The following is a 71174-nucleotide window of genomic DNA, read 5'->3' as shown; positions in this document are numbered from 1 at the left end:
GGTTTTCGATATTTGCCCCTTGATTTAGCCTCACGTGCGTGACACATGACTTATTTTGACATAACTTCTAATGGAGCGAACGAAATGGATCATAACTGCACGTTTTGATGAGTTAAGCAACTGATGTTCACAAATTTTTAGTTAAGAGACCATTGCTACAATTTCATCTTTTGTATGGATCATGATTTTGGGACTCTCGGTTTAGATTTTGAGACTTCAAATTGAATAGTTTACAATTTTTTGATGTTCATAATAAAAGTATCAAATGTTAAATTGCGAGTGTGAAAATTGCTACGTATCCTTTTTGTGTAACTCAATTCGAACTTTGTAAATAATCATGTTAAACTTTAGGTAATCGTGTTATATAGCCATTCAAGACATGTTTACTTGAAGTATATTCCGAGAAGAACTTTTTTCACTTAGTACCATGCTCTCGAAAAATAAACATTTTCATTCAACACCTATTGAGGCACATGACCAGTTCTCTTGTGGCACCAAATCTCCGCTCGGTTGGAGGACATCTCATGTTTGGCTCACACAAATATGATCACAACATAGGGAGTTCAATACTAAAATTTGTTGTAACTTATTATGGATAAGTTAATGGCAACTCAAAAATGTCTTTCTATATTTTTTGAAAAAGACTTTTATCCTTTTACTCATCCTATCAATTTTCCAAAAGAAAAAACACATATTGATGAGAAACCTTAAGAACCCTAGCCATCATAAACAAACTAAGCATAACTGCTTGGGTGACGAAGGGACATCCATCACGCAAAGGTAAATACAATTGCCGGAAACATTGGGCGACGAAGAGGGCGTCGCATAAAGCTCGTGACGTCAGACATTATGCAACAAAGAAAAGTTCTTCATCGCGTGAAATGAATGTTGCGCGGCGGATTTGGTTGTCGTTGTGTGAAATGAAGAGCGACGAATGAGTGTTCATTGCACATGATACTCCGAGCGACGAAACTGAGGTTCGACCCCCAGACCCTTGCACAACGGACATAAGGCCTTCGCAGTAAGATTTTTAAAATTATTATTTATTTATTTTTCATTTTAAATGATGATAATATTGTTTTATGTGTAAATTAATTTAATGAAATTAAAAACATAAAATGTAAAGAAGACTATTGAATTAAAAAATTATTGAAAGTATACATACAACGGAAAAGAAATATTTTAAAATTTGAAAACAATTTGAAAAAAAAAACTAGAATATATAGTCATCCACGTCACAATGGCTTGTTGGTGGTGTTGTTGCTGCATTGGGGGGTTGTGAGGTCGTAATTGTTGCGACGAGGGGATGGGAGGTCGTAGCTGCTGCAGCGGCGGCAGGCGCTGAGCAGGGGGGAGGGGGTGGGGGCAAGCTGAGACTGATGGGCAGCAATCTGCTCCTTTAGGTCCACCACTTCAAATGTCAATGATTCAACCTATTTTGTTCTCTGCCTTGAGGATGAGGCAGACGGGTTCCGAAGGCGGGCTTTCCCAAGCCCTTGGTGAACATTCCCCTGCGTACGACCGAGGGTCTGATCGATTGTGTCCATCATGATCTGTAAACTTGCATTGTCAGGGGGAACACTTCCTTGGTCGAGGTCTCTGGCGGAAGTTGGGAAGCCACCTCATCGCCCTTTTGCACCATGGTGGACTAGAAAAATGAAAACAAACAAAGTAATTTTAATATACATGTAATTAATATTAATACTAATTGAATATTAAAAAATTGAAATAACTTGCAAGAAGCTGCTTCGTTAGCTCATCCTTGGGCCAGACGTACACCTCCTTGAACATGTCAATCTCAGAAAACTTTGACCCCCCCTGAATAAAAAAAAAAAATTAACACATAAATTACCAATTGTGTAATAGAGAGTACAAAGAATCAAAACATAAAATAAATATACGGTTATCTTACGTCGCTCCTCCAACCTATAAGAGAAGCGTCATGCACCGTAGTGGTGAAAAAGTTTCTTTTTCGACCGATTGATTGAGTTTGCCTTCACTTTTTTTTTGCTGAATTAAAAAAAAAGTATTAGTTTAGATATTTATAAAAATTAATGAAAAAAATTAAATATTATTAAAAAATATAAAAGTTTTGATTAAATATTATTGAAATATATATTATACTTACGAGCTATTTCTCGTCTTGAAAATGGTTGTAGAGCCACTCCCATTCATCCCAACGATCCACCAACTCTATAAGGCACACAACTGCTAGAGCGGCATCTTGCCCGTCATATTTCTCATAATGCTTGTGGAGGTCGTTCTGCCATTGAGCGAACCTACCGGTGCAAAGGTCGTTGATGTACTAGTTTTGATTGGCATCGACGTTCGTGAGCTCATAGTGATGCTGCAAAACTCAACAAATAAATAGTAGTTAAAATTTATAATATTTGTATACTTTAATAAAAATTTAGTATTTGAGGTTGAAAATACTTATCAATAATTCATGAAGAACACCTTTTTTGACTTCAGGTAGGACAACTTTCCATGACTCCCACATGAGGGGGCAATGATTCATGATAACCGAGCCAATGTCGCTGGCCAACGCACTATGCTGCTCCTTTGTTGCAGTTGCACGATGTCGAGGATCCTACGTAATGGTGATCTTCTCGGTCGTGATGCGAGTGGTCTGTGATGTCTTTAAAAGTCTGCATAGGCCCCTGGTTTTTTATTTTTGAACAACCAAATAAACAAAGTAAACATTAGATAAATTCTATTTTCTACCAAAAATTCTGCGAAACCTCCCCTAAAAGTATAACATTTTCTAAAACCTGCAGACAATTTAACAATAAAAACAACGCATCCACCCAACAATTCAAACACTTTATACCAATTAGGGACTTTAAAACAAAATTTACAAATTGTATAAAGTGTTTTCACTTCTAATTGCATCATTGACCATGAATCTGTGAAGAAACTACACACATATTGGATTGCACATGTAATTAAGTTAGTTGAGAACAATATCGATGTAAGTAGTCTCATCTCTTTGAAATTTTAACACACCATATTCCTAACTTGAAAAATATACTAAAGATTTTCACTAATGAGAAAATAAAAGAATAAGAAAGACAACTTTTTAAGAGTGTAACCAAAGAATTTATCAACCAACTTTTTCTAAAGAAGATTGGGGATCTTCTTTTGTCATCCACCAACAGATTTCGGTATCCTCCTTGACAGTATTTTGTAATTAATGACTTTTTATGAACCTACCCGAAAAACCAAATAATTTCAAGTTTGATTTTCACAACAACCAAATAAACTTTCAAAATTTCAATTATACTATGAGAAAGATGCATTATCCTTCTGGGACCTCTCTCTATGAACAGAGGAAGCCTCACCAGATTGCTCAGCCTCCTCAGAACTCTGAGGCCATCGATGAGTCCGTCAGGCGCTTAGTAGAGGATGCGTCACCGAAGAAGTCGATGACATAGGAACCGTAGACACCGTTGGACTGAAAGATGTGACCGGAAGGACACCCATTGTGCCCATATTAGGTGGGGAGATGGCAGCAGCACTACCTGCTGAAGAAGGTGTCTAACTGACCCTACTAGCTACCTGACGGTTTGAAATTAAGTTCTACATCTATAAAAACAATAAATAAAAAAGTTACATTCCACTACTTTTAGTCAATTTATTAGAGTATATTACATGGCACATAATATACATAATCCACCAACACCAACATGTTTTTGTTTATGTTTTTCATATAAAAGCTATCAAATGTAGCAATGAATCCTAAGTAGCTTATCCGCCAATAGATCAGTAATAGACAAAGATCCAAATCCAAAGTAAAACACCAAATTCCCCTAAATTCCTTTTGTACTTGGAAGAGGGAAGGAATAACATGGGCTTTAACACTTTGACTATTCTAACCTATTAATAGCCAGGAAGCTAGAGGGAACAGATTATGGCTAAGAAAAGTGGCAGAAAATCATGAATACTAGATATTTACCATCAGACAGAAAATGAGAGATTGACATCTATAAGAACTCGATAATGATTAGTAGTAACTAATTAATCTGGTTTGGATATACTAAAAAAATATCCTAACCTGGAAGCAAAATAAGATATATCTTTAAATTCATTAATACCATTAAAGAAGGAATCAAATTATGAAATTACCCATACACGCGCAAAATATATATTCATGCACAATAAGAACATCTATAGTATCCCACATGCCTAAATATTAAATGTGCAAACCTATATGTATAACCTATTTACATGTCTTATGCAAAACTTACCATGGGCACAAGCATCAGTATGATAAAAATGAACAAGAGAAGTTAAAAGGACAAAACATGCAGATACAGGGACATACTACATTCAACCTCAAAAAAGGTTTGCCTTGTCTGTCAGTTGAACTAATGAGCTCTTCCTGAACAAGGACGCATACAATCAATAAACCCTATATTGAAAAACAGTTTGCAAGACAATGCAAAACTTTGCCCCCAACAATGTTGGGAAGCCTGTCAAACTTTACAAATCAAACAATCAAAATCATTAACAAGAGAAATGTCTAAACTTGACGCTATATTATGTACGTATATAAACTCCATATATTTTTACATATTAGACCTACTTCCATATAAAGCAACTAGATTTGCCATTAACAAGAGATGGCCAATGGAGCTTTGGTTCGTGTCTTGATTCACATTGACATTTAAATGTTGATATTTCTGACAAGTGATCGCTTAAAAGTACTAAGTTTATTTTTTGTTTGTTCTACATGTTGTTCTGATAATTTGATTTTTTACAACCTCTATGCATATTTTGACAATTCTTGATGGCCAACAGAGCTTTGATTCGTGTCCTGATTCACACTAACGTTACTAAATATCTAAATTTCAAGGTTGTAGATGGTAGTTTCGTGTATAACCAAGGGAAGGTGGGATTCCTAATAATTTTCAAGTTCATTGAGTGCTTATTCATGCATAATCTAAATGACATATATGAAACTACTAATCAATTAATAACATTAACAAGAGAAAGGTCTGAACTTGACGCTATATCATGTACATATATATAAACTCCATATATTTTTACATATTAAACCTACTTCCATATAAAGCAACTAGATTTACCTTGCATCCTGCCCAATTCGAAAACCATCACCCAATATTCTCAATTCAAAAATCATAACCCAATATTCTCAATTCGAAAACCCTAACCCAAGATTCCCAATTCGAACCCTAAATCCCTAATGCAAGATTCCTAATTCAAACCCTAAATCCCTAAATGTTCTAATTAAAACAATTCAACAGAAAAAATGAAAAACTGCACTAATAAATAATTGAATTAAGGGATAATGGGTGCTTACCTAGTACTATTACGGCTACGGTGAGATGGTGTGGCATTGAAGTGCAGTGAATGAGAAATAGAAAGTGACAGAGAGACAGAGAAACAGAGAGAGAGCGAGAGAGGAAAAGGCTGAGATAGTGAGTGATGAGAGCGAGAGATGGAAAGAATCTAGAGAGAGAGAGAGCAAAGTGAGATTCGGGTAGAATCGAGAGAAAGAGAGAAAGAAGATTGAGCTTCACATGCAAAGAATGAGAGAGAGATAGAGAGATGAGTGAAGGCGCTGAAATAAAAATGCGCTCAATTTTCGCCAAAAAAATCAAATTTTTACATGTTTGTGTGACAAGGGTGTTCTAATTTTCGTCATGCGACTAGTTTTCAGATAAAAAAAACAATTTTTTAAATATTTGCGCGACAAACATTTCCAAAATGTCGTCGCGCATATTTGTAAATTTAATTTATTTTTTTGTTTAAATAAATAAATAATTTTTTTTTGTTTAATTAATTTTTTACAAATTTTAAAGGAAACTTTTTTTTGTATACAAAATAAATATCATTACATTTACATCACAAATTTTCATTAATCTTTGTCTAAACTAGAATAAATATCATTACTTTCGTTCGATTCAAAGTCCTATTCCTCATCATCTGTAGGCTCGTCAACATCGTTGTTCACGTGCTCAGGTGCATTGTATCGCGGTAGATCTCTGAGGTCAATCATAATGGAGTCGATCGGTATTTCGATTTCAAAACCTCTGGCTACTTGATACGGTTCTTGTACAATAGTCATATCCCGCAGTGTACTCTGCACCAAGTTCCGTTGAAGTCTCTAGTTGTTGGTCAGTAATGTCACCATAATCATCATCGTTAGCAAGATCTCGATCCAAAATATCATACAACCATTTGTGCTCAATCTTCTGAACTATTTTCCATCCCATCTAGCCCTTAGGGTCATCTATATAGAAAATTTGTTTGGCCATTGTTGCCAAAATGTAGGTGTCGTCGTTATACCAACATCTATTAATGTTGACCAATAGCAAACCATCGTCTCGCTTAACACCTCTAACCCTACGTGGGTTTGTATCAAACCATTAACACTTAAACAGGATAACTTGGCAGCGATCTTTGTAAAGCAATTGCACAACACTTGTAAGTTTTCCATAGAAATTAATGTTTGTAATGTCGCCCGCACCCGGGACATATACCCCCTATTTTGCGTACACAGCTTGTCATCGCGATCAATTGCCAAAAACTTGATGCCATTTACATGATAACCGAAGTACAATTCTGGGCTTAAGGGCCCAACAGCCAAGTTGTACAATTCTTTAGTGTAAGTGGGCGAATTCATGTCCTTCAAGTTCTTCACCTAATTTAATGATAAAAAGTTGACGTCTTAGTTTACCATTTACAATTATGCAAATAACCCAAAACACAAACAACTTACATTTTCACGAAACCAAAGAGGAAACAATTCACGGTGCTTCTTGGCATATAAATGTGAAGGATGTTCCCGCTTCATCAACTCTTCATGCTCATCTAGGTAGGTAATTGTCTTGTCACAATTGTTAAGTACAAACCAATGTGCTACCTCCATGTCCTTTTTGTTAAACGACTTTCCTCTTATTGGTTCACCAAAGGATCATGCAATTTGGGCAAAAACAAAAAGTTTTTCACTTCTCACACCACCGTCATTATTGCGTTGCTGTCGATTGAACGTAGTCTCAACATCTTGTAGGTACATTGCACAAAATGTAAGCAACTCAAATGCGACCCGTACCTCCATAATTGATCCTTCGAGCTTTGCCTTATTCCGTACATTATTTTTTAATTCACCCAATAGTCTACATCAATAAACAAAATAACGTGTAAAATTAGTCAAATCGTACATACATCACGATCTAAAATATTTAGGGCGATTAAATACCTTTCTATCGGATACATCCATCGATAGTTGACGGGTCTGGCTAGAAATGCCTCCTCCGGTAAGTGAATCGTGACGTGGATCATGCTTATGAAGAAAGTTGGAGGAAATATTTGTTCAAACTTGCATAGCACTTCAATAATATCGTCGCGCAACTGTTTAACATTGGACTTGTGCAAAGATCTTGCAGTTAATTGAGAAAAATATCTCACCAACAACATAATCGGCTTCACCACATCTTTTGGCAAGAGGTGTTAAATTCCCACTAGAAGAAGGTGTTAAAGTATCACATGACAATCATGACTCTTGAGGCCTGAAAATTTTCCGCCATCCATGTTTGCGCAACGGCCGATGTTTGAAGCATACCCATCCAGACTGTATAGAATATAGAAATTGTAAAAACTCTTTCCTCTTATCAGGTTTCACCGAAAATGATGCAAGCTTCTTTTTGGCTATGTCTTCATCCCTCGTCATCTATAAACCTGGCCTAATGCCAATTTTTTCCAGATCGATCCGAGTTTTTATTATGTCCTTTGTTTTTTCCCTCGATGTCTAGTATAGTTTCAACCAGTGTATCAAACACATTTTTCTCAGCATGCATTACATTGATGTTGTGTCTCAATTTTAATTTGGATCAGTATGAGAGCTCGAACATGTGTCCAGTTTAGATATATGTTTGGTCTTGTCCTATTTACAGATTTGCCCAACGGAGCAAAATTCAGACGATTCACCTGAGCCAAAATTTCTTCTCTGGACCATTTTCTGGGTCTTGGCCGGTCTCTGTGCCATTGAAGAAGGCTGTCTAGTTCTGACTCCACTCATGGTCTCACGACAACCATTTATGATGCCCTAGGTAACAAACTTTTCTCGCGTGCCAACTAGATGTTGTGGTCTGTTTGCAAACTGGGCATGCGTAATAACCCTTAGTGCTCTACCCAGACATCATAGTGTACGTAAGAAAATCTTTTATAGTCCACATCACTGCTGCTCTCAAAGTGAACATCTTCCCGATAGATTTATCGTACGTGCGAACACCATTTTCCTATAATTCTTTTAGTTCATCGACCAACGGTTGTAAATAAATATCAATAGACGTGCCTAGAACTTCAGTTATCAACAATGTCATCATCAAATATTCTTTTTTTCATGCACTTCTAAGGCGGCAAATTATACGGAATTGCGAAGATTGGCTAAGTGTTGTGGTTTTGGTTTAGCACCCCGAACGGATTAAACCCATCTGTCACAAGTCACAATCTAACATTATGGGGCTCAAGTGCAAAATTGGGGTACAATTGATCAAACTCTTTCCATGCCTCTCCATCTACAGGATGTCTCATAACATCGTCATCCACTCGTCCATCCTTATGCCACCTCATGTCGCTTACAGTTGCGTCGACATATACAATCGCTGCAACCTGGGCTTTAATGGGAGATAAAGCATAACTTTTTGTGGAATCTTTGTTGTTGTATTATGAGAGGTCATTTTAAACTGCGACTCATTACATACAGGGCATTTATCCAAAGCTTTATTCTCTTTGTAGAACAAAATGCAATTTTTTTACACGAGTGAATTTTTTTTCATATCCCAATCCAAGCCCACTCAGCACCTTCTTTGCACTTTTCTGATCTTTAGGCAAGCAATTATCCTTTGGAAGCATCCTCTTGAAAACCTCCCAAAAAGTAATCAAAACACTGGTTCGACATACGAAACTTTATTTGGCCATGCATCAACTAAACAATGGACGTGAGCTCCGAAAATCCTTCGCAACTGGGGTATAATTATTGCTCGACACTTTTTAATAGTTTTTCATATTTTTCAAATGCTTCAGTGTCCATGGTGGGAGGGATGTCATCTTCTACTTTCTCATTCATATTTGAACTAGCATTTGGAAAAGCATCATTGATAATGTCCATAATTTGTTCATTTGGGTCCACAATAGATTCAACTGTCTCCACTGCTTGGGTAATGTGTGAGGATGAAGCATGTTGTATTTGTTCTCCATGATGATTCCACGTAGTATAGGTCTCCATCATCCCATTTCTGACTAAATGGTATCGAACAGTTGCAAAATATTCAATCATTGAGTTGTTACACTTTCTACAAGGACACCGAATTTGAGTTGAACCTCGGTTGTTTGTAATTGCAAAATCAATGAACTGATTTATTCCATCCAAATAATTATCAGCACATCTGTTAGGATTATGTATCCACTGTTTGTCCATATCACTTGCAAACATAAAAAATTTACAAGGGTTACAACAACTTCAATTACGACATGACACTTTATGCCTCTATTATGGGTCTTATCTCATTCGAGAATGCACAGTTACGTGTTGTAATTTACGGTTCCAACACAATAGAGTTCGATCATGGAAAAATTTCGGTAGCATTTCCTTGCAGTTATTCAAGTGCACGACGTAGATACAAAAAACTATGATGCACCCGAAAAACGCAAAAGAGATGCTACCAAATTTCTCATGTTCAAACTCTAATGCGTGAACTGCAAAATACAACATGCAACTGTGCATTCTCAAACTGTCCAAAATTTTGGGACAATTCAAGAATTAATTGGACTGCAATTATGCTTTCGCATCCATTCATGAAATCCAACTAATTCTCAAATGAGAAATTAAGTTATATGAACATTGCAAACCATTTTTTGTACATCCATACAAAAATATTTGCATACAAATACATAAACTCACAATAATTATAAACTGCATACAAAACAATTTAAATGAATGAAAATTAAATAAGTTAGCTAAGAAAATATACCTCCGAGATTAACGGCAACAGAGCTAGAACGGTTGGATATTCGAGCAGGAAGGCAACTACTGCAATTGTTTTGCAGCTTCTGCTTTCCTACATTCTGGTTAAATTCAGTAAAGTGAAAAGACTTTGTGCGACGAAAGCACCGTCGTGCAAAACATGGTGCTTCCACGTTTGGCGCCATCCAACTACACTTTGCAGCGTTGTTAATAACACTTTGCGCGATGAACCATAGTTTGTCGTGCATTACCCTTTCTTTTTTTCTTTTTTTTTAATTTCGTATTTTGAAAAAAAAAATTGAATTTTTCCATTTAGTCTTCAATTTTTTTCAAACCACATAAATACTTAATAAAGTAAGAACTTATTTCATTAAACCATTTGTGCATAATTAATTAATATAAATATTTATTAAAATGCATTAATTTTATTCAAAATAAACATTAAGTACATATTTAATTAAACCGTTCATAATAAAAATAAAAAAAAATAAAAAAACTTATAATTCAGATCTCATTATTAAATAAGCAATAAAATTAAAATTAAAAAACACTATTCTACTCCTATGTTGGTAGTTCTGGTTCTCACTGTAGTTCTGCCGCACGTTGATTATCAAACTTCCACTCCCGGAAACAAGACTTGAAGATGTTGTTGATAGCCTTCATCAAATGTGGGTTACTTTTGTCAATGTCCCAATGAGGCTGTCATGCAACAATTAATAAATTAAAATCTCACTATTATACTAAATTTAACAAACATAATTATTATTTAACTAATAACTTAACACATACAACTTACTCATCAATCAAGTGCATCTTTAGTTCCTCGGGGATGGCTCTCCAAGACTCCCAATCCACAACATATTTGCCATGCACCAATACTCCAACGTCAAACCAAAAGCTAGCACGCATATTTGACTTCACAACCCTTATTAATTCATCAGCAGTGATTTGGTAACGGCTCCCACCACAAATGTGTCGGACCCGTACCGTAGCTTTTTTCTTGTCTATCAACAAAATATGTATTCATAATACTAAAGCTAAATAAAAACTTTATACAAAATGCAAAATCTACAACGCAAACCTTTTCCGGAACCTTCGCCATCCATTGTCTTTGATGAATGGACACCACAGTCGACCATCGTACCAACAATCAAAGAACAAGTTGATTATAAGCTGCAAAATTGTAAAGCGTTTCCAAAATGAATTGTGTAGAATAAAGAGAGCAGAAGCCCATATTTATAAGAAGGTTAGGGACTTTGTACGACGAAGCCTTTGTCGTGCAAACACCTGCATTAAATACGGTATTAATTTCTCTTATTCACATGCACTGAATGCTTTGACTCAAAAAACTAAATGGACTTTGCATGACGAAGCCTGTGTCGCACAAGGTCTTCGTGGGAAAATGTTATTCCGCTTATTTGCATGCACTGCATGCTCTGACCTAAAAACTGAACGACTTTTGCACGATGAAGCCTTTATCACACAAGGCTTTACACCATACACAACCAATGTTTCGTCACGCAAAACATATAGATTTGAAATACAACGGTAAAGTTAACCACGTTTTTTGTGCCCTTTGCGCAATGAAATGTTCATCGCGCAAATTTTTTAGCACCGAACATAATTGATTGTAATTATAAAGTTTACGTAAACATAGATCTTTAGTATCTATATTTACGTAAACTTCATAATTACAAACAAATATTCAATTATAATATTTATTCTAAAAATGATTAAAAACTTAAATAAATTGAATTAATCCATTCAATTATTTAAACAACAAAACATGAATTAAAGCCTAATTAAGTCCAAATGCATAACCTATATAAAAAAAATTAAAAAAAAACCTTAAAATTAAATATTTTCCTAAAAAACATAAATTTAAAACTACTGTTTCGCTAGTCCTCCATTTCGCTCTACGTCCTAACGCCACTACTTGTAACCCCCTTCAACGCCTCCTCCATCAACTTCATCAACTCTTTGTTCGTATCATCATGAGTCTAGTTATGTTGATACACATATATGCAAATAATTAATTACAACATATAACAAAAAATTTCACAAAATTAATTATTTTCACCATTTGTCACACTTACTAATAATTGATCCATCACCGCCTTCTTCACATTCTCAGGCACATGCTTCCAAGAATGCCACTCAGCAGTAGGACAATTATTTTGCATTGCTACACCAATCACATGCGCAAACTCCACATATTGCCTCATATCATAGGGCCTAGGGGGCATGCTTTGCTCCCAGTTTCTATCCTCCATTCGAGCACGAACAAAATTGTGAAGAACAAGGAGAGCAAAAGCGCATATTTATAGGAAGGTTAGGGACTTTGAGCGACGAAGCCTTTGTCGCGCAAACATTTGCACTAAACACAGTATTGATTCCTCAGATTCACATGCACTGAATACTCTAACTCAAAAACCGACTGGACTTTGAGCGACGAAGCCTTTGTCGCGCAAGTGTTCGGCTGATTCGCATGCACTGAATGCTCTAACTAAAAAACTAAACGAACTTTGTGCGACGAAACCTTTGTCGCCCAAGGTTTTCGTGGGAAAAACTTCGTCGTGCATTTTTTCGAGATAAAAAAAAATTACCCACGGTTTTCTTATGGACTTTGCGCAATGAGTATCTTTTTTTTGTCATGCAAACTATATTGCGTGACAAAGGTGTGTGTCACACAAATTAGCACCATTCTTGTGCAATGAAGCTATTGTTTTGTTGCGCAAAGCGCACTGGCGCAATGAATTTTGCTTTGTCGCCCAAACATCTGTCACACAAATAATTTTTCCTATGAGTGAAATTATTTAAGGGCATGTTTGGGTGAGGAACTTTCAAATTCCAAGGAATATAGGCATAATGAGGAAGAGATAAATCGCAAAAAATTAAAATAGAAGAAATTAAAAATGCACCATATGAACATTTACAATTTATGTATAAATTCCTCATATGCCGTTGTAATGTTCATGAGGATGCATTTATAATCCACCTAACTAATTTTTTGTGATCTATTTCTGTTTAAGTTCCTTGGAATTTGAAGTTCCTCACCCTAACATGCATGAAGGTTTTCATTATTACTCACTACTTAATTAAGGTTTTGATATTGAACTTTGACAAAAAAAAGTACCCAGACTAGAAGCTGAAAATGGAAACTAATTAATTTGCAACATATATTTTTTCACATCACTATGACATGAACATGATGCATGAGTCATGACAAACCATGCTATTTGCATGTTGCCAAATTTCCTTGTGACAAAAATGCACGAGAAAGTCGACGATAACGCAAGTGAATTACAAGGATTTACTCCAAGAATGTCAATATGACAGCATGAAAGATTGTGATATCTGCATCTTGGATTCTGGATATAGCTAGCTTGCATTTTTGGGTGTATTTTTGTTCGGCACACTTAAGTGATGGTAATGCTCACCATTCTACTTATAATTCTTAGGAGAAATGCTAAGGAGACTCTCTGAAAGTAGGACTTTTCATGGACTATCTGCCACATCAATGTTTAATGTTAATCTTTGAACCAAAAATATGAGGTGATAGATAGTTCATGGAGAGTCACACTTTTGAGAGTCTATGGAGAGTCCCACTTTTGAGAGTCTCCTTAGCAATTCTCTTACCATTAGATAAGTTTAAATTTTGAGATTTATATATATCCCCTACACAGATCTCAAAATTTAAACTCAACTCAAGATAATAAATAAGGTAGTGGGCATTACCATCACTTGAGAGTGGTAAGCAAACAAGGTAGTGGGTATTACCATCACTTGAAAGTGGTGAGCAAACATATTCCATACATTTTAATCCACGCATGAAATGTTTGTTTTTTCTTCCGCCAAACGTAGTGTCTTAATTCGTCGTTGTTTAATTACAATGCAGTTTGCTAATCAATTGATAATTGTTTTGGAATTTACTTTTTGGTCGAAGAAAAGGACGCGTAATTCCAGTAAGTATAAGCTAATTATCTACTAATTAAGATTTGATATGTGTTTGACTCAGAAGGCCAACTTTTTCATCGTTTTCAAAGTCTTCAATACCAATATTGACATGGGAAAACGTTGCTATGCTAAAGCTAATTAGCTACTAATTACTTAATTAGTGAATACATTACCAAGCAGAACATCTCATGCTCGTTCCAAGGCCAAACCTAATGGTAATGCTCACAATTCTACTTATAACTCATAGGAAAAATGTTAAGGAGACTCTTTGAAAGTAGGGCTTTTCATGGATTATCTGCCAGATCAATGTTTAATGTTAATTATTGTACCAAAATATTGTTCTAAAAACATGAGGTGACAGATAGTCCATGGAGAGTCACACTTTTGAGAGAATCTATGGAGAGTCCCACTTTTGAGAGTCTCCTTAGCAATTCTCTTACCATTAGATAAGTTTAAATTTTGAGATTTATATATATGTCCTACATAGATCTCGAAATTTAAACTCAACTCACGATAATAAATGAGGTAGTGGGCATTACCATCACTTAAGAGTGGTAAGCAAACAAGTTAGCGGGCATTACCATCACTTGAAAGTGGTGAGCAAACATATTCCCTGCATTTTAATCCATGCATGAAATGTTTGTTGTTTTTTCCGCCAAACGTAGTGTCTTAATTCGTCGTTGTTTAATTACAATGCAGTTTGCTAATCAATTGATAATTGTTTTGGAATTTACTTTTTGGTCGAAGAAAAGGACGCGTAATTCCAGTAAGTATATGCTAATTATCTACTAATTAAGATTTGATATGTATTTGACTCAGAAGGCCAACTTTTTCATTGTTTTCAAAGTCTTCGATACCAACATTGACATGGGAAAACGTTGCTATGCTAAAGCTAATTAGCTACTAATTACTTAATTAGTGATTACGTTACCAAGCAGAACATCTCATGCTCGTTCCAAGACCAAACCCTAAAGTAATATTTTTGTATTGCAGCTTCGTTAACAGCAAGGAAAATAGCTGCGTTGATATTGTAAACTAGTTTATTTATTTAAATTGCATTTAGGCCCTTTCCCAACTGCTCCATGTAATATAGAAAGGAAATGAAAAAAAACACACAAAATTTTTAGCCTCAAACACACTCCTGTTTAATTTTGGCCGTTGTTTTTGCTTGATTTTTTTCAATGGCCAAAAACAGAGAAATGTGTGTTACAAACTAAAATGGATGTGTGAAAATTATCTCTCACATAGAAAGACAGAAAGGAGAAGTCTTTCAATGTACTTGAAATACTACTATGTTCATGGGTGGATCCACCTTGTGGCAAGGTGGGACAACTGACCCTCTCAAGCTCAGAAATTCTCTATGAAAGAGTTGCGTGTTGCCCTTTAAAAATTTGAGATGCCCTTGGAAGCTGCCCTTTAACTGCTCAACAAATTACCTCTATTGGCACTAGTTGGGTAGCTACTAACCTCATACCTTTGTATGCATCATTATGGGCACTTGTCAATAGGCTCACTTGGCATACGTTAGCATCTGTTGGCATGCTTGCTCAAAAGCTAACATCAGTTGACATGCCAGCTCGAAAATTGTTGGCATATGTCGACAAGCGTGCAATATGACTTAGAAAATGACCAGGCCTAACAAAATTCGATGAAATTCCAATTTGCATGCTATTCTGTTCAAAAATATTGTGCGTTTCGCGCATTATTCTTACTAACTCTCCAAATAATATTTCATGAACCCGGCGCTGTCTATACAATGTCGCTATTTCATTCAATTTATAATGTATGTATTTATTTTTTTACTAATATACATTAAAAATAAGATGTAGCTATAATATTAATTACTTATAATCTAACACGTGAAATAATACATTACAGGACAAGAGTTTCCAACGGACAAAAAAAATTCTCTAGAAATAAATAGAATATAAAGAAGACGGTAAAATCTAAAAGCTGTGGGCATGCAATAATAATATTTAAGCCTCGTGACCGACCCAGAGAGGGAAGAGAGTAGCTGTCAAACCTCAGTTCCTGAAAATTGAAGCCTAGTGTTTGACATTTTGCTTTCCTCTGCATTACCACCCATCAACCTTTTCTTCTTGCTCTTATTTTATTTGTATGGTATCTCTCTCTTCTGTATATTTTAGTACTTAACTTTTTACTGACTTTTACAGCCAACAAAAGCCTAGCAGTAAAAAACTATGTTGCCTTGTTCGACACTCCCACCAGTTATGTGTTGTTGCCCTAGATTTGGAGATTAGTGTCAGCTAATTAACTTTTGAATAATGTTTGAATACTAAAAAATGAGCAGGAATTCTTACTCAAAATTTTTCGTATTTGAATTACAAAGTTTTATGTTTATGATCAGAACTGTTCACATTATAAATCATTCTGTAAAGATATATAATTTGTGCAAAAAATGAGTTAAAATTAAGGTCCTTTAGTTAATGTATTGTAGCAAATATACAGACAGTTTGTAATACTTTTACCAATTCCGTTCATTTGTCAATTCGATGAATAAACAATCTTAGATTTAATTGATTTTTTGCAAAGACGATCTTTATAGAGTGATTTATAATATGAACGATTATGATCATAAACACGAAATTTTATGAATCAACAATGAACAAATTTTAAGTAGGAACTTTTCTAGCTAGGTTTATGAATGAAGTACAATAAGCAAGAGGTTTTGGACAAACTGAACATCGATAGAGAATTGAGGAAAATTATTAGTTGGCTTAACACGCGACATGTTGATGTTATGAATTTGCTTAATTTTTTTTCTACGTCCTATTATATAAAATCAGTACTAATAAATGAAAACATTATTCACAATTATATTATGCATATACTTGTTAAACCAAGTTTTGGTTACTAGGTAATAAAAGTTTGTTTTTGTTGTAGCCTATTTTATTTGATAAGGGGAAGGGGGCTAGTGGCAAGGGAAGAGAGATAGGGAGATGTGTTTGTAGAATCGTAGGGGAATGTGTGTGTTGAGTATGTGTTATTCCCCTATGCATTGCCTTTATTTATAGTAATAAGAGGGAGAATAAATCCTTCATCCCAAAGGAATACAAGTCCATATAGGAAAAAATAACTAGAATCAAATCTAATCTAGGATTTACACAATCACACTTAAACTAGGAAAGTTCATAACACTCCCCCTTGAGTGTGTAAATACTCAAGGTAGATTTAGCATCATGCAGAAGTTGAGAAAGTCGACTCGTCGGCACTGATTCTGGGAACAACGTTATTCTCAATAAGGGAGGAACTTGCATAAGGAAGTAAGTCTCACTAAAAAAAAACCCTAAGGCTATGGTAAAAACCCAAGAAGGGACAAAAATCATAGTCTAAGGAAAAGTGAGTGAGAAATGCAAAGTTAAAAGAAACGTCTACGGGACGCCATCAGGGATATGATCAACCCAAGGTGGGTGCCTCGTTAAAACCTAGTTAGGTAGCAAAAATCCAGTGGGAAAAATGCTCCTAATCATAGGAAAAAAGAGTACATTAAGATCAAGCAAATACTTCAGGATACTCCCCTTGAATTTGACATAATTCCAAAGAGAACTAGCAATGTTACAATTCAGAAAGTTTACGCATACCAATTCCTTGAACAAGCTTCTAAAACATCGCCTTTGGTAGTGATCTGGTGATGAGGTTGGCCAGATTGTCTTGTGAACGGATTTGCGTGACTTCAATCTTCTGATGCTCTTGTTGTTGATGTGAGAAAAACTTCGGTGTAATGTGCTTCGTGTTGTCTCATTTGATGTAACCCTTCTTGAGCTGTTCGATGCATGCTGCGTTGTCTTCATAGATTGTCGTCGGGACATCCACAACGGGGTAAAGATTGCAAGAGCTTTGAATATGGCCCACAACTGCTCTCAACTAAAAGCATTCCCGAGTTGCTTCATGTAAAGCTAGAATTTCAGCATGGTTAGATGAAGTGGCAACTAAGGTATGTTTAGTTGACCTCCAAGAGATTGTGGTGCCTCCAACGGTAAAGACATAACCCGTTTAAGAACGCGCCTTGTGCGGATCAGATAAGTATCATGTGTCGACATAACCAATAAGGCGAGAATCAACTCGAGAAGCGGGGGGTGCGGCATCACTCGAGGATCCATAGGGATAGAACAAGCCAAAATCCGTAGTACCCTTAAGGTAGCGGAAAAAGTCTTTAACACCAGTCCAGTGTCTACGTGTTGGTGCATTACTGTATCTTGCCAAAAGATTAACAGTGAAGGAGATGTCGGGTCTAGTGCATTGAGCTAAGTACAATAAAGCGCCTATCGTACTTAGATAAGGAACTTTAGGCTCCAAAATTTCTTCATCATCCTCATTCGAACGAAGGGGATCTCGTTTTGCATCTAGCGATCGAATGGTACCATAAGAGTACTTGAAGGCTTCGCTTTATCCTTGTTAAAGCAACATAACACCTTCTGGGTGTAGTTCGTTTGATGTACTAAGATTCCATCCGAACGGTGCTCTATCTCGAGACCAAGATAATATTGAGTTTTTCCTAGATCTTTCATCTCAAATTCCGATTTAGGTGTACGACAGTTCTGGCAAGCTCTTCAAGAGTTTCGATGAGGTTCATGTCATCGACATATACTGCAGCTATCACAAAACCAGAATGTGACTTCTTAATGAACACATAGGGGCATAATTCATTGTTCACATATCCCTGACTGGTCAAATACTCACTCAGATGGTTATACCACATTCTTCCGAATTGCTTCAAACCGTAGAGTGAACGCCTCAGCCAAATTGAGAGCATGTTCCGAGGTTTAGAAATATTTGATCTAGTCAATGTAAGTCATTCGAGAACTTTCATATAAATTTCTGTATCAAGATCCCCATAAAGATACACAGTTATTGCACCCATCAGCTGCATACTCAGTTTTTCGGAAACTACCAAACTGATAAGGTAGCGAAAAGTAATCACATCCATAACAGGTGAATAAGTTTCATCATTTTCAATCCCAAGGCATTATGAGAAGCCTTGCGCAACAAGACAAGCTTTGTAATGCATAATTTTGTTCTTCTCATTACGCTTTCGAATGAAAACCCAATTGTAGCCAACGGGTTTCACATGTGGAGGAGTAGAAGCTACAAGTCCAAACACCATACATTTCGCAAGTGAATCGAGTTCGACTTGGATTGCTTGTTTCCAGTTTGATAAATCGGTTCTACGTTGACATTCATCAACGGAACGGGGTTCAATGTCATCACTCAACATGATCTCAGTAGAAGCTGTATATACTAATACATCGTCGACGATCATCTCATTTCTACACCACACATCATCTAAGCTAGCATAATAGACCGAAATTTCACGATTCTCGAGAAGAGGATTCGTCTTTTCAAGGACACTTCCGTAATCTAAAATTTCCTCATGAGTTGGATAGAATGAGTAGGCGAAAGTCGGATTCACGGTAGGCTCTTCAGAAGCTTGTGCCATGGGTTTTCTCTTCCGGGGGTGTGAATCCTTTGAACCAAGAGGTCTGCCACGCTTATGTGTAGGAGCAAATGATTAGCTAACAACTAATGTATGTGGATCACCAAAAGTTGGCGTCCTGGGCCTCCAGGAGGGAAGTTAGTCATACATTTGGTACATCCATCTTTGCAAGCATATTCGGAGCTAGAATTTGTGATCTTGTCACTCTCGCTAGATCGGTGAAAGCATCTGGCATGTTTTGGAGATCTAATATGCGCTGCACTTCAGTTTCAGACTGAGCGATGCGAGGATCTAAATGAGACAAAGTGGGAGTCATCCACGATAATTTGTGTCGCTCTTCAAGAACGTTGACGTTCTTATCTCCCTCCTAACGACAGGAAAACTGTCTCATAAAAGTGACAATTCGCGAAACGAGCAAGAAAAAGATTGCCTGTCAAAGGTTCTAAGTAACGAATAATCGAAGGTGAATCGTATCTGACATAGAATCTCATCCATTTTTGTTCATAAGGGTGGCAAAATCGGTACATAGACCGCACAACAAAAAATAAGCAGATGCGATATGTTGGGCTCGTATCCAATAACCAACTGAAATACGCTATATGGTTGGGTTGCAACAGGCCTCAGGCGGACCAACATGGCTGTATGCAATATTGCATGGCCCCAAGCAATGATCAGGAGCTTAGTACGTATGACCAATGATCGAGTAATCATTTGTAAGCCCTTAATGAATGCATCTGCCAGGCCGTTCTGGGTGTGAACATGGGGTACTGGATGTTCAACTTCAACCCCAATGGACATGCAATAGTCATCAAAAGTTTTAGATGTGAATTCTCCAGCATTATCCAATCAAATAGATTTGATCGGATAATCAGGGTGATGAGCCCTGAGCTTGATAACCTAAGCCAACAGTTTGGAGAATGCAGCGTTCCTTGTGGACAACAAGCACAAGTGTGACCAACGTGTGGAAGCATCAACCAAAACCATAAAATATCTAAATGGTCCACATATGTACCCTTAAATCCATTGTAAAAAAATGGGAGGATTCCAACAAATCTTGTCATAAGAAGGCTTAGTAATAAGCTTTCCCATAGAACATGTTTGACATGCGATTCCTTGAATTGAACCTAAACTTCGAGTTAGTGGATGCCCATGTGATGACTTGAGGATACAACGCATCACTATTTGTCCAAGATGTCCCAAACGCTCATGCCAAAGTGTAATTTCATGTGCGGTCCTAGAGGTAGGGCCAACCACATAGTGGCTTTCTATGAGGCGTATAGTCGTAGTATACAGACCACTCGGGATACGCTCAATCTTCTTTAGAATACGTTTCTGGCCATATTCGTACGAAGTTACGCACAGAAATTCAACTTCGTTGTCTACGTGGATTTCAGCGTGGTAATTGTTATCTCTAATGTCCTTAAAGCTCAACAACGTTCTTCCGGAATGTGGAGAATAAAGTGCCTCGTCAATGGTCAAAATCGTACCATTGGACAACATTATACGTGTCTTACCGTATCCTTCAATCAAGTTGGATGGACCTGAGAGGGTTGTTAGAGGTGCATTCTTAGTACAAAGTTAGCGAAATAGATGCGTTCACGCAAAACGGTGTGCATGGTTGCACTATCTGTTGAACAACTAACTCCCCCACTAGTCATACTTAGAATGAAAATTAATTTGAATTGGTCACATGCATAAAAGTTCTTAAAACAAATATCCATTCAAAATAATTTAAGTATTCAAGGATGAAAATTAATTAAAACTTAATATCCAAAAAAAAATCGCCAATAAATAATCCAAACATAAAGGAAAATTGTTCAAAATTAACCAAAAAAACATAAGGGGGGTTCAGCCACTACTGTGGATTTCAGCCCCATGGTCTTATTTCAACTAAAAAAAATAGTTTATGTCTAAGATTCTAATATTCCATAAGTGTGGTATCCTCCTGAAAGTCAAAAACCTCAATTTTGGTACTCTCTAGTTCGTCCACTTGCACAAAGTTTGATTCAAACTTTTTATGACGACAATGATATTCAGCTACAACCTTCTAGGGAGCTCGACAAACATGGGACCAATGGTTCTTTGAACCACAGCGATAGCACATGTCTGCATCTATGGTTCCAGGTGTTTAAACTAGGTGTTTTGCCCTTATTCTTGAAGTTTGGGGCCTTTGGAGTAAGGTTAGGTGTTTTGGGGTTTTATTTCCTCCTTTAGATAGGCCTTGACTCTATTGACGTTGACGAGGTAGCTTCTGGCCACCCTTACCACGCCTCTTTTGGCTTTTCGGGTGTTGGTTTGTGCTATAGTGTGTTTCAGGCACATCAGTTTCCCCAGTAGGTCGAGCTTGATGATTTTTCATCAACAACTGATTTTGTTTCTCAGCTAGAAGTAAAACAAAGATCAAATCTGAGAACTTAGTGAACTTATGAGCTCTATATTGTTGTTGCATGACAATATTAGTAGCAGAAAAGGTCGAACAAGTCTTTTCCAGGAGATCCTCTTTGGTCAAAGTTTCGTTACAAAACTTGAGAAGTGATCGAATTTGACAAACTTCATAATTATATTCATTCACATTCTTAAAGTCTTGGAAACGCAAATGCTACCAGTCATGTCTTGCTTCAGGTAAGAAGATGTCCTTTTGGTGATCAAAACGATCAGCCAAAGCGACCCATTATGCTCGTGGATCCTCCTCATCAAGATACTTAGTTTGCAATGCATTATGGATATGTCTTCGGATGAAGATCATAGCAATGGTTTTCTCAGCTTCGCCAACAGGGTTGTCTGTCTCATCTTCAATGGCGAGACGCAAATTCTTTGCAATGAGGTGGAGCTTCACATCTTGGATCCACTTGAGGTAGTTCTTTCCAAAGACCTCTAAAGCCGTGAAGTCGAGTTTGTTCAAATTCGACATGTTCTTATCACAAAAGATGGACAAGATGTGGTTGGTGCAATAAAGAAAGAAAATCAATCCATTCACATAAGAGTAGAACATTCAAGTTCTAATAGACATATATTGGTTAAAATTCACATGAAAAAGCTTCGGGTTTTCATGGGTGATGTTTTTAAGGAAAACTTCAGGTATTCAAACAAGGCATGTTTTTAGAAACTTTAGGTTTCGAAATAATTATGAACTTCAAGTTCATATGTTCCTACAGACAAACACAAATATATACACAGAAAAATGCAACAAGAGAATATACAAATAGAACTTCAGGTCTAGAATTATAATTGAATTAATTATTTGGACTTCGGGCCAAACTTAAAGTGTGGGTGAAAAAATGTAAAACCCATTTGGGCCTAAAATAATTAGGCAATTAAACTCGGGGCCCAAAAATTGGACCAAAGCCCATAGGTGAGCTGAGTAAATAGGAGCCGTGCAGCCTAGGCCCAAGAATGGGTTGGGACAAGCTCGGGTGGATCAGGCCTAACGAGCAGGTGGGTTGCAGGCCTAATAGTAACAAAATCGGTTGCAAAGGAAGTCAGGCCCAAAAAGATGGCCCAAATGGGGGCGTGATCAAGTATGACGCGACACCGGGGGATACCGTGTACTGGCATTGGGCTGGGTCCAATAGAAACCCAATGGGGGTTGGATTTGGGTCGGCACAACAAATGACAGCAACAAGCCCAACAAGCGCTAATGCAAACCAAGGATTCGAGGCCCACTTGGGCTTAGGTCAAAGGTATTCGAGACACCCCAAAGGCACTGGGTATCGAAACTAAACTGGGAGAAACACTGGTGTCGCTTCAGGCGACTTTCCTTGGGGGTCACAGCATGGCGAAGCTTGTGGGTTCAACTGGTAACCCAAATCGTGGATGGAAACCTAGGTTTCGACGTCGGGGAGATCCGAGAATGGTGAGGATTTGAAGAGTCTATCAAAAAATTTCTTCGATATTCATCGGATTTCTGAGAAAATTTCATCGTCTCCGACGATGGTGAGGTCCCAAACACGACTGTAGTTTGTGATTTCCCAGGAACGACGTTGGTGAGGCTGTGGCCGACTGCGGCCGGCGCCAAGTGTTAGGGTTCGATGCCAAAAGGCATCTTCTTAGATGGAGCAATGGTTTTGCTCCAGTGCTTCGCAGCCCAAGGTGGGCTCATATGAGCTCAGTGGTGTTAGAGGTCACAGGTTTGAAGAACCCCTAGGGTTTTCAATTTCAATTTTTTTTTCTTTTCTTCTTTTTTTTTTCAATTCAATGATTATTTAAGCATATTCAATTCAATAGTTTAATGCATGTACGTATATTTATCAGTTCATGGCAATATCAAATTCACATAATTCAACAATTATGAATATAATGCATACACAATTTATGTAGAATCTAAAATTTGAAAAACATAAAGTTGGGTCATGTATTATGGTGAATGTTCATGATATCAAGGCTGCAAAAATATCGAGATAAAAAACTGTTTTTTTGGAAGAACCTGATTGCGTGATGATATGGATGAACTGGTTTGATGCAGAAAAAAAAATCTTCATCGTCAAATTCCTAAGAGCAATGGTAGGAGCGTGCTGATAACGTGTTGTAGCCTATTTTATCTAACAAGGGAAAGGGGGCCAGCGGCAAGGGAAGAGAGAGGGAGGAAAGATGTGTTTGTAGAATCGTAGGGGAATGTGTGTGTTGAGGATGTATTATTCCTCATTCGCAGTACCTTTATTTATAGTAATAAGAGGAAGAAGAAATCTTTCATCCCCAAGGAATACAAGTCCATATAGGAAATAATAAATAGAATCAAATCTAATATAGGATTTACACAATCACACTTAAACTAGGAAAGTTCATAACAATTTTTTGTTATTTCTTATTATATCATGGACGTAAAAAAATAATTGGTGCAAGTACAAAATAATGTTTAGCATTTTGTTGAATAAACAAGTTCTTGAATAAGCTTAGAGATTGTTTGAGACGCTTTATGATGACCAAAATCACTTCTAACTACATCCGTTAGAAAAACTCAAACGTAATTTCGGGTTTTTAAGACAAGTCCATGTACTTCTTTAAAAAACGCTTCCAAACTGTATTTATAACTAGAAGGGTTTCATACAAAACCAATTTCAGATCCATACGGATCTTAAAAGTTTAGAAGCAGCCGCTTAGTATGACATTGTATAATTATGGAACCACTTTTACAGTGAAATATGTCTCGAGAACTGGCAGCCAGAGAACCAAAAACAGATACGAACAAAAAGCAGCACGTTCTGTCACCAAAAAGTAGGCTGACTTGTTTGAATCCCTAATACGTAATTAGAGAAAGAGATCAAAAGATTAAATAATTTACTGTAAATAATTATCTAATTAATTATGAAGGAGTTCGAACAGTAATTAGATAGATAGATGCTAGGTGTGGGCATTGCATGTAAAAAGTTATTTGTCTTTTGGACCGTCGTCCTCTCGAACTCTTTCTCTCTTCCTTTTCTTCTGTTTCTGCATTTCTGACGTTGCTGACACAGTCACAAGCTAAGAACACGTGAAAGAGAGACATCACCCACGAGCATTCCCTTCATTTTTTGAGATGTGAAGATCTCGACCACATTGGTCCTTTTCACACATTTCTGAATGAATCCCAACTCATCAGCTTTTTGTTTTACCTTTTTCCCACTTTCTGTTGTTCTTTTAATTTACTCATCAATCACCATTCACCATTCACCATGCATGCTTGTCTCGTTATCTAAGTTTCTGTGTTCTTGTTCTTTTCTGCACCTCTTTTTACTTTTCCTCTCATTGTTCTTGTTCTATCCCCTCCAATGTGGAGCATCTTTTCACATCCTCACCAAGTTGTGTGTGGCTAATTTTAAACCTACTGTACATGGCCAACACAAATTGAACGAATGTGTTTCACGTGCGGTCGTTTGATTTACATGTAGGTCAACCTGGATCTAATACTATAAAAAAGTTGAGATTCTAATATAAAATTTATCGGCTAATTTTAAATCTAACGTACATGGACAATAGTCACAATACAAAAGGGATAATGTATAATACATGTGGCTGTTTAGCGTATGATCTTAATGGTGAATTATCATTGGATTATATAGTGGACAATTACTTGATTTACAAGTATAATTACTATTCAATGAATACAAAAAGGGAATTTTTAATGATACAGGAAAATCAGAGATTATGGAGAATCTCGGTGAATTAGGTAACATTCGCAAGAAATCAAAGGATATCATCTGTCATGGAGTAACCAGGCTCTAATATAAAGAACTTCAGATTCCAAGGTAAAATTCATTGACAAGTTGATAAGTACTCCAATTCTTTAGAAGCAACAAGATTTAGTAGACTTCCAATGTGAGACATTTATTCACATCCTCAAATATAATTTAATGTTGTAATAGTATGACACTGTAAGACTCTAGTCCTTCTGAAAATTATTGACAAATGCCTTTTCTTTCTTATATGAACAGCTTATTGGAGGCAGATTGTCTTCCCTTCTATTTGGGTACCCTTCTCATCCCCTCCTATTTGTTCGGTCACAGTTAAGCCACGTCAACATTTTATATTCCTATTGCTTTTTATCTTGTTCATATTATTTTTTGTCTTATTATCTTTATAAAAAAATCAATATAAAATGTTAATGTGGCTTAACCATAACCGCACAAAATAAGAAGGGATGAGAAGGACACTCAAACAAGAGGGCAGGCAATCTGCCTCCCAGCTTATTAGTGTTCATATTTTAAAACTGGAAAGATCAAACCCAGCAAGTTGACAAACAAAATCTGGAAAATGCTACTGTAGGAAGATTTTTACAGAAATTACATTTGTTTGATAGGAGTATGACATTCATAATGATGACATGGCACACCTACTTGCTAGCTCTTTTCTCTGTATTTGGAGGACAGATAGATAGAGAGAGGGCCTCAGAATTCCATTTGGTTTGGGTCCGCTTAGACATGGACGACGTGGACTATTCTTCTGACAGGTGTTGGTGTTTTCTGGTCTAACTTAGCGTCTTCACCTTTCTAATAAACTCACTCAATCCCCAGACCGCAATCAGTGCAGGGATTATATTTGGTCGAGTCGAGCTTCGAAAAATGTCACTATATTCAGAACTAGTTTTTTATAATAAGATTTTGATTCACTTTCTTTTTAGAACACGCAACAGGTTACTGTGCACAACAAGTACCCTATTCGTTATTGTGTCGGTGCTAGTGTGATAATATACCATGCAATTAGCTAGCTAAATTTCACAATACATATTAGAAAATGCAATGTTAGTTGGGTGTACGAAATTGATATCTTCTCTGATAGCTAAAATTCGCAATACATAGTAGAAAATGTAATGTTATGTGGGTGTACAAAACTAATACCTTCTCTAATACAGACGAACAAATATGCTAATTTTGTGTCTAACTTTTTTTAGAACACACTACAGTTTACTGTGCACTACAAGTACCCTATTCACTATTGGTGTCAATGACAATGTGATAATATACCATGTAACTAGCTAGCTAATTTCACAGTACACATTAAAAAATGCAATGTTATTTGGGTATACAAAATTGATACCTTCTATGATACAGACGAACAAATATGTTAATTTTTTTATGTCTAAATTTTCTTGTCGTTAAGAAAATTGATTACATCTGTAAAGATGTGAACGGTATAGTGATTACACGTGTAAGATTGATTACATATAATTACAAAGGTGACAACAAAAACCTTTTTTTGGAGGTAACATGTGATGTGCCATAATCTTTACCCCACAGTGTAAGACTTCCATGCATTCAGCTTTTGTATGTATGAACGCTGTAACTTAAACCACATCAAACATCTCATCCAACTGTTGATGCCAATAAGTACCCAATTATCACTCTTGGCCTTTGAAAAGACATGTTTGGCCCAAAAAGTAACGTGTTGACCAATGACGACTCCCATTCAAAACCCTAGAAACATATGGAGGCCGTCAAATTTGAATATTTCATGTTTCATGTTTCAACCACAGATTAATCTCGGTTTAGTTAGTTCTCATTCCTCAGGCGTACGATTATATTCCGTAGACCGGATGTGATCATTTATGTATTTGAGTTCGATTTTTTTTTTTTTTTGTTTGTTTAAATTAGCTTAAAATATAATATTTCTTGTTTTAATTGTTTGAGCACATAGATTCACGTCCTCCAATAATTTAGTAGCCTTGTTGAGAAACCCTACAACATCATCTTTGCCTGCCATCAATAAAGAAAAAGGTTGATATTTGCAAGAAAACGATTTGACGCTCAAATTTGCTTGTTCATAAAGTTTGCAATAAAATGTAAAATAATCTCATATCCCTCTCTCCCAAGTGCTTGTGGGTTAAGGTGCCATTGTATAGGCATCAAAGTCTTTCTCCATGCCAAATTCCCCTACATCTGGCTCCAAGTTTCACATTCCTCATCTTTCTTCAATGGCCATGCATGGTAGTGGGTGTTATGTTGCCACTCTCACAAGTTTAAGAAATTAGGATACATGGAAATTAAGTGGCTCATTACTTGATGCTTAATTTTTTCTCCCACACAAACCATCATTGCTTACATATATATATATATATATGTGTGTGTGTGTGTAATAATACATAATATGATTTTCAATACCTATGTGTAATGGGAAAGTAATTATCTTATGCAACAAATTATACACAATTTTGTATCTATCTCTTTTATCACGCAATAAAACATCAATAAAAAATTCGTGAAAGGGAGCGGTGTGGAGTGGGCAGTTCAGGCAATGTCATATTGTCATGTTAATAGTGTCAAAGCGATTGATCAAAATTGAGGCAGGTCACATGGATTGATGATGTATAGAACAATATGAACAAGTTATATAGGTTAAAACATATTGATGCAGAAGGCGATAATCTGCATTTGATAGGAAAAAGACGCACCAAGTTGTACCAAAACATTCGAGCCTTAACAACACAACAAAGGCATCCATTTAAACTTTAACATCAAATTTAGCATGTGGCTCAAAGCATAGGCCAAAACTTGCCGCTGGCTGTTCATCATGTTGTAGCAATATTCATAAATCACGTACAAAAACTTTCAATATGTCCACTCTCTCTCTCTATGTCCCTCTCTCTCTCTCTCTTATGTATGAATTTGATAAGACGATCACTTTTATCATCTGTCGAGGAGTCGACTTGATTGATTTGATGTGTGCATATACGCGCTGATTCATGCAAATATAATCTATTTTTTGCAATATTATGAAAGAGAGATGAGTTGGAAAGAAAATTACATTCGAGTGATTCCACGATAATAACTCCATGCTTCCCTCAAGGGGAGACTCTCATGTCTACACATGCACATACAGAGTTTTGTTCTACTGCTGTTTTTTTGTTCGTTTTCTTGTTTTACATTTGTCTTTGTATTTTTGTTACTTCTTTATTTCCTGGGAAGATTAATTGAAATGTTGAAACAAGCATGTCATCCTAAAACGTGCAGATCATCAATTAATTTCAACTATAAGTATATACAGTAGAGGAGCTAGGATTTTCAAATAATGGGGTCATAATTTTGACCAAAAAAACTTCAATGTATCATTTCGTTGAGAACATGTTAGGAACTTATTCTTGCCAATATCTGCCAAGGGCTTATGCCAACAACACTATGACCTGTAGAGACTTGTCGAGGGTGGCTATAGGCAATTGTGGAGAAATGTTGAAGACTATCAATCCTTGTGGCATTTCATCGAGGTGGGCACAAAAGAATTGCACAAAGAAGAGAGAAAGGGAAGATAGGGATGATAGAAAAAATAGAAGAAGTAGGAAGAGAATGTTGTAAGTTAGTTTTTCCTAGTTGTTTAGGGTTAAATACAATACACATACGAATATATATACATGGAGTTTTTGAAGTTTTTGAGGTCATGGACAAACCAATACCCTGTGCTGACTCCGCCACTGTGTATATACATATATTAGGGAAAAGTATTTGATTTAGAACCCAAAAGAAAGAAAAAGTACTTATACCAGATGTTTAAGTTAAATAGTAAAAGGAATATACTTGGCTCCCTTCTTTGCAAGTAATTATTTCTACTTACGTGTTAATTAATTACAGTTGAAAACATGTGTGTAACTATGATTTGCAAAAAGGGAAAACGAACTCATCTCAATCTGTTGAATGAATTATGCAGGAAAGTATTAAGATATTTATTTCTAGTATTTTAGGAGAAATTCTTCTGTTAACCTCAACGACAACGTCTTTTGTACACATAGAGTTGCTAAAACTAGCCTACATACGTGGTTAGATGCAATACAGAAGAGTTCCGCTAAGTTATTTGTGTGGACGTATGGATGGCATGGTTGTTTGGACCGTCAAATAAAGTAAAAAGTCCCATATAGTCATCTTAAACAACAAATTACAATGCATTATTATTTTTAATTGCAATGCCGGAGCCAAGTTTTTATATGTGGGAGTGCCTCTCACATACATAGATAATTGAACTTAACATGAGAGATTAGAGTAATTTACATAAAAAGTAATTTGCATAAAAATGGAAAGACCCTAAATTTGATAGAGAGAACTAAAACTACTGCACAAATCTAGAAACTCGAATGAGGTCAAGATTAAGCAAGAATTTATTTATTTTTTAAATATAAGTTAAAGCCAAAGAGTTGATAGAATAAGGAGGAGAAGTGAAGACCGCACTGCAATAAGAGTGATGGAGAGAAAAATGAGATCTGACATGTAACAAAAAGAGTTTGGATTAAGAATATACTTGAATTTTAATATTACTAGACTGATATATAGCAACAACATCTGTTATAGTAGCAAGAAGAAGAAAAAAAAAGGCAATATCGATCAGGACCTATTATGATCCCTTAGTGGTTCGGCCACTATCTAATTGCATTGATGTTATATTCATAAAAACGCCATCTATATAGATTGCAAGAATGATTAAGTAGCGACAATATCAATACGATTAGCTATGAAATCTGATCCATGTCTCTATAACGTTAACATAGACTAATACAAAAATTTCTTCAAACTTAGTGGGTTCCATATGTTCGTAATGGATTATTCATAAACAAGCGTATGGACGGCTGGACCCACTTTTCTCCATGGAACAATAATGAGTGAGTAAAATTATGAGGGAATGTCAAAGCGGATAAGAATCCTAGGGATTTTCACATCATAATTGTTCATTATACATCGTGCGGTCAATTTTCGTTACATACTATTTGTATTTAATCTTAAATAAAAATTTTCAAAATGATTTCTGATTCGACGATGTACGATAAACAGTTAAAATGTGAGGATCCTTAGGATCCCCACAATTTGGATCCAGATGGGATCCAAATCCAAAGCTTCGGCCTTTTGTGGGTCCATTTTTGTACTTGGAATATGAGCAAGGGCAGGTAGAATGGGCTTGCTCAGTTTATGGGCTTGGTTGGTCCAATCAATTGGGCCTTAAAGATATTAACAAGGCATTTGGGCCTCTGCCTTTTTGCAGATAAGCAAATGCTCTCTCTCTGTAAATGGTGATGCGCAAAGAAAGGAGAGTCGAGAGGAGAAAGACGCAAATGAAGTAGCAGCCAAAGGGGGTAGACAACAATTTGGAACAGAAGAGCAAAAGCAGAGCAATGATTCCACGAGTGTCATTGCCATGGCGGAACGGACTCAGAACCAGAGTTCCGGCGGGAAGCAGAGGCTGCAGCGGAGCTCAGACCACCTTGAGAAACGACGACGGCCACCCGATTATCATCTCTCCTCCTCTTGTCTCCTTAGACATACCTGACGATTGGGCTCCCGCCACCGCCCAATCTGGGTTTTCTTCCCCTTTGAGTTTCTGTAAGCTTCCTGCTTTCCCATCTCTGCTGGTTAGCTTTCCTCTGTTTATCTGCTTCCATTTCATTTCTTGTAGTGTTTAATGTGTTAATGTTTCAATATTTTAAGTAAATTAAGTGGTATTTGATGGTTTGTAGAAAACCCAGTTCCTAAAATTTTGATTTGTGTTAGTTCGTCACAGTATTATGTGTTAAAGTTTCCATATTTCTTTTGGGTAAATTAAGTTGTATTTGATGTTCGTTCGTTAACGTGTCCATATCATTGTCGCCAACAATAGCTACCTGACATGTTTTATCTGTACATTTTCGACAATACTGATATGCGTAGAGAAGCACAAAGAAGTTTCAATATTTTGAGTAAATGGAGTGGTACTTGATTGTCACAGAAAATCCAAAATTTCGGAACTCTGATTTGTGGTAATTCATGATAGTATATAATGCATTAACGAATTCAATCTTCGTTTTCATGCCCACCTCAGCAAACGAGCAGAAAGCTGCTGTGATTGATGGGAAATCGATAGCAGATGAAATTAGATCAAGAATAGGCAGTGAGGTGAGGAGGATGAAGAAGAGCATTGGAATGGTTCCTGGATTGGCTGTCATTGTGGTGGGCCACAGAAGGGACTCGCAGACTTACGTCCGAAACAAGGTGATGGCTTGTGAAGAAGTTGGAATCAAATCAATGGTTACTCAGCTACCTGAAGAGTGTACAAAAGATCAACTTCTTGGCGCTTTATCTTGTTTCGATGTGGATCCCTCTGTTCATGGTATTCTTGTGCAACTTCCTCTACCACAAGTAATTTCTTAATCTGTTTCAATACTTCTTTAAGCTTTATTTTGTGCAATATACTGTTCTGAGAGTAAAGGATGCATATAGAGCTAGACTAAAATTGAAGTTATATATGTTATGTTTATTTTCTCTACAAATAGTTCATTTCCCCAATGAAAATGTAGTAGATGGTCATGATTCTCCAATTCCGAGATAATTTGAATCAACATAGGTGATTAACTAGAACGATCATTTTATTAAGAATGATAAAACAAACTTATATACTTGTTAGCTATTACTAATAAGTACTTTACCTGAAACTACCACACTCAAGGGAATGCCCCTTTATTGGGGATCTTGCTTGACTCAAAAACTGGGTGGGATAGGCTTTAAAGCCTAAATCTATCACACAATCACCCACCGATTGGAAGCTTCCCTATTTTTAGAATTCAGTTCCCTTAAAAACCACAGCACATTTCAAGCAAAACGGTGTCTGAATTGTGCTAATCCAACAATTTCAAAGTTTCGGTCACATCGGGATTGCAGGCCCATACGTTTGGTTTCAAGCTTGTGAGATCCCTAGTTGACAAAGTTGAATTCAAGAGTACAACCACCCACCGAACTTGAGACTTGACCCTTGAGCACCCTAGTGGATAGTTATTACTCTTAGATCACGTGTGGCAAGTTGGCAACTAAATAGTTGAGGTTTTGATGCATTACATGTCAGAACTTGCTGCTGTTGTATGGATGACTTACAACAAACTGTCTGGGACAGCATTTGGATGAGGGAAGAGTTTTGGATGTGCTGAGTCCAGAGAAAGATGTCGATGGCTTCCACCCGATTAATATGGGAAATCTAGCTATGAGAGGAAGGGAGCCTTTGTTCATTCCCTGCACTCCCAAGGGTTGCATTGAGTTGTTGCTCAGGTCTGGTGTGGAAATCACGGGGAAGAAAGCTACTGTGATTGGGAGAAGTAACATTGTCGGACTTCCAGCATCACTGCTCCTGCAGGTGATATTATATTCTTTCAAAAATGAAATTAATAGTAAACAATCCATAGATCGCTAATGTACAGGTATAATTTTCTTCGAATTGTTGTGCAGAGGCACCATGCAACAGTCAGCATTGTACATGCGTTCACAAAGAACCCAGAACGTATCACCTGTGAAGCCGACATTGTGGTCACAGCTGCTGGAGTGCCTAATCTGGTCCGTGGAAATTGGCTGAAGCCTGGAGCAGTTGTTATCGACATTGGAACCACTCCAGTTGAGGTAAATACCAGACTTCTCCATCCGTTAAGTTATAACGTTAGAGAATCGAATAAATACCACGATTGGATAATATTGATTAAGCTTCTGTTATATTGATCAGCTAATGGCAACGCCATAGCAGAATCCAGTTTTCTTGCACCTATTTTTAATTAAAAGTTTGAATTTGGCAAAACAAAATGACTGCTTCTTGATTAGTTCGCTTTCCGTATGTTAATTGCATATATGCATTCGCAGGACTCGAGCTGTGAGCATGGTTACCGTCTCACCGGAGATGTTTGCTACGAAGAAGCTGTGCGGGTGGCTTCAGCCATCACCCCAGTGCCTGGAGGAGTTGGACCCATGACAATTGCTATGCTTCTATCGAACACTCTCGACTCGGCGAAGCGAGTATACGCCTTCACATGAACTGTAATTTTGTTGATTGTAGCATAGTTTTGGTCATGTTAAACTGCAGGCTTTCGTTGTTTTTTTCGACTTTCAAACTCGTTCAGTGTTCAGTTTTCAGTCACTCAAATCATCAAATTATCTAAGGACTACAATAGGCTGCTGAATCAAATTTTCGGGCTGATAGCCTCGTAAATAGGTAATATACAAAAGATTCATAATACAACATTCTGTACCTTGGACGATCGCACGCCCTGATGATGAAGGAAACCAATCTGGATATCCAAACCTCAGGAGATGCGATGTAAAACAAACGAAATGAATAACATGGTACAATTCAATGCTGACAGAAATCACGAATAGCATCAATCTGGCATGAAGATAAAGTATCCACTCTTCAATCTGCGCCGACGCTAAATCAGTCATTCTTCCACTTCAGTCGCAGGTTCAGCAGGCTCTGTGACTGGTGGTATGCAATCTACCTTGTAGCGCAGCACCTATATTCCAGCAAATGAAAAGATATAAATGTAAGAAAATTCCGATATTGAACATGTAGAGTCCAACCGCGACCAATTCATAATAAAGTTTGAAAAAAGATCAGATTTTGCTTTCGATCTCTCAAAGTTGATGATAAAGTCGTCTGACCTACTTTAGCTACGGAGATGGAGACTTAGCAGCCACTATATGTAGTTGCATAGGATTATTGAAAAGAAACGTAACAGAATGTAACCAAAAGACGCCAATTCTGTTGACAACGAGATATGATCCAACGCAACTTAACGGTTCAAACTTCAAAGTGAAGTTTCCAAATAGCATCTAAGGCCCGCTTGTTTTCAAGCAAGAATAATATGTAAAGCAGCGTAGGAAAACAAAAACAGAATATCTACAAGATACCGAAACATGTCTGCGCACCTTCTTAAAAAAACTAGAATAGGAATTGTCCCAAATCAGTTTGTAGTTTCCCACCTCGCATGTGCAGAAGTTTCCCTGTAAAAGGACATATATTGAAGCCAGGACATTAAAATAAAAAATGGTGTTCTAACACCACAAATAGCCAGAAATAGCAGAACTTACTTGGTCAGACTCGAAACGTCGGTAAGGTAAAATGAGCTGTGGTAAAACCAGCAATGCCCCCAAAGTAATTACAAGAAAACAATTAAGTTAGAAGGAGCACCAAGAGTGAGAGAAAAAAAAAAAAAAAAAAAAAAAAACAACAACAACAAAACAAGGGTTGAATAGGAAGAGAATAAAGTGAGCATAGTAATTAATAACTGACGCGTCATCGTTAAACTTACAGATTTTTGCCCAGATGGATTTGTATACTCAACACTAAATCCAATATCCTGACCACCAAACATAAATATCAGTATGGGATGTACGTTGTCATAAATTTTGCATAAAGCAGCAAACGAGAAATCCCAACAATGCTTAAGAACAATACCAAGTTTATCTTCCCTTGTACAAGTGAGAAATCCCAAGCAATATATGAATTTATTGCGTCCACAGCCAATGAAACCTATAATTACCGGCTGGGTATTAGTTAAACGGCAACAATTGTTAAGAAATAAATCAATAGAATTACACCACCATGCATGTGAACACTCAAGCAAGACGTCATGAGGAAAAAGAACAAGTACCACGAGAAGATATATAAACAAACCTCATGAATTTTCCCAGCTGGAACACTGGTCTCTTGGTAATCATCGGTATTCCTATACAGAAGAAATTAACATAAGTTTTAATTCAAAATTACAGAAGATAATTTAAACAAATAAAAAAGAACTAAACTAGAGTCTCAGTGCCCCACCTTCCTTGTAATGCACCCGCAACCTCTGCTGGGATAAAAAAGGGGGAATTTGCAAAGACTTCACTGAAAAAAATGCATACATAAATTGACATAGGAAATAGCGCAACCTAGCAGCAGGACAAAGGAAAAACAGGCTTGCAGCCCAATATGACAACACTGCTTTTATTTTGGATGTGTAAGTGTGTGAGTACTATCATGCCTATAATACACAAGCAAGCAACCATGATTAGCAATTTTTTACTTCTACACGTTTACGGTCAAAAAAGGATAGTCAAATCAAACCCTTACCAAAAGGAAGGGGTATATAAATTGAAGGGCAAATGTTATTGGCACTCCAAAAAAGTCATTTTGCACTCCTCACAAGTGTATTTTTGTTTAGGGTGTTGCTATCCACACACCCGTTTTTACCTCCCACACATTCCTGTTAATTTCTGTCCATTTGATCTTATTCATTCGACTCGACGGCCAGAAATTAAGAGGGTGTGTGGGAAGTAAAAAGGGGTGTGTAGATAGCACCACCCTTTGTTTATAAATATAGAAAGTTTGGAGTGCACGCTTACTTTTTTGGAGTAATAACATCTCCCAAATTAAAACCTTAAAACCAATATGCAAGTGATTAATGCAATGACAGCGATAATAATCATTATAGTCAGGATGACATATGGAATTAAAAGTTACCCAATCCAAAACAGAAAAAGGAGTAATACCTGATGAACGTAATAAACCTTACAAATTCAGTGGTGTAGACATCAACAGCTTCTTCGAAGACAGCTAACTCTTGCTTGCTTCTTCTCAATTCATAAAACAAATGAAAGTGTCACCGTTAAAAACAATAGAACTACATCTTGAACATAACAACCTAAGGTAAAAAGATTCTCACAATTTTCTAGTCTCAAATCGCCCCCAAGACAACGAAATAAAGAGTCGTATAAGAAGCGCCATAGTTGTAAGGCTGTATAATGGTGGTCCATAACGCTGTCGTTGCTCTTCCATGGGCCTATTAATGAAGGATACAATAAGAGTATAAGATATTCATTACTAGGAAATGCAATCAAACTACTCCCACAATAAAACTTACCCATCATCATCATTTATTTGGCGAATAAAATCAAGTAAAACCTGCATCCAAAAGGAAGTGCAGGAATAGTTACCAATGATCGACAATCTATAACATGGAATCAGTAAAATATACTTAATTCATCTACAAATATATAAACTGAAGTTCCATCAAATAACTACGCTCTCACTAATACATACTAAGGCAAAACAAGAAATCTAGGTAGATAGGCAAATCAAACTGTTAATTATTGATCACACCATTAAGAACATTAACCTTGGAAATGAACAAACCAGCAGTGGATATACAGGTCCATACAAAGCATATGGTGTAGTAGGCAAATCCAGCCAATAATGTGGCAAGTAAAGGCCGAGAGGAGCATACCTGTGGAACCCCAACCAAGTACTTGACAAGCGTCTTGTAGACACCAGTTGCAGAACCAAGCTGCGCTAACAGTCTCCTCCTGAAAAGTTTTTGGGCCGAGTATAATGTGAGATGGAGCACGTGTTGCTTTTCAACTGATTGGCAAACGCAAGGAGGCTTACCTCTCCATTTGTTGGTTCCACAAGAGAGCATAACGTTCACGTATAGTTGCTCCAGAACTAACCAAAGCTTCAACCTCTGCTTGCTTATTCCTCTCTGAACGCTCCCGCTGTAGTCTGATGAGCCTTCCCCGAAAATCCTGGGGAATGTAAGTCATAACTGCAGGCAGCACATTCAGAAAATTCCATTACGACCATAGAAAATTCATGAATAACTCATCGAAACACAACACGGGCAAGTGAGAGGGAACTACCCGTGTTGAACACACGTTCGGAATTTTTCGCTTGGAAAGTCTCCAATGTCTTCAAACTGGTTTGAAATTTCTGGTGGAGACGATCAATCACAGGAGCAAGTTCAGCATCATCAGGACTGGACTGCTTTCGAAGCTGCCGAAAGAAACACGGATCAAAACACAACGAAGGCAGCATCTTTCGCAGTAAAACGACTTACATTAACTTAGCTTAGACTTACAGTTTGAGGCCAATGGGATTTTTCAAGCAAAAATAGTATCTCTTCCATATGCTCTCGATTCTTCCACATGTTTTCGTCAACTTTATGGGGAGGTTCACTCTCCAATTCACTCACTAACAATCTCTCCTCGCCTAAAAATCAAACCCATTCGATTCATTCACCATGCAAGATATTGAATTTTTTAGATTGCAAGCAAAAAATTGGAAAAAGTTGATCACTTCAGCAAAAATATGTAAAATTTTCATAAGGGTTTTGAAATTACGATGACCTTGAGCCGCCGGAGAGTGGCCGAGCAAATCGGCGGTGAATGATCGAATCTCGGCTGAGAGGCGAGCGACGTCGTTTGAGAGAGGGGGAAATTGGTATGTGTCGTAGTAGGAAGCGAGAAAAGCCCTGGTTATTGGTACTATACCCTCCGTGGAAGCCATTTTTACTTGTGAGCAAGACCAGTCCAACGCGATCTCCCTTCACCTATCTTTCTCTCTCCAGCTTTCTCTCTCTTACTTTTCTGTGTTCGTCGGCAACAGGAAGAGGGGAAGAGGAAGAAGGAAGTTACGGCGGAATAACGAATTTTGAAAAGGAATAAACCAAATAGAGAGCAATTGAGTCAAGTCCACGCCACTACCAAGCGTACCACTCTCACCTGATTAAAATTTTCTCTCCTTCTAAGTCACTTATCTCTTCTCCTCTTTTCTTCCGGAGTTGGATTTTCTCTTTTTTTTTCTTTTATATATATATATATATTTTTTTTTTCTTATATTTAAATGGTTACAATTAAATCACATCGATATTTTATATTAATTTTATATATAAATAGACAAAATAAAAAATATGAAATGAGGAGATGGAAGAAGATAGAAAGAGGAGGAGAGATAATCCTAGTCCTCCCCTCTCTCTCTTTTTATCTTTTTTCTCTCAATAAAAAAATCACCTTAAAATATTGACATAGCTTAATTGACTCCCTCCCTTCTTTTTTTACCTGTCTCCCAATAAAAAAAATCACCTTAAAATATTAATGTTGTTTAATCGTAACCGTTTAAATAAAAACGAACGAAAAGAGAATAAAATTTGAAAGAGAAAAAATCCTACTTACTTACGATTATTTTAAATTTAGATCAATTGTATTTTACTCTTAAATGGTTTTAAAATCGTTTATTATTCATTTGAAATCGTTTTTAGATTTTTAAAATCTAATGCCTAAAACCTTCTTTGATTTCAATCACTTTTCTAAAAAAAAAAAAAAAAAAAAAAAGTAGTGTAGAAAAAAAAAAAAAAAAAACCACCTTCTCTAATCACTCAACTTCGTCTCTAAGTTCTAATTAGATTCGAAACCACGTAGTACTATAATCTAGTGATATTCATTTTCTTTTGTAAATAAGAGATATTAGATTCGATTCTCGCCAAAACTGAATTTGAACTACATTATTGATAGTTCATTTTGAAGCTAAGCTCACCTGATCATATATTATCGTTCGTTAAAAAACAAAAAATTAAAGTGGGGATGTACATTAAAAGTCAAAATGGTCATTTAACAATGACAAAATCATATGGGCGAAAGTGCAATAAAGCGGAATGAGTTATTGAAACTGAAGCAAAGACAATAAAATAAAGCATAATGAGTTAACAAGACGAGGGCTTTGAGAGATGAACAAATACAATGTAGAAATCTCTACATTCATGCCAATGCCACCCCCTATTCCGCCGGCCAATTTCCTACGCATCTCCAGCTTCACTTTTTTGAGTTCACAGCGTAGCAAACTTCACCATCGAACCCACCAAACAAGAAGGAAACATAAGCTTTCAAACGGCCGGGAAGAATTTGAAAAAATTTACTTTTCTGTTTGTAGCAATGCAATCTTTGACATCTCTGCGCTATTCGGATATTGCACCTCGCGCTAGTCGAGGGACTGGCGTTGGCCACCATGGGAGCACAATCGGGAAGAATCTGAAACAATTAAATATTCTGTTTCCAACAATCTTTGACACCTCTCCGATTACAATGTTGCACCTGATAATATCTTTTATCCAAACATGGAACTTCTTCGTATTTACTGTCATATACAAGGTATCCTCGTTATTTTGGTCCAAAAATACCCCCTCAATCTCTGTCAATGGAGAGTAGTTTTACAATATCAAGTCCTCTAAACATATGCTAGGACTTACACAATAATTTGTTAAGAAGTAGACTTCCTCACATTTAAGTTGTTTAAAGAAAGATCTCTAAAGCTTTCCATACCTTGAAATTACATATTGTCACATTTAGGTAGCAAATACTTCTTGTTAAGTAAATACCATTACATCTTAATGACATTTAAGTCACGCTCACAATTCTCTCATAATTGTGATTGCTAAAATGCATGAGATTAGTAGAAACATATGAAGCTATTCTATCTTCTTGGGCCTTAAAGCCTCACTAGTCTTTTAAGGGAAGCATTTTTGCTCACCACCATTAGTGTGTTGTATACTCATCATCCTATTTATCACCGTTGAATGAGTTTAAATTTAGAAATTTGTGTAGTGGATAAGCACAAATCTCAAAATTCAAACTTATTTAACGGTGCTAAATAGAGTGGTGAGCATACACCACACTGAATGGTGGTGAGCAAAAATGCACTCGTCTTTTAAGATAAGCACAAAATCTTTCTTCCCATGAACAACCATGATATAACAAACTCATTGGTTGCCCTGACAAATTTTGAATGCACGTCTTTAGGCCAGTATGCAAGTGTATGTACACTTCCTATGACATTCTCTTATTTTGCAAGATAATTTGAAGACTTAATCTTCCAATATCTCAAATAAGGAACTGCTTGAAGACTTAAATCTTCCAAATTTTGCAAACATGTATATATGTCTAACCGTTAATTTGGCAGTTCTCTAAATCCATTGAACATAAAACTGATTCGCACGTTCATCTGTTTGGCACAAGTTCTTGGCCCTATATATATATATATATATGTTATATATTGAATGCAATTCAAATGAAGTTCCTTCCTTAAGAGGAACTTATCCCAGGGATTGATACTAATCTGCACTACGAAAAGCAAATGAATCCACGAGTCTCTTTATACATACCAATTGTTCTAGCTTTTCTCATTGAATAGGTTTTCAGTAGCATACTAGCTGCAATAGAACCTTGTCACCTGTCACTACTTTGGAAAACTTGGCTGAGTATCAAACATTGTCAACCGATGAAGTTGTTTTGTGATAATAAGGTTGCTTGCGATATTGCTCATAATCCGGTGCAATATGATAGAACTTAAGCATGTAGAGGTTGGCAGGTTCTTTATTAAAGAAAAACTAGAAGGTAAAATAATTTAAGTGCCTCTAATCAGAACGGAAGATCAAATAGCTGACATTCTCACCAAAGCAGTTTCTAGTGAAAAGTTCTCTAAGTTTCTAGACAAGTTGGGCATGTGTAACATATATGCACCAACTTGAGGGGGAGTGTTGACTTGTATTGTTTCCTATAATTTAGGATTTCCTAGTTTAGGATGAATCCCGTGTAATTTGGGTGAAATCTCTTTGTAATATCCTGTAATTATTTTTTCCTATTTGGTTATGATTAAGATTGTATATTATGCCTCTTTTTGAGAAGAATAAACATATCATTCAAAGCATTCTTGTTTCTCATATGGACATTCGTTTTTAATACACTATTGTCTTCTTGATTTGATTTACTTTCCATATGCTTCTATATTGTTATCAATATATACAAGGTGTTTGTTCAGAAAAATTATACAATGTTGTATTCCATATCGAATAAGCATGTCCAAGAGATTAATATTAAGTAAGCTTAGTTCAGACACCTCTTTGTAAAAAATGTATGTGGACACACTTGCACTAGTAGTGGTTTATACATTTGGTATTCCTTTTGTTACTGCTTGATGTATGTATATCGATTTTATAAATGGATTTTATGAAGAAAACTGAGGAGATTTATATTCATGAAGGAAACATAAGCTTACAAACGGGAAGAACCTGAAACAATTTACTTTTCTGTTTGTAGCAATCACTGACACCTCGCCTATTCGGATATTGCACCTTGCGCTAGTCGAGGGACTGGCATGGCGTCGGCCACCATGGGAGCACAAACGGGAAGAATCTGAAACAATTAAATTTCTGTTTCCAACAATCTTTGACACCTCTCCTGTTAGAATGTTGCACCTGATAATATCTTTTTTGCAGACATGGAGGTTATCTACAATCATATACAAGCTATCCTCGTCATTTGGGTCAAAAACTACCGCATCAATCTGTCCATGGGCCTATCACAACCTTTTTTTCATCCACCAACTAGACCCTCTTCTTAAGTTTCACAAACAAACTTTTTGCTTCTTCATGGATTCTCACTCTCTGATCATCTTCTTGTTCTTCTTCATGCACCTCGCAAATAGACAGATTGAGGGAATAACGGCCGTAGTCGCACATCAGCACACCCCCATCATAGCTGCTATGCACCTCACTGGAACAAAGTCCCACTCATGACTAAAACGACGTCTATAACAGGTTGTAGTAGATAAACTAGCACTAGCACTAGCACTCTTGTCGATCATGGACGGATCCAACTGAATAAGAATGTCTCCGTCATCACTCATCCAATACTGCATTCTTTTGGAAGCAACGACAAAACTGGGACTCAATTTTTTCAAACTAAAGTTGAACGCAGATATTACAGTTGTCTCCCTCCATTCACCAGTCTCAGAAGAGAAGATCTGCACTTTGAATTCGCGGGAATATTCTACGTCGTAGTCGTCATCACCATCATCAGGATCCATTAATCTCACAACTCTGCACCTATACTCCGCATTAAGCTGGATCATATCTCCTGGCTGATAATCTTCCTCGTTGTTATAGTAGGGAAGATCACAGATGAATCCCACTAGTACAAATGCGCACACTTGTGGTGGGGGAGGAAGGGGAACCCACTGGTTGTGTATGGATTGCAGACATAGTAATCCCGCTGGTTAAACTCGCTTGCGCAGCACAGAACCAAGTCATTATACGTATCTACCACAACTGGCTCTTGTTTCAAACTGTGGAAACTCACAAGTCTTTGGAAAAGCTGATTCAACGGTTTAGAGGACGGGGACATTCTTTTAAGGAATTCCTCCCCTTCTGAATTTATTGCAGTAGTTATTGGCTTTTGCTTACGATCCCTTTGGAGGTCTAGAAAACGGCCAATGACATGAGGATCTGAAATGAGAGTGCACCAACGCTTGGAAACGCACTTGCATTGTGAAACGTACTTATAAGAAGGAAGTTGACAAAAGATTTCAACCCATAACGAGTCCGGTAGATCATCGATATTGCTGTTCATCAATTTTGATGATGGCCAACTTGATGTTGTTGCTGATGATCTTCTTACTCTTATCGAGTGACAGATATTAACCGAAGGCGGTACTGCTCCTGAGGGGGATTACCGGCTTAATTATTCTGCTGCGGGCACTCTTCGCAGCAATAGTACGTACTCTTAGGACCTCTCATGGCAAAATGCACTGTTAAAGCCGGGCAGTCAGCTTCTGAGGTTATTCAGAAACAAAAAAAAAAAAAAAAAGAAAGTAAAAGAAAAACAAGATAGGTACGCATCAAGCTTGGTTTCCAATCTATACTACTCACAAGGATTGTACTGTACCTAACGAAGCAAAATTTTGCAATTCACGGTCTTGCTTCCAGAATTTCGTCTGTGGATTTGGACCGCCAACTGCACGAATCTGCAACAATATAACATGCAAAGGAAAAATGAACACCAACAACATAAACGCAAAAAATCTGGAAGACAGAAACAAAAAAGCAAAGCCAAAAAGAACCGAACTGGCAACATTAAACCAAAACCTACTGTAAGTGCACCATAAAAGAAAGCAACCCACGAGTACTACAAGTCCAATTCAATCCAAAAGTTGCAACCCTTGAGATACACGTGCAAACAAAGCATCCTCGATCAGTACCACCGGTTTCGTCAGCTTCCAATCATCTTTGACTCGGAAACGAAAAGGGGCGACAAGGATTGCAGATATGAAGAATTTGGGTGCACAAAGATGTGAAAGACGGATGAGAGAGAAAGAGATGGGTCCGCGAAATATGGGTTTCACTTAAGCGGTTTCAACGCGAAACTATTTTGCTTCAATCCAAAATCTCAAACCGTCCATCTTTGATCCAACGGCGAAGAAACACAGCGCTTTAGGCCTAGCCCAAGAATCACCCGCCGCACAGAAAAAGAAAGAGTGAAAATTGAGCGAGAGAGAGAAAAGTGAGGGGAACCCCCGAACAGAACCCAACAGTTGCGAATAAAAAAGTTGCCGACATTCTTCGATTTTTCGATTCGATACGCCGAAGGAAATGTTGGGTTGAATCAAATGACCGAAGCAATCGCTTTCGTTTGATTTGATTTGGCAAATTTCAGAAGATTCGAGATGGGTTTGGAAGATGGGAACTCAGAGAACGCGCGGAGCTGGGCGAGGTTTGTAGCCACGGGTCTCGTCGGCGGGGTGGTGGTGGCGGTGGGGGTCGGCGTCGGGGTTTCGCTTCTGGGCTCAGAAGAACGCGGCGGACCTCAGCTTCCTTTGGGACTTCCATGGCGGAGGAAGAAGAACAGACCCGTCCGGGTTTACATGGACGGCTGCTTCGACATGATGCACTACGGCCACTGCAACGCCCTCCGTCAGGCGCGTGCCGTCGGCGACCAATTGGTGGTCGGAGTCGTCAGCGACGCCGAAATCATCGTCAATAAAGGTCCCCCTGTGACTCCTCTCAACGAAAGGTACCAACTTTTTGTGTTGATCAGCTGATTAGCTTCATAATTATGGGCTATGTGAATGTGTGGTTTAGCTAATTACCTTGTTAATTAGGATGATTATGGTTAATGCTGTGAAATGGGTTGATGAGGTGATTCCGGATGCACCTTATGCTATAACCGAAGAGTTCATGAAGAAGCTGTTTGATAAATACAATATAGACTATATCATTCATGGGGATGACCCATGTGTGCTTCCTGATGGGACCGATGCTTATGCTCTTGCGAAGAAGGCCGGCCGCTACAAGCAGATCAAACGGACAGAAGGCGTCTCCAGCACCGACATTGTTGGTTAGTTCCATTTCTAGGAGAGGAGCTGATTAAATACTGATGTTCTGTGTAGAGTTACGGTTGTATAGTTCTGTTATTGCGGCAGTTTGAATTTGTTAGTCTAATTTTATTATTTGATAATTCCGTGTAATAGGGCGTATGCTTCTCTGTGTAAGAGAGAGATCTGTTAATGAGAACCAACATCACTCTTCCTTGCAAAGACAATTCAGCCACGGTCACAGTCAGAAGTTCGAAGATCGTGGATCTAGAAGTGGAACCCGTGTGTCTCATTTCCTACCGACATCTCGGAGAATTGTTCAGTTTTCAAACGGAAAGGTAATTTTGTCTCCATAACTGTTTCCCTACTGGTTATTTGAAATAGAGCAATTTTTTTCTTCAATCGCTCACCTAGATTCCGAAGTTTGTTTCTTTATAAACAAGGCATATGAAAAAGGAAAGACAATTCATGATTTCTGTGTCACGTATACTTATTTTTACTACACTCTCTTGCTGGCCTTGAATTACTACGCGTTGTCACTTTTTAATGATGCTTTATGCCTGAATGCAGGGGCCTCAGTCTGACGCGCGCATAGTTTATATAGATGGTGCATTTGATCTTTTCCATGCTGGACATGTGGAGGTAATGTGGATGATTTTACTCACATATCTTTAGCTTTTTCTTCACTTACAGTACTCTTCCAAACACAAATACAAACACGAACACACAAACAAACAACACAGACACACTTACACATCTGCACCGTTTTTCTTAGATGTGGGATTGTTTTCTGTTCATTCTACTATTATGGTCTTCTTGTCTGTTTCTCTTGTTTTCCAAAATTTGCTTTAGATTTGATAAGCTAGTAAGGGAGAAAAAACTTACTTTTTGGTTACATGGCCTTCCTTTTCATATAGATCTTAAGGAAAGCACGAGAGCTTGGGGATTTTCTTCTTGTTGGAATACACACTGATCAGACTGTCAGGTACTATCTCCATCTTACTCTCACTCTCACATGTTAATTTCTACAACCAATAACCCTTTAATCACTTGAATCTACTTTAGAACCATATAGAGTTTGACAATGATAAAAATCAAATCCAATAGTAAACATACAATTGTAGCAGAACGTCCTGCACACGCACGTGTGTGTATATTATCTCGTCGCATGAAAAGCAAATGACTTCATAAGTTACTTTATACCAAGTGTTCTAGGTTTTCTCATTGAACAGAACCTTGTCGCTTGTCCCTACTTTGGAAAACTTGGCTGAGCATCAGTTTATCTTTCATGAAATTTGATTTACTTAATCTACCTTTATTGTTTGCACCCGTTTCCCTGCCTTGTGTGCATTTTGGTATCACATAAAAATGCCACTTTGCTCTCACCATATGTGTATTATTTCAATTCCTGGTTGCGATTGAACCCAAAACTTTATATATTTCACTAATACTTCAGTTCATGAACGTCCACCTTGTATATATGTTAATTTATTATTGCAAACTCTCATTAGGTTTTTATGTTCTTCTTCCAAGTACAAATCCTTTTATTGCATTATATACTAGATTTCAAAATCCACTAGTAATAGCTGTTTCTAATATTTGCATTGCAGTGCTAATAGAGGAGCACATCGCCCAATAATGAACCTTCACGAAAGAAGCCTAAGTGTTTTGGCATGCCGCTATGTGGATGAGGTTATAATCGGTTCTCCATGGGAAATCTCAAAAGACATGGTGGGCTTGTCTTACATTTGGTCCTGAGTTTGCTTCATTATGCTTTTAGTCAGCCTTCATTCTTCTCCTGTATTCTTCTGGTTTCCTTATGGTTATTTCTTTTCGTCACAAAATTTTCTTATTCGGGAAGTTGGATATAGTTAATTTCAACACCCCCCCCCCCCCCCCCCCCCCACATTTAATGTTACTTGAACTAGAATTTGGGTCTACCAGTAATCTCATTTGAGTACTTTCCATATTTTTGTGAACTTCACTTGTTTAAAACAGTGCTCACATTTATAATTATATGATTCTTTGTGGAATGTTTTATTGCTGCAGCTCACAACCTTTAACATCTCCTTAGTGGTCCACGGAACAGTAGCAGAGAATAGCAACTTTGAAAAGGTAAATTGCAAAACAAGGTCCTAACGCTGATATATTTACTTCGGTAGCTTTAATTCTGGAGCCGCCAAGATGCGTTGGTTATTTACACATTTTTATTTTGCAGGAAGAAGGCAATCCATATGAAGTCCCAATCAGTTTGGGCATCTTCAAAGTTTTGGATAGCTCGCTTGATATCACCACTTCCACGATAATTAGAAGGATTGTATCCAATCATGAAGCATACCAGGTTTCCCCCTATACCTGAACTTCCTCGCAATACTCTTGTTCAAATGTGGACCCATGATATAGAATGAAATTTCCAACATTATAAACATAAAGCATTCTTATGTTCAACAAATGTTTTAGTTGATATTGTTTTGAAATCTGCTTAGCATGCTTCAAACTTATGGCTTATCACCATCTCTTTTCCTGCAGAAACGTAACGAGAAAAAGGCAGCAAGTGAGAAAAGGTATTACGAAGGCAAGGCTTATGTTTCCGGTGACTGATAGACGTAGATCTCTGAGGCCAATACATGGCTAGCCGTTGGGTGTACCTGTTATTTTGGTACTTTCACCAAGTAGTACTAACTTCACAGATGACACAGCTGAGTTTTGGTACATTCACATGATGTTTTTCACAGATCCTATTATCACATGCGATTCCCGAGTCTTGTCATGCAGCAATATTTTTGTTGTATAGATCGATATTTTCGGATTCAATCCACAACCTCTAGAACTTGAGAAAAACTAGTTTGATTTTCCTTCTGTGCCATATCTTTCCCAAAAAAGGAATAATCTTTAGACATCAAGTTACGAGGTAATCTCTCCGAGTTTGGTTTACTTCTTTTCGTTGTCGAAAACTTGTCCTGTATAGACATGTTTGGCATTGTTAGTAACATGTTGTGTGGCGCTGTAACAACCAGCTTTTCCATAACATGCCATGTGCATCCTGTATAAGTCGATCAACAAACAGATATGTATATGGCTATCCTTTGCCCTTCGGGATAAATACACCGAAAAGTTTCGGCTTGGGCAAGATGGTAGTATACGTATCTTCTCTCGCACGTACATATCACTTGCCGCTCACATGACGCGTCTCGAAGCAAGCGATGATCTAAATTATGTACATAATTTACGAAAATTGTGATTTGAACAAACCGATAGGCACAATGTCATGGCCAGCTGGTTTAATCCAGATTTGCATACTCTTTATGTACTTGGTAACAAGAAAATGGGAGTGATGGCTCCTCTACAAAATATGAGATCCAGTGGGGTACAAAAGTATCTTGTTTTATATGGGATTATTTTTGTACCTCGCAAGGTAAATCAAGAACACAAGATCGGGGTAAATGTCTTCCCACAAATCCGATCCAAAATAATTACAAAACCCATAATTAATTCAAGATCAAATCCAGGCTGCACCACCAAGCTGAACACGTCGTTTTCAAGCAAGACTGAATTATTTACTCGTTTTCTGGACACAGTGGCCACAAGTTCTCCACTGCAATCTAGAATTTTGCAGTTTCTTCTCCCAAAACAACCTTCAACTATGAAATCTGGAGCACTATTCGAGCTCGTGGATCCTCCCATGAACACCTCAGCTGGTGCACTTTTATTTCTGCTGCCAAAAAGATTTGATCCACTTTTCATGGTGAACACTCTGCTGGATTTAGGGTTCTTTCCACATCCATCTTCTCCTCTATATGCATTCCATTGATCTTGCAAGCTCAACATCTGTTCATTTCAAGAATGGATTTGGATAAGCTTTCATGTACCAAATGATATACAGAGAAACGAAAGTATTATTCTGATCAACTGATTTAACTCACGTATGTTATCTTGTATAAGTTTGAATTATATTTATTGTATTGGTTACTAAACATGCATAATGCAATGAAGAGAAGGATTTGATGACAAATAATTACCTGGGGTTTGAGGGTCAGCAAGGCTCTTCCAGCTCCATCCATGAGTACAAGTCCTCCTCTAACGCAACAGTTCTTCCTCGAATAATTGTCTACTCGAAAAGTTAGAATTCCGCGATCGTCAAACACTGTAAATCCATCAGTTCCCTGGAAACTCATGCTGGATCTCTTCCACACGGTGAGCACAGACGGAGGCACATGAACATCTTCCACCTGATGATGAAACCTTTCTTTCAACGACGCGGCCGGATGTATCCTCGACATGTGGTTAGCTAGATAGAGAAAATCGAAAGGTGTCGGAGAACACAGAGAGAATGATAGAGAGGAATATGAGTAGTGACAAATGATTTAGCTTTGGTTTTGCTGTCTGAAACTTGAGAATAAAACTATGTCCAAAGATATGTGTGTATATATAGAGGCAGGGACGGAGCTAGAAATTTTTTCTAGTGGGGGCAATCCGAAAATCAACTAAGAAAACCTTATTATAGTATGGCTTATACCTAATATGATAATAGGGATGATTTCAAATGATGATGCATCACAATTCCAATGTTACTAAAATTTCAGCGTAGTAGTGGAAAGTGACAAAGTGATAAGAAAAATATTAATACATGATTACACGGGAGAGATTTTTCAGTTTGAATGACATAATAAGAGCACTTTTACTTATATAATATTTAATATGGAGTATATGCAATATGAATGTATGTTGGATATTAGATACATATATTTCTTCAAAGATGACGCGTGTGTATTATATAATTATAGTTTACAACTTAACAAACGAATTATTTGAGTGGGGGCATATGTTCCCAGTGAGCCTTCATTGGCTCTGTCCTTGTATAGAGGTATGAGCCTATATATATTTTTTGGTATATACAGTGAAAGGACGTAGGTACGTGGAAACAAAGAGAGAGAGCTTTGTGTTCTCTGTTGTCTAGCTAACTGGTTAACACTGACTTCTTACGTATGTCCCCAACTTTTTCAACTCTGCTATCTCTACTATGGAGCCTGGCTGTTTTCCTTCATCTATTCTTTTTCATCATTTTTTATATACAACTTACAATTATTTATATACAATTTACAAGACTCTGTGACCGCACCAGTGACCAGCCTACCTACTATACATATATTAACAGGTTGGTTGTACGTTGTAAATTTATTTTTTGTGTCACATAATCTGGTTCTTTATGGTATCGAGACCAATTTGAATTCTTCGTCCAGTAAAATTACAAATAAATGTATAATCGTAATAGATGGTGAAATAACCTATCATGCCAAACTATCTGACGAATAATATAATTGTGTACTGCACCTTATCTTCATAAGTATAGACATCTTATAAAATGTTTTCAGGTTGGAATGTTCGATCTTTTGGTGGGCACATAAAGTGCATGGTCGAGGGTTAGGCCAAGTAATCATTTTATATCATTTGGCTTTGTGAATTCATTAGCAAACATCATCAATGTCATGTTTTCATGAAAACCTAAGAAATGCATCAATGGCACTAATGCCACAGACAGAGTGGGACTCTCGATCAATGGCATTTTGGTTCATTAGCAAACATCATCAATGTCATGTTTTCATGAAAACCTAAGAAATGCATCAATGGCACTAATGCCACAGACAGAGTGACTCTCGATTAATGACATTTTGGTTATGGAGCCAAGTAATGTTTTTGATATACCTAGAACACCGTCCACGTTATGTTATAAGACATATTAATTTTGTTGTTCACTTTTATTATAATACATAAAATAATACATCACGTAACTTGTGTTATCAACGATGATCTTAAAAATTTCTCATGGCCAAACTGACGCATTTGCTTTACAAGTCATGATTACTATAAACCTCGATCGATCTCGCTAGGATTAATGGACTCCATGAAGTGATTTAATTCAACCAATGAGCAGCAATTAAGTAAGTACATTTGATGCTCATTAGTCAAAATTTCCTGCGTTCATGTGAGTCCATTTGTCGGCATACTGAAACTTTGCACCAGATATTCCCATTTGTATATTTCAATTGGGGATATTATATAATTAAGTTAAGCTAAACATCCTATTTGGTATTTGCCACTCTACATGACCAATATTATTCGAAACCAAGAATATATTTTCGTCTGGTTTTAGTTGGAAAGCAAGGGATTTCTTGTTGTCATGTTGTGTGTTGTGATTCATAATGGGTGACTCCATCCACATACCCTTTATTAATTTCTATTCTTTGATCTTTTTCAATTTATTCGATCCGACGACTAATTAGAGAGGGATGTATGGATAACTCTACCCATTCATAATATGTAGTTAGCCAATTAATTGGCCATAAAAACTCTTTAAAAAGAACTAATTGCCATGGGAAATAATCCATAAGAAATGTGTCCGATTTAGGGAATGTACATGTAACAGTAAGATTGGACTGACAGATGGATAAATAGTAAAAGGAAGAACATATACCATTAGTGCCAATTAATTAATATATCATCGTTGGTTTAGAGATTCTTAATTAAGCAAGATTGAACTCTTTTATTTCTTCATAACGAAGTGAGAGATGTTCTAAACTATGCTTATTTACGAAAATTGCAATTTAAACAACGCAATGGATATACTGTCCTGATCAACTGCCCAGAATTTAGATTTGCAAACTCCTTGTTTAATTAAATACAAGAAAATTGGAGTGATGGCTCCTCTACAAAGTATAAGATTCAGTGGGGTAAAAAAGTATCCAGTTTTATATGGGATTATTTCTGTACATCACAAGGTAAATCAAGAACAAAAAATCGGGGTAAATGTCTTCCCACAAATCCGATCCAAAACAATTACAAAACCCATAATTAATTCAAGATCAAATCCAGGTTGCACCTCCAAGCTGAACACATCGTTTTCAAGCAAGACTGAATTATTTACTCGTTTTCTAGACACAGTGGCCACAAGTTCTCCACTGCAATCTCTGATTTTGCAGTTTCTTCTCCTAAAACAACCTTCAACTATGAAATCTGGTGCACTATTTGAGCTTGTGGGCCCTCCCATGAACACCTCTGCTGCTTCGCTTTTATTTCTGCTGCCAAAAAGATTTGATCCACTTTTCATGGTGAAGACTCTGCTAGATTTAGGGTTCTTTCCACATCCATCTTCTCCTCTATATGCATTCCATTGATCTTGCAAGCTCAACATCTGTTCATTACAAAAATGGATTTGAATAAGCTTTCATGTTTCATATGATATAAGGAGAAACGAGCGTACTGCTCTGATGAACTGATTTAACTCACTTATGTTATAACTCATATAAATTCGAATTATAATTATTCGAACTGGTTACTAAACATGCATACTACAACGAAGAGGAGGATTTGATTACAAATAATTACCTGGGGTTTGAGGGTTAGTAAGGCTCTTCCAGCTCCATCCATGAGGACAAGCCCTCCTCTAACGCAACAGTTCTTCCTTGAATAATTGTCTACTCGAAAAGTTAGAATTCCGCGATCGTCAAACACTGTAAATCCATCAGTTCCCTGGAAACTCATGCTAGATCTCTTCCACACAGTGAGCACAGACGGAGGCACATGAACATCTTCCACCTGATACTGAACCCTTTCTTTGAACGACGCGGCCGGATGTATCCTCGACATGGTTAGCTAGCTGGGAAGAAACGAAAGGTTTCGGAGAACACAGAGAGAATGATAGAGAGGAATATGAGTAGTGACAAATAGTTTAGCTTTGGTTTTCCTGTCTGAAACTTGAGAATAAAACTATGTCCAAAGATGTGTATATATAGAGGTACGATATATATATCAGACCCTTTATGCACAGGGATTCTCATTTAAAAAAAAAAATAGGGATTAGGTGTGGTGTACATTTCACATCGAATTTTAATAATCCGAACCGTTTATTTTGTAAATCTCAATTCACAGATCATTTTTGCAAAAACTCAATTTAATCCAAAATTATTTACTTATTTAATTATCAAGATAAAATTTCATTGTTTCTTTTCGTTAATTTTTTAAACCCAATTAGATGTCTTAAATATTTATGATTTGGCTAATATTTTGCAATGATAATGTATGAGGTGTAACTTGAAAAATAGACGGGTTGAATCGTTAAAGTTTGATGTGATGTGAACCCCACAAATAATTCCTATTTAAAGGCTCCGTATGTATATAAGTATATACTATGAGAGGACGTATGTACGTGGAAACAAAGAGAGAGAGTTCTCTGTTGTCTAGCTTATGGTTAACACTGCATTCTTTCGTAGGTCCCCTTTTTTGGGAGAAATTTTTCCAAGTGCCGGGTACACATGACACCTGGTGTTCCCTCACCTATTAGCATTTAGTTTTATTTATTTATTGAAAAATAAGATTGAAGGATATCCAAAATGTCAAATGCTAATAGGTGGGGAACACCAGGTGTCATGTGTACCCGGCACTTGGAAAAATTTCTCCTTTTTTGGCGCTGCAATATTCTATGAGCCTGCCTGTTTTCCTTCTATTCTGTTCCATCATTTTTTATATACAACTTACGATTATTTATATATACAATTTACAAGACTCTTTTACCTCCCCAGCCAATAGGAGTCTCTACGGATCTTTTGGTGAGGATTTTGAGAATCTGTGAATCGTGTTCGTTTATCGTACATCATGTGATCAGTTTTTGTCAATTACTGTTTATGTTTATTTTTAGGGAATTGTTATTAGCACTCCAAAAATCTCATTTGGCACTCCAAACTTTCTATAATTAAAAAGAAAAATACATTTGTAAGGAGTATAGAATGAGATTTTTGGAGTGCTAATAACAATTCCCTATTTTTAAATAAAAATATTTAAAATATTTTCTGACCTCACGATGTAGAATAAACGGATACAATTCATTGATCTTTGGGATCCTCATAAAGAGGATCCGGGGAGAACCCGGACTCCCTCACCAACGACCAACCTACCTACTTTACATACATTTACAGGTTGTTTATATGTTGTGAATTTGTTTGGACTTTATGTTATCGGGATTAATTTGAATTCTTCGTCCAATAGAATTACATATAAATAGAATCACATATAAGTATATGATCGTAATTGACAATGAAATAACTTATCAGGCCAAATTATCTGAAAATAATATAATTGTGTATTGTACCTTATCTTCATAAGTATAGGCATTATATAAAATGTTTTTAAGTTGTAGTGTTCGATCTTTTGGTGGGCACATTAAGTTCATGGTCGAGGGTTAGGCCAAGTAATCATTTTATATCATTTGGCTTTGCGAATCCATTAGCAAGCATCATCAATGTCATGTTTCCATGAAAACCTAAGAAATGCATCAATGGCACTAATGCCACAGACAAAGTGGGACTCTCGATCAATGACATTATGGTTATGGAGCCGGCCGGGTACTGTTTTTGATATATCACGGCCCACATTACGTTATAAGACATATTAATTATATCGCTCATTTTTATTATAATATGTAAAATAATACATTATGTAACTTGTGTTAATGATGATCATAAAAAAATTGCACGGGCCAAACCGACTCGTTTGCTTTACAAGTCATGATTACTATAAAACCTGGATCAATCTGGCTAGGATTAATGGACTCCATGAAGTGATTTAATTCAAGCAATGAACAGCAAGTATGTTTGATGCTCACTTGCGCAAACTTCCTGCATGCAAGTGAGTCCAATTGTCGGCATACTGAAACTTTTGACCAAACATTCCCATTTGTATATTTCAATTGGGGATATTTATATAAGCTCATCCTATTTGCCACTCTAGATGACCAAATTATTCGAAACCAAGAACATTTTCGTACGGTTTAGTTGGGAAAAAAAAAAGGGATTTCCTTTTGACATGTTGCGTGTTGTGATTCATTATAGTCACATTCTCTGTTAATTTTTATTATTTTGTTCTTTTCATTTCATTCAATTTGAGAACTAAAAATTGATAATGGTGTATGGATAACACCCCCCCCCAAACAACCCCCAAATTATATGTAGTGGCGATTAATTGGCCATGAAAAACTCTTGAAAAAGAACTAATCACCATGGGAAGTAGTCCATAAGGAATTTGTTTGATCAAGGGAATGAAAATGTAAGATTGGACTGACAGATGGATAAATAGTAAAAGAGAGAACAGATACTGGGCACCGTTAGTGCCAATTAATTAATATTTCATCGTTGGTTTAGAGATTTTTAATTAAGCAAGTTGCTCAGTGCCCATTGTTTTGAGTCACTAAACACTAACAAATCACTATAACGTATTGAACGCGGGTTCATATTTTATCCATCCAAAGATTACCACTTTTCTAAAATTGTCAATTAATTTTGATTTTCATTACACATCATTGACACAACAGAAGTGATAGGTTAAAGTGGGATCACCGTTAGATAGAGTTGGTATGCCAGAGAAGTGAAATAAATTATCATTTTGATTGGGGAGGGGCTTGGAAAACCAAAAATCGAGAAAAACCGAGTAGAATATCAAAACCGAAAAATTCGAACCAAACCCAAAGCTAGTGGTTGTTTCGATTTCGATTTTGATTTTGATGGTTCAAAAATTGAACTGAAGTGAATGAGATATAAGGTAATACTTCTTTTTTTATATTTATGTTGAATATTCATTTTTCAAGTCAGCCATTAGACTAATTTCAATTCAAGCCTAGTTATCTTATATTTAATATTTCAATCCAGGCCCATTTCTTAATTCTCCACATTTTTTTTCTTCATTTCTAGGTTTAAAAAATAAAAATTTGAAGAAAAACGAAATTGAACAAAAAAAAAAAAAAAAAAACTAAACTGAAACAATTTGGTTTTTACTTTACAAATTGCAAGAACTGAACCAAATAGTAATTTCAAGTTGGTTTTTTATTTTGGCTAAAAATCGAACCAAAATGAACTAAACCCACCCCTAATTTTGACCCACTAAACGTTATTTAACTCCCAAAATTCATCATATGTTGTGGGAGACTAGTTTGATTCATATCTCATCGTTCCCTTTCCAAAAAGATATCTTGATTTAGAAACAAACTTCGTAAACTCCAAAAACATGGTTCATTGTAAAAGACACTAGCAATCTAGAAATCATTATTCACGCCAAAACTCACCAATCTAAGATGTTGTTCTAGTTCTACATCAACTATAATTATCAAGAACTTTTGTATTTAGAAACACAAAACAAATCACATTGTTGACATTCTTTCTAAAAAAATAGGCCTTATCATTATGCATGAATATTTTGTACTACAATATTTATAAAAAAAATAAAAATAAAAATAAAAATAAAAAAAACTAATGTTTGTTGTTTTTATCTCCCTTATTTTCATCATGTACATGTACAACAATAACAAAAAGGGAGCCTCTCAAATGGAAGCCGACATCCATTAAAACAAAAGGATCAAGTTGGGTGATAAGCAGCCATCGACCTATGTGCCCCATGCACATAAATTCGGCTTCTCTCCATTGATCCCGTCCACTAATATTTACTTTCATTTAATTAGGCATCCATGTTATATTCTTAAACCATCAATCCTGAGATAAAGAAGATGATGATGATGTCTTTTTACTGAGTATATAGCATGTGTTTAAATAGGGTCAATTACTTTGGGTTTTTAAAAGAGGGTCAATTATTTCACCAACTTTTAAACGGAGTAAAGTTTTACATATTCTGAAAAAGTCAATGACAAAGCAAAAAGGTGTGAATGCAAAAGCTAGACTTCACAACCTCATCAAATAGTGATATGATTTTAAAAAGTTGAGTGTACATACGTAGAGAATTGATTTGCACACATATTTTTCCTCTCCTTATACATTTATGTTTATTTTTTGTCTTCTTTTTGAATAAATAAAAAAAAAATTAAATAACATAAATAAATAGCTAGGAGTTTGCAGAACGAGAAAAAAATATGTGCGAATATCCGTATATGTATATATGTACGAGGCACCACATAAAATACTCATGGATATAACTCTCACACAGATTTTAAAGTTTGGTATCTTGAATAAGTTTGCTACAAATTGTATATCAATCACAGCACTGAACACATCTTGTTGAGAGTGAATATCAAATCGGAAAAAAGAAGAGATTTTGCTTGTGCTCTACTTTTCATATTGTCAATTGGTTTTGTAGTTGAACTTCAATTTTTTTTCATGGTATAAAAGTAGGTTGGCCAGCCCAATAGCCACAAGCATTCTACGTCACGCAATTTGTATTGTCTATGTGTTAGACTTTAAAACTCGTTGCACGTAAAAGAGCGTGTGAGAATGTGAGTACAAAGTCCCACGTCGGTGAGGAATCAATTCATGCAAGGACTTATAAAACGTTGAGCTACTTTCTATATTGTCAATTGGTTTAATGGTGAAATCTTAACTAACTTTCCATCTCTTACGAGAAAATAGATATAATTCGAATAATTATACTTCAAATCAAATGACACTTTCCGTCATCTTTTACGTGCATGCATGGCATATTATCCGAACTAAATTCTGTCCCGTAATGACCAGAAATCACCGAATTCACGCTCCTGGTAATGAAATAGCTAGTGGATCTGACTTCGCAGACACAGAAATTGAAAAGGGTTGGATCAATTCCTCCTCTAATTAAGATTAAAATAACATATGGCACGTGTAAACCCGAAATATATGAATGTTTATATAAAATATTGACTTGAGTGGCCTAATTAGAAATTAACATTAACATCCAGGAAAACTCAAAAGCTACATGACATTAGGTTGAGTTGGATCATCGTCTTCTTCATATACGGCAACAGATTAAAGCAACAAAATAAATAAACGTGGATTAAGACTAAGGATGCAATAGTGGCTTAAGGATAACGATTAACGACGTTTCACAATTCATTAGTGGATAATATATACAAATTATTATTAAACTAAATATAACTGTTCGTGGTCTGACATAAAATATAGTACAAGAGCAGGCTTCTATCTATTTGAAGGAGGTGACTGGGGTGAGAAATTTTTTTTTAAAGTGCCCCATTAAGTAAATTAAACCATTATCTGATTAAGTTATAAGGATAGCTGCAGCTTTCAGCAGGTTGCACAACTACTGATCGAGACATGCACCACCTCGTGTTAATTTGTGAACCGAGAAGGACTTTCATGGGTACACATTATGCTAGAACCGAAACTTTCGTGTTTATGATATCATCTACTTTTAGGCTAAAACTTACAATCCCGTATGAACTTGTGTTGTTTTGCTTATCGTTTTCATTAATCGACTTTAGATAATTATTCCCACTTCGGTAGTGATGTTGATGGGAGTGTGAGAAGAGTATATATACTAGACATTACATTAGCTAAAGTGAGAAGCGTGCAACTTTTTATTTGACTTGCTTCTCCATAACCATGCTGACATTTAGATTATTCCAGTAATTAATTAAACAAATCCTTTTTACGGGAAATGAAGGGAGAGGAATGTCTTACGATGGATAATGTTGTTAAACCTCATGCACACACTTCAAAAATAACTTCGTAACACATACAGCCACATATACATAACCCTAATATATAATTGGCATTATCCCTAGTGAGAATATATACTAAACTTAATGATGAAATGAGTGGTGACAATTAAACTGGTGGCAGCAGCCTCCTTTCGTTGTCCGATCTCTATATATATAGTATAATTACTTTGAAAGGAACCTGACTATAGTGTGATAGGGATCGGATGGACAAAGGAATCTATTACGTTTGTCAATATATTTCGTATTCTTCACTTCAAATTGAGTATTTTATCATTTTTTGCACCCACTGGTGTATTTCAAAAGACTAAACGATTAGTATTAAAATTCATAAATCTTTCTCTTGATCGATCTTTCTGATCAAATATACAAGGTACGACATGAGCTAGGTAGCCTAATTAATTAAGGACATCACCAAACAAAATAGTTAACTAATTTAAATTTGCAAGGGCGCACTCCCCAATTACTGTATATTATCAATATGGTCTTCGTCATCCCATTATAATTCATTAATTATCTTAAGATATGTAAGCATCAATAACGTCCATTAGCACCAAGATTAGTGTTGCGGTTTGTTTTTTAAGGAAATAAAAGGTACAATGTTGTTTTTTCCTATGGTCAGAGTATAAACTAATGGGGCAATACCACCTACTTTAACATTATAAGAGGACTCTAACTTTAGAAGAGGGTGCATAACTGCATGTGTTTCAAATTCACACGTTCACTTTCCAATCAAGAAAACAAAAAGAAAAACCTTTCACTTATTTATGTTTTTTGGGAGAAAATCTTTATCTCACATACTTAGTTAATCATCGTTATTAACTTTTGAGTTAAGTTTGGATAACTTCAAAACCTGGAGGAGTGATTCTAAATTTTCTAGAGTAAAAACTCTTGGGGTGATTTCAAATTGGAACCTTTTAAAACATTCCAAAAAATTATCTAAATGTTTTGAAAAGTGGACATTTGTTAGGTCCTCTAACATTAAGCGATGATTTAGGTGATTTTTACTCTCAAGTCATCTATGAAGCTTTGAATTTCCAAATCGTCGCAATTTAATTAGCCAAGCAAATTTATGGCTTAACTTGGCTACAAGGAGTCAACTTGGAAATTAGATCTCCAAAGAAGATGATTAATTAGTGGAGAATGACTTTTATATTTGTCCACCTCATCATCTAATGCTAAAAACATCATCACTTGATGTTGGTAATTAACATCATCACTTAACGCCAGTGACCTATCAATCGTCTAATTCATAAACCGTACATTAAATAGTTATTTAAAATGTTTCAAAAGATTGACTAATTTGGAATCACTCCAAAAGATTGAGTAATTATCTGTACTCAACCCTTTTTAAATAGGAGGAAAAGTGAAAATCACCTGCAAGACGATTTCATCAATTTAGAGTATATAAAGAATATATATGCTTAGGCTTAGCTATATATTTTTCACTTGGGATAGTGTTATTTATACTCTCATTTTTACCTTCCACACACCCTTATTAGTTTCTGGTCATTAATCTTTTTCAATTCATTCGATCTGACAACCAAAAATTAAGAGGTGTGTGAGAAGTAAAAATGGATATGTAGATAGCACCACGTACCCTTTACTTTATACCAGTGGTCTTTAAATGCATGCCCTAAACACCTTCACATTGGGGAAGTTAGGGTTTCTGCATACAATCAAGTTTTACTTATGAAGCGTACATTCTATGTCACAAAACTAGTTGCTTGGCGAGAAATTTTTATTGTGTCCATAATACGAGACATGTCATTAAATAAGTGAAAGATTGTTAATTTTTTTAACACAAGTACCTTACCACTTATATAGTGATACGTGATGTACCGCATTTTATTTCGGGCACATTGAAAAGAAATCTCTCTTACTTGGCGTCCGTGTTCAGCAAAATTGATGCATGCATGGCTACATATTATGATGAACTTGAAACGGTTCGTTTTATGTTATTGGACTAGCTATTGTACATAATTTTTATGTTTGGTTTTGGATGGTTTTTTTCCCTATTTGTTGTACTATTCTATGTTGATTCGATAAAACACCTTATTCCAATAAATAAAAAAATGTACTCCAATCTCGTCTGTGTGACGCATACAAAGTACTTATGGTGGTCATAAGCATTTTTGGTAAAAGTGTGACGCATGTGACAAAAATAATGTGTCAAACGTTAACCTCAAAGAACAAGTAAACTAGCACTAGTACAAAAAAGCCCATGGACGCCCTCGTCTCGTATGTCAAAAACCATCGTCTATTGGAATCCACCTGAGACCATAAGAAAAGTTTAACGATGACAACTCTAGCACCCTAATTAAAGGTGGTTTATATAATGCCACTTAGCCCTAAACATCCTAAAATCTTTTGAATGATCATAAAACATAGTAAATATTAGAATTCGGCTGAAAATTTTCATGTCACTATAAAGCAAGTGACTTGAACTCGTGATACTGTTCTCTTTAAAACAGCAAGTCAAAGGCCCAACTGAGGCACCCCAGCCCAAATATACACGGCATTCTTCCTGTTGTTGGATTTTCACTTTTATTGTTCCACCAGCTAATCTACATAAAAGTGCTAGATGCTTATCCAAAGAAGTGTTTCGATGATCCATAAGTACTTTTAAGTTTATATGCCAAATGTCGTCATAATGTATTTTTTGATTGTCAAGAAACACTTTTAGCTCTTCTAAAAACAATTCCAAACACCCCCTAAAAGCACTTTCAAAATCTTAAAAGAGCTCCTACTGTTGTGGAGAAGCCTGAGATGTAATATTCTTCAGATAGTGCAAATCACTTTTCTTTTAAGAAAGCATCTGGTTCCACCTTTCTTTCGTTAGTTAACCCACGTTTTGTCTAAAGGGAATTGTAGGATTCTGGTAAAGGGAGTTGTAGGATTCTGGTTTTGCACTATTTGAAATGGGTCTCACCTAGAATCCATTCGCAGCTGCATAAATGACTAGAATTTGTTTTCAATTAGAAATGGTGCATATATACGTTGTTTTGGTAAGCCTTGTACCTTTATTACACAATGCCCGAGTCTCCAAAAACACTTTTAACTAGTGCTCCTCCTTTCCATATAAAATAAATAAATGTACCTCTAACAAAAGTGGGTTTCAAACAAAATTAAAACGATTACAAGTAGATTTGATTCCTACGAAAACACTCAACAAACAATGTAGGCCATTCATCTTCATTCAACCATGTACTAAAATAATATACCAGAACAAGAATATATGTATGTGATGCGTGTGGACCGATGCATGTACAAATATTCAAGCATTATATATAACAAGTTGCCCACGTGGGTGCGTGACAACATGATATATTTTTATACAAGAACTTCTCTAAACATCGAATAACAATATCTGTACCCTCTGAATTCTCTGACAATGCAAGGTTGTCATCATTTGTATTTTAGCCATCGGCTCAAAACCCTAATTTCAAATCTGTGTAATGCTGCTTCCTTTCCTCCAGTCAAGGCCTACTGCTGGAACTCAAACATTTGATCGGCCGGCGAAAGGATCTGATAGACCTAAAACATATTAGGAAAAAAATAGAGTGCATTTCCCAAATTTCAAATTTGTTAAACTATTGCTTCCCTCACTCACTCTAGCCGGGAAATTCACCTATAATAAACGGTATTGTGGCATTATAAGTCAATCACGTATGATCATGTATCTTAACTTTATCATATGATAATACTTGATTGGCTTGTGATATGTGAACTGATGTGACTCAAATATGGCCGGCCGGCTAAGATCTAATACACAAGTATATACCAGAAGATATACTTAAATTCAAAGAGAAAGATGAGGCCTATATGTAGCTAGAATATATAAATATATATATATATAGAGAGGGGGTGAAAATGGCATCAAGCAGGAGTTGTGCAATTGGTGCAGTTGCAAGTCTTGGGGACAAAAGCGCAAACTCCAAAAGGTTTGTTGGGGAGCTGGCAGTCGATGCCGAAGCAGCAAGGCATGGAGATACAGGTGGTGGCTGAGCAGCACTTGCACGGCAAACACAGCTGATATGGCGCCAGTCGCCGCCGTTGTGTATCGTGATTAGGTTTAGTCACGCCATCAATGAAAAGCTTATACTCCATCGGACCGGCGGGATGAAATGTCCCCGTCGTTGTTGATTGCTTTAGGTTTGGCTCACACGTCTCACCTGCATGATAAAAAGAGTAACTATATGCGATTATATATAAATTAAACTTAAATATATACTTGTTGCAGAAATTAAATATATAATTAACTTACCAGTTGCTAATGCAGGGTTAATGGTTAATAGTAGCCCCATGATGAAGATTAAGAAAACCACCAACTTTATGGTGGTACTGTTTGTGGAGTCGTCCATGTCTCGCAGCCAAGCAAACACCAGAGAGAGAGAGAGAGAGAGAGAGAGAGAGAGAGAGAGAAAGAGAGATGATTGGATAACGAAACTTTGTGTGGTGGGAAGGAGAGGAGGAAGAGATTTGTTAAGAGGGGAGCGGGACAAGGAGAAATGGATATTTTATTTTTTAAATTTTCTTTGGTTCTTAGACATTTCCTCTGTATATATAGTGGAAGTTTTATGAAAAAACAGTAATGGAATCTGGGGTTACTTGGGATGTATAATATTTAATCGTGGTGAAGATCTGACTCAATTTTTATGGGTTGGCAACAAAGAGAAGTTTTCCAGAGAAGAAATTTTAGGGTTATTGTTATTTAACGTTCAAGGAACACATATGAAACAAGTAAACTTAAAAATGGAAAGGTAGAATAAGGAGGAAAAGGATCCTCGCCAGATCTTTTGGCTAGGGATCCTAAGAATCCCGTAATCGTGACCGTTCATCATATATCGTGCGGTCATAAATCATTTCAAAATTTAAAATTTAAAATTAACTATAAATAGTACCTAACGAAAACTGACCGTACGATGTACGATGAACAATCACGATCACGGGATCTCTATGATCCACAGGAAAAGGATCCGGAGAGGATCCTTTTCCAAATAAGCCGGATCCTTTTCCAAATAAGGAAACTAGATGTCTAGTAGTAATACGCCGGATCCTTTTCCAAATAAGGAAACTAGATGTCTAGTAGTAATACGCCGGATCCTTTTCCAAATAAGGAAACTAGATGTCTAGTATTAATATGCATATGTGGATTAGGTCACTTTGCTAAAGTAAAGTTGTTCTCGAACTTCTCTTGCACACAAATTTGAATTTCCTCCTCATTGATAGATTTTTAGGTGTGGTTAAAATATAATCACGTGACGTTACTATTCTACTCACTTATAACATACGAATTTGTTTGTTTTTTGTTAATCTACATACGCTATAAGTACGATATATCAACTCTGTCATCCATTTTTATTATAATACGTGAAATAATATACTATGCATGAACAGAGCTATTATAGTGCGCCACCACTCATTTCTTATTAGCAGAAAAAAAAAAATCTACAAGTAATACTACATGGCTAAGTAATACAACCCATTTAAATGAAATAACATAATTTTGTTAATATTGACAATACCCGCCCAAGATTAATGACCACCCCACATACAAAGATCCGAAAGAAATTATAAAATGGTTGGAAAGCAGATGGGAGATCAATATAAAAGATAACATGGTTACATTCAAGGTAGTCATATTTGATGATAGTGATGGGTTGTCTTCGGTAGTCTAGACTACGGAGCAGTTCAAATTTTTTAACCATATTTGTTAATTTTCAAAGTTACTTTATTGTTTGAAGATGCATCCACTCAACTAATTTTTGCCATCGTCTCTAACACTACGTAACTTGTGTTCCTAACACTCATAAAATATTCCCTCCCCATTTTTTTTTTTTAGTACAACGATATATTTTACGCTAGGGAGAGGGGGAGTTTGGTTAAGCTACACAATGTACAACCTAATTTGATATTGAATTCGTCATCCACGAGATTCGATTCTCCCCTTGGTTGACAATCAGAAAAATTCCTCATATTAAAGGCTAAAAATAACACTTGATTTAGGCTAAATTTCCTAATATTGTTCATTATTTGGCTTATGCACCAAGAAATATCCACCTATGGCCCTTTGAACGTAATGACACATTTATACCACCTCCTTGTAAGGATTAAGGTTCCCTTCAATCCTTAGATTCAGTTCAAATGCAAGACATGCCTCTGACTGTAGACGCATTTAGGCAATTCTGCTGAGTCAAAGTGACTATGGCCTCACTCAACAACTAACAATTTAACTTACTAACACTATCGTTTCTCAAAAACAAAACAAAACAAAAAATTCAATGGCCTCGCTCTACTTAAAATGCAGGCGTCGAACAGAAACGATTACTGAAGGTAGAGGAAGACGGCGATACTATATAACAAGCAAATTCTGTCATAGCTAAAAAGGTTGGGGGATGATGCATACAAAGTACAAACAAGTATACAATATAGACGACACTCTCATCTAACTCTGCAAGCTGCAGGACCTCCTGGCGATAAATTTGGGTTGGGAGATCGACAAACAACACCAGGACCTACATTGTTAGAAAACCTGTGACGCATTCTGTGCTCAGGGATTCTGGTCATGGCAAATGGTCCTCCCGTTGAGTCACTTGGTTCGTTGCAACTTTGTAGAGGTTCCAAAGTTTCAACTACATCACTCATTAAGGGCCTTGCTTTGGGGTTTTGGCTGAGACAGTAGTATGCCAAGCTGCAGGCTTTCTGTGCTGCCCTGACTGAGTACTGATTCTCCAACCTAGGGTCGATTATTTGTAACAACTTTCTTTTGTCGTTCAGTTTTGGCCGCGCCCAATCTACCAAGTTCTGTTCCCTGCTTGGTCTCGTCTTGTCAACAGATCTCCTTCCTGTCAAAAGCTCAAGGAGAACAACTCCAAAGCTGTATACATCACTCCTAGCAGTCAGGTGGCCTGATCATTTCACATGGAATTGATTCAGAACAAAACATGCAATTAATACTCTTACATTACGTGAACAAGAAAATTAAACACATTGACAGCTAATGTCGGCATTTCTTCATCTGGTCATATACACAATTTTGAAGTGGAAAAGGGACCACGAGACTTATTCAGCAAGTTACAGAGAAGAAAAAACCGGGTACGTGGACATAGCAACACTCTTGAGTCAAACCTACAAGTCCCTCATCACTTCAATAACAAAGTGCATATGAATTGATTACTTGCTGCGAGAGCTCCAATCTTAGATCTACCCGCTAAGAATTGATTACTGATTCATGTGTGTACCTAAAGGTTTGGGATACCTATCTAAATGAAAAGTGACAATATCTCAACACCTCATACTCTAATACAATCAGTAACAGTTACGAAAATTTTGAATCGAAAGCACATTGAAGCTGCCAAGAATCCCTTAATTCAAGTCCATCTCTAAGCATTTATGAAAAGATCTGGCCAGAAAATGCATTAGAACTGCCGAGAACGTAAGCAGTTGCTATAGAAGCCAGACTTTTATGAAAAGATCTCAATAGAAAGTGCAGTGAAGCCAAGCATCCAGTACTACGTAAAATCAGGGTTTATACTCTGAAGCAACGTTGAAACTCTACGTCAATCAAGCACAATCACTCATGTTCAAAGAGCTACTCAGTCCCTATACCCCCCCTCCAAAAAGCCTGATTTGGCAATACCTAACCAGGTGCATCCTCACCCCTCTACCAATGAAAATAAAATCTGATTCTAGTGAAAGCACGAAAGTCGAAAGACAACCACTTACATAGCAAGAGTATAACTCAAATGGTACTAATGCTGGTAATACCGATCATCCCAACCCTCCCAAAACACCTAGTTCGCAGTTTTTATGTTGGAATCAATCAGATTTTCAAGTTACTATAACTAAATGTTGTTCATCTTTACCGGAGAAAAATCTAGACTCTTTCCCACTCAACTAATTCAATTCATCATGTTCCAACAACTACATCAGCTAAATCAAGCATTTTGAACATGTAAGAACACGCCATACCAGTCATTACATACTCCGGGGCTGCATATCCATAGGTACCCATTACACGAGTCGATACATGGGTTTCATCCCCTTGAGGTCCAGCTTTAGCAAGCCCGAAATCCGAAAGCTTGGCAGCATAATCCTGCATACACATGCAACCAGTGAGACTAATTCGAGCTTGCATGCAATCATTCAACAATTAATTTGTGCACAGAAACACAACTTACAGAGTCCAACAAGATATTCGAAGTCTTGAAATCTCGATAAATCACAGGCCTTTCGGCATTGTGAAGAAAAGCAAGCCCCTTGGCAGCTCCCAGAGCAATCATCATCCTCGTCCCCCACGATAACGGAACAGTTGCCTCTAAAAATGTTCACAAAAACCCTAATTAGCAACACCAAATCACCAAAATACACCAATCAAAAACCTGAAAAATCGAAAGATTAAGAGCTTAATTACTCCGGAAAAGATGATTTTCCAAGCTCCCTCGGAACATGAACTCATAAACCAGCAATCTGTGGTCGTCCTCGCAGCAGTACCCAATCAATTTCACGAGATTGGGGTGGCGGAGCTGACCGAGGAAGTTGACCTCCGTCAGCCACTCGCGGTGGCCCTGATGGCCCTCCTTGTTGAGGACCTTGACGGCGACTGGCAGAGATTTCAACCCGACCCGAACGTTCTCGTCAATGTAGCCCTTGTACACCGTCCCGAAGCCGCCTTCCCCCAAAATGTAGTCGGAGCGGAAGCTCTTGGTGATGGTCTCGAGCTCGAAGAGCGTGAAGGCGATGACGTGCGTGTACAGCACCGCATTCTTCCGCGCGTCCTCGAAGTTCCGTGGCGTCGAAGGATCGCTCAGATCTGAAATCGAACGGCTGTGATTCTGCTTCCTCTCACCGCCGCCGTTCTTCACGGAAGACGCCAGCGTGCTCAGCTGCTGAACTGCTCAATAATAAAAAATAAAAAAAAAGCCATAAGCCAAAAGCTGAAAAATTATGAAATCCCAAAATTTAAGCAGAAAGATCTGAACTTTTGAAGCATCAGGAGCTCGCAAAGCACCAACCTTGAGCATTGGTCACCACAGCTGATTCCTCCCTCGTCCCGCAGTTCCCCATCTTGACTTAATTCGACCGTTACAAGTTGCAGAAAAAGCACTCCCAGCAGAAGCAGTAAGTAAAAGCAGAAGCTGCTGAGTATGATGAAGTTGTTGCTTTTGTTGTGCTGCTCCGACTCTGCTGGTGGTGCAGAGTCTCATTCTTCGGTGGCTTTCGCTTTTCTCCTCCTCTCACCTTTTTCACCTAGCTTTCTCTCTCTCTCTCTCTCTCTCTACTGTGCTTAAACACTTAATTAGTAAGTAATCACTACTTTTTAACTGACAAAAAGCAAATGATGAGGCTTTAATTAGAAAATTACAGGGTCAAAAAGGCGAAAGAAAATCTGGGTTTGTTCTCCAAGTCGCAGTGGTAGTTGAAGGTTCAAACCTTAAAATCTGGGTTTCTCCTTAAAACACTGTGATGGGAGGAGCTCTGATGGTGATGGACCTGTGGCTGTGGATCTCCTCTCCCTCTCTCTCCCTCCCTCCCTCTCTCTCCTCGCTGTTGTTTACAGTTTGTGGGGACCACTGTTGGTTTTTATTTCTTTCTTTCTCGGAAAGAGATCCTGGAAAGAGATCTGGAAATAGATCGTCTATTCCATCAAGATCACCGGATCAAGTGATTCGAACTTTCTAAATTTCATCCAATGTCGTATTTGTTTTGATCTTTTAAAAACTGTGATAATTTTTAACCGTTAGATGAAATTTAGAATGCCAGAATCACTTAATCTGATGGCTTGAGAGAGATCCGGCTTCTTTCTCTCCAATTATGTATTTTTATGAAATATACGGATAGATTTCGTGTTGTTACCAATTGGGCCTAGTTGGAGCAAAAGTTGAAAGAGGCCCCAATTGAAGGACTGAGTTTTGGGCCCTCAGTAAAACCCAAGCCCAACCCACTAACCCAGAACCCACTTCATCCGGAACCCACGGCTCGTAGCCTCGTAGATAAGGAGGAACAACAGAGGAAGAGCAGAACCAGAGATTTTGTTGTATGGTTTTGAAATGGCGGTGACAATGGCATTGGCAACGGCTACCGGGGCAGCAGAATGCAGCAGATGGAGCATGGCGTCTCTGAAGGGGGCGCTTCCATCCCTGCCGGAGAGGTGCACCATTCCTACCGCTTCTTCTTCTTCGGCACCGTGCGGGCATCGGAGCCTCCGCCTCAGCGTCGGTCTCCGCAAACCCGAGTTCCAATTCGGGTCTTTCTCGGGTCTCTCTCCCCTTAACCCCCTCCTCTCCCTCGGCCTCTCCGGTACCACTCTCTTCTCCGCCACTACCGTTTCCTTTTGTTGCTGAATTTTCTCCTGTAGTTATCAATGGCGGCAACTGGGTTCGTACTTTCGAGTGCAATTACGTATCTTTGTGTATTATTTCAGCTCAATTTGGTATCTTTTGTGCTTTGTTTCTGTTCAATTTGGTGTATTTGTGGATTATTGCAGTTAAATTTTGTATCTTTGTGCATTATTTGAGTTGAGTCTTGTATCTTTGTATATGTTCAGTTTACATTCTCTTCACGGAACTTCAATTGCATCTGTAGCAACACATTCTTTGCTTTTTAAGGCCACGTTTGACAGCCATTTCGTTTTTTGTTTTTCGTTTACGTTTATTGTGCTAGAGATTGAGGGAAAGTATATGAGAGAAATGAGGAATTGGGAAGGATGAAGGGAGGTGGTGGGAGTGAAGAGTGAGGAGGAAAACCAAAAACTTGAAAGGAAAAACAGTTAAAATTTTGGTTTTCAGTCTTCAATTTTGTGTCATTCCATACACATTTGGTGTCTGTGTTGGCAGGACCCTCATGCTTTTTATTGTCTTCTCGCAGAGTCCATGAGTTTTGAACACAACTTCACCATCATTGATAATGGTGGTCGTGTTTCTGCCATGAGACATGGCAGGAAAGTTCCTAAGCTCAACAGGCCTCCAGACCAGAGGAAAGCCCTTCTTCGAGGCCTCACTACTCAGCTCCTTAAACACGGACGCATCAAAACGACTCGAGCAAGGGCAAGTGCCATGAGGAAGTACGTGGACAAGATGATCACACTGGCCAAGGATGGATCTCTTCATAAGAGGAGACAGGCGCTGGGATACATCTACGAGAAACAGATCGTCCATGCTTTGTTTGCAGAGGTACCTGACAGGTATGGGGAGCGGAATGGTGGTTATACAAGAATCATCAGAACTCTGCCAAGGCGAGGGGACAATGCACCCATGGCATACATTGAACTTGTATAGGTCTGAGATTCATTTCAATTTTGAACTTCTGTCGGTCTGAGTACTTGTCAATCTAATGTTTACATTGGTTCTCATCTAATGGCATTAATTCTTATGGAGACGTGCATTTCCAGCCTATGTTGAAGCTTGTTCTCACGTTTTGCCGATATTTAAATCCGTAGACTTGTTCATCGATGGGTCAATTAATTCGTATTTACAGGTCGTTGATGCATTCTGATATGTTTTTCGGGTGTCTATTTTTCCTCATGCTGACTTCCCTTGATCTTACTCTGCTGTGTGTATTTTGTGGTTCCTTTGATTTGCTTACATTTTGTCGCCACACTTTGTTTGAAGCAAAATTCAAAGAAAAACAATAGAACATCAAACCAAAAAAAAAAACAGTTGTTATTGGCAATCTAAATTTATAAAAAGCACGAAAGAAAATTTGTATAGGGAGTTGTTCCGAATGACAATTTTCGGAGAAAAAAAAATAAAGAAAGTACAGTCATTCAAACGCCACAACAAAAAGAGAAACTTCCTCCCGCGGAACATTGAAGCCTTAGCCTCGTGCTACCTTCTCAAGATAAAAGAAATTCTTCCTACCCCTTCCTTCTGCTTCAAGAATGTTTCCACAATTTGTTGAAAAACTTTACGCTTCCAGTGATGTTCTTCTGATTGGACAACATTTTTCTTGAAAGTCCATTCGAACTCAGCGGATTCCAAATCAATACCGGAAGACACTTGTTCTTGGTCAATCACATTGCCATAGTGTTTGAGGGAAATCAAGCTCCGTGCACAACTGTGAATACTAGGCTCAATTGCCACCATCGGGTCTCTAGGAAATAACATTGGATATGTCACATGTTTTAGGGAACGGACACCTTACATCGAAAAATAATGCGTTGTTGTGAGAATCTAAGAAAAAAAATGCCATGCTCCCACTGACCTCAACTAGCAATCCGCGGATGGTTCTTGAGCGTATGACCATGAACCCGAATATTCATGGCGTATTCACGCTTCCACTCTTTCCTTTCATAGTTTTTCAGCACCAATATCTCAACATGCTTACCTCTGACGGCCATAAATGCCATGCATCCTCTCAGAATAAATAGGCGCATATTGCTTGATTGAATAGGATGTGGAGTGCAATATGCAATAGAACTCCTCTTTCTTGAAGTCGAGAGAAACTATACAGCTTTCTCTTTTACTTGAGAATTGGTCGGCGGCCAAATGAATCAACCAATGCATGTCTCCGTTTGCAGATAATAAGCTTGTTGATGAGCTTATATGATGAGGGGGAACCGAGTGTATCTTCCGCCACGAGTTTGTGCCCAAGACAAGAACTAGGGCTACCATATTCTTTTGGATATATGCAGAAACACGAATCACTTTATGGGTGCTGGTTAAATCATCAAATCCCATACAATACTTGTCATATATACAGTGTTCTTCGGGTACTTGGACGTCACGCACCGGGAGCGGTATAACTTCTCCCTTAAAAGGATCAAATAAGATGCAGTACGGGCTTTCACAGTTCTCAACTTTAAAGCAAAACAAGTTGCAGAAAACAAATTGTTGACTGATCAAAGATGCGTTTACTAATCCATAATCAAATTAAAGGGAATTGAATTGAAGAGGAATCGGATTGAGGATGAATTGGATTGAGAAGGAAACAGAATTAGATTCTTGTTAATGTTGTTTACTATACTTGCTGGAATCGGAGTAAAAATGATATTGATTTCATATAACTTGTTTACTAGTTCACCTCAGTCGGAATTAAAACTAACTTGATTACTAAACTACCCTTGTATAACATAATTTTTTTTCATACTAGTTAATGAAATTTAATTTTATATCATATTAACGTAAGGTTTTGTGTTAATAAAAAGTATAGTTATTTATTAAAAA

General features: G+C 37.1%; 7 protein-coding genes across 7 annotated transcripts; 3 read left to right on the top strand and 4 right to left on the bottom strand.

The window, feature by feature from the left end:
• The first annotated feature begins 30864 nt into the window (after positions 1–30864).
• Positions 30865–33719, top strand: LOC137722731 (bifunctional protein FolD 1, mitochondrial). Its single transcript, XM_068461806.1, has 5 exons — positions 30865–31168; positions 31644–31960; positions 32709–32945; positions 33038–33205; positions 33440–33719. The coding sequence occupies exons 1-5, from the start codon at positions 30961–30963 to the stop codon at positions 33608–33610; spliced, it is 1101 nt and encodes a 366-aa protein (XP_068317907.1). The 5' UTR covers positions 30865–30960; the 3' UTR covers positions 33611–33719.
• A 30-nt stretch (positions 33720–33749) lies between these two features.
• LOC137722730 (uncharacterized) lies at positions 33750–38147 on the bottom strand. Its single transcript, XM_068461805.1, has 15 exons — positions 37736–38147; positions 37468–37598; positions 37250–37382; positions 36999–37155; positions 36838–36916; positions 36475–36515; positions 36277–36393; positions 36104–36184; positions 35397–35459; positions 35250–35301; positions 35031–35105; positions 34885–34932; positions 34664–34699; positions 34502–34576; positions 33750–34086 (listed from the first exon to the last, which is right to left on the bottom strand). The coding sequence occupies exons 1-15, from the start codon at positions 37893–37895 to the stop codon at positions 34012–34014; spliced, it is 1323 nt and encodes a 440-aa protein (XP_068317906.1). The 5' UTR covers positions 37896–38147; the 3' UTR covers positions 33750–34011.
• A 5352-nt stretch (positions 38148–43499) lies between these two features.
• LOC137722651 (ethanolamine-phosphate cytidylyltransferase-like) lies at positions 43500–47387 on the top strand. Its single transcript, XM_068461702.1, has 9 exons — positions 43500–44227; positions 44316–44551; positions 44685–44866; positions 45099–45170; positions 45446–45513; positions 46139–46259; positions 46578–46643; positions 46747–46869; positions 47058–47387. The coding sequence occupies exons 1-9, from the start codon at positions 43881–43883 to the stop codon at positions 47127–47129; spliced, it is 1287 nt and encodes a 428-aa protein (XP_068317803.1). The 5' UTR covers positions 43500–43880; the 3' UTR covers positions 47130–47387.
• Positions 47388–47860: 473 nt separating this feature from the next.
• LOC137721739 (protein LURP-one-related 5-like) lies at positions 47861–48903 on the bottom strand. Its single transcript, XM_068460761.1, has 2 exons — positions 48548–48903; positions 47861–48356 (listed from the first exon to the last, which is right to left on the bottom strand). Exons 1-2 carry the CDS (start codon positions 48806–48808, stop codon positions 47949–47951), a joined length of 669 nt encoding a protein of 222 aa, XP_068316862.1. The 5' UTR covers positions 48809–48903; the 3' UTR covers positions 47861–47948.
• A 2356-nt stretch (positions 48904–51259) lies between these two features.
• Positions 51260–52256, bottom strand: LOC137721895 (protein LURP-one-related 5-like). The gene is made up of 2 exons (XM_068460918.1): positions 51912–52256; positions 51260–51717 (listed from the first exon to the last, which is right to left on the bottom strand). The coding sequence occupies exons 1-2, from the start codon at positions 52170–52172 to the stop codon at positions 51310–51312; spliced, it is 669 nt and encodes a 222-aa protein (XP_068317019.1). The 5' UTR covers positions 52173–52256; the 3' UTR covers positions 51260–51309.
• A 12085-nt stretch (positions 52257–64341) lies between these two features.
• On the bottom strand, positions 64342–67625 carry LOC137722850 (probable serine/threonine-protein kinase PBL8). Its single transcript, XM_068461951.1, has 5 exons — positions 67026–67625; positions 66425–66904; positions 66192–66328; positions 65983–66106; positions 64342–64919 (listed from the first exon to the last, which is right to left on the bottom strand). The coding sequence occupies exons 1-5, from the start codon at positions 67075–67077 to the stop codon at positions 64453–64455; spliced, it is 1260 nt and encodes a 419-aa protein (XP_068318052.1). The 5' UTR covers positions 67078–67625; the 3' UTR covers positions 64342–64452.
• A 386-nt stretch (positions 67626–68011) lies between these two features.
• Positions 68012–69387, top strand: LOC137723097 (large ribosomal subunit protein bL17c-like). Its single transcript, XM_068462255.1, has 2 exons — positions 68012–68310; positions 68878–69387. Exons 1-2 carry the CDS (start codon positions 68061–68063, stop codon positions 69285–69287), a joined length of 660 nt encoding a protein of 219 aa, XP_068318356.1. The 5' UTR covers positions 68012–68060; the 3' UTR covers positions 69288–69387.
• Positions 69388–71174: the final 1787 nt, after the last annotated feature.

This window comes from Pyrus communis, chromosome 17, assembly GCF_963583255.1.
Source record: "Pyrus communis chromosome 17, drPyrComm1.1, whole genome shotgun sequence".
Taxonomy (NCBI): domain Eukaryota; kingdom Viridiplantae; phylum Streptophyta; class Magnoliopsida; order Rosales; family Rosaceae; genus Pyrus; species Pyrus communis.
Note: the sequence above shows the minus strand (reverse complement) of the source record. Positions and strands in the feature narration are given on the sequence as shown.

What these genes read in the sequence shown, in the direction of transcription:
- LOC137721739 (XM_068460761.1), bottom strand. Translation starts at nt 48,808, where the DNA reads ATGTCGAGGATACATCCGGCCGCGTCGTTGAAAGAAAGGTTTCATCAT. An exon ending in TGCTGACCCTCAAACCCCAG is followed by an intron (nt 48,357 to 48,547) that starts GTAATTATTTGT and finishes TGAAATGAACAG; the next exon opens with ATGTTGAGCTTGCAAGATCA.
- LOC137722850 (XM_068461951.1), bottom strand. Translation starts at nt 67,077, where the DNA reads ATGGGGAACTGCGGGACGAGGGAGGAATCAGCTGTGGTGACCAATGCT. An exon ending in GGAAAATCATCTTTTCCGGA is followed by an intron (nt 66,329 to 66,424) that starts GTAATTAAGCTC and finishes GAACATTTTTAG; the next exon opens with AGGCAACTGTTCCGTTATCG. An exon ending in CGAATATCTTGTTGGACTCT is followed by an intron (nt 66,107 to 66,191) that starts GTAAGTTGTGTT and finishes ATGTGTATGCAG; the next exon opens with GATTATGCTGCCAAGCTTTC.
- LOC137722730 (XM_068461805.1), bottom strand. Translation starts at nt 37,895, where the DNA reads ATGGCTTCCACGGAGGGTATAGTACCAATAACCAGGGCTTTTCTCGCT. An exon ending in AATCCCATTGGCCTCAAACT is followed by an intron (nt 37,383 to 37,467) that starts GTAAGTCTAAGC and finishes TTCTTTCGGCAG; the next exon opens with CTTCGAAAGCAGTCCAGTCC. An exon ending in TGGAACCAACAAATGGAGAG is followed by an intron (nt 36,917 to 36,998) that starts GTAAGCCTCCTT and finishes AAAACTTTTCAG; the next exon opens with GAGGAGACTGTTAGCGCAGC.
- LOC137721895 (XM_068460918.1), bottom strand. Translation starts at nt 52,172, where the DNA reads ATGTCGAGGATACATCCGGCCGCGTCGTTCAAAGAAAGGGTTCAGTAT. An exon ending in TACTAACCCTCAAACCCCAG is followed by an intron (nt 51,718 to 51,911) that starts GTAATTATTTGT and finishes TGTAATGAACAG; the next exon opens with ATGTTGAGCTTGCAAGATCA.
- LOC137722731 (XM_068461806.1), top strand. Translation starts at nt 30,961, where the DNA reads ATGATTCCACGAGTGTCATTGCCATGGCGGAACGGACTCAGAACCAGA. An exon ending in TTCTTCCCCTTTGAGTTTCT is followed by an intron (nt 31,169 to 31,643) that starts GTAAGCTTCCTG and finishes TGCCCACCTCAG; the next exon opens with CAAACGAGCAGAAAGCTGCT. An exon ending in TTGGAACCACTCCAGTTGAG is followed by an intron (nt 33,206 to 33,439) that starts GTAAATACCAGA and finishes ATGCATTCGCAG; the next exon opens with GACTCGAGCTGTGAGCATGG.
- LOC137722651 (XM_068461702.1), top strand. Translation starts at nt 43,881, where the DNA reads ATGGGTTTGGAAGATGGGAACTCAGAGAACGCGCGGAGCTGGGCGAGG. An exon ending in CTCCAGCACCGACATTGTTG is followed by an intron (nt 44,552 to 44,684) that starts GTTAGTTCCATT and finishes TCCGTGTAATAG; the next exon opens with GGCGTATGCTTCTCTGTGTA. An exon ending in TTCAGTTTTCAAACGGAAAG is followed by an intron (nt 44,867 to 45,098) that starts GTAATTTTGTCT and finishes GCCTGAATGCAG; the next exon opens with GGGCCTCAGTCTGACGCGCG.
- LOC137723097 (XM_068462255.1), top strand. Translation starts at nt 68,061, where the DNA reads ATGGCGGTGACAATGGCATTGGCAACGGCTACCGGGGCAGCAGAATGC. An exon ending in CCTCTCCCTCGGCCTCTCCG is followed by an intron (nt 68,311 to 68,877) that starts GTACCACTCTCT and finishes GTCTTCTCGCAG; the next exon opens with AGTCCATGAGTTTTGAACAC.